Raw genomic sequence first — 72,089 nt, 5'->3', positions numbered from 1 at the left:
AATATTGTACAACTGCTTTCTGTGCATCCTTTACCCCGTCTCCTGTTGTGCCTAACAAACCTTCAATATTCCACTTTCTTCCTACCTGACTCATCTTTTGATTTAGTCTCATCCTCTCATCCCTATATTTACTGCAATGCAATAATACGTGACGTGTGTTCATTAAAAGGAGCAGGTGTTTTCACAGGTGCGCGTTCATTGACCTCACATGCACTCGAACGTGTGTGTAGCAGAATGGCTTATGGGAAAATACGCGGAAAACTGTTCGTTTTTTCCACGTGCCTTCTTTTAATAGAGTGCCGAAGTTTCCTGCAATCATCTGAAACAAAGGATGGAGGGCGCGAACTTAGACCGGGACAATTTATGCCAGATCACGAGAGGTTTGGTGGGTCCGTGGCTGATTTTGAGTACCTCGGTGGCCGCGCCCGTGTCGCAGGTAATGAGCGCTTGATTTAACTTCATTAGGCTGTAAATGCATTGGGTGAATTAAGGGTGGTTGGAGCATGATGTCAAATATGGGACCGCAACAAAATCAGTCAAATGTGTTAATTTCATGTTTGTATTTTTAGAATTGGGTTGGTTTAATTTTGTCCCATCCAGAATGATTTTGGGTGATTGGGACATAGAAATACTAAAGGCTAGATGTCTCGTCCGCGCTGCTGGCCAATGGAGGTCGACGTCCGCGCCTGGCGGCCATCTTGTCACAGTCAGCTCGCTCACTCATAACAATGTGTTTTAATGGTGCATGCACTTTTAAATTAACCATAACTTGCTCAATTTTCTACCGATTTTCAAACTGTTTGGTTTGTTATAAACGTCAGAGATGTAGTGCAATGCACACTTATGAATAATTATTCATAATTTGTTCAAGCATCCCGAAATATAGCCAAGTTAATGTTTGTAAGAAGCCAAACCATTTGTAATGCTGCGTTCCAGGCAGGTTTTTGAGCCCGTAAATCACAACTTCAAACCATGACTCACGACTTTGTAGTGTTCCAGGCAAAGTCACGCCAAACTGCCTAGCGCAAGGAATTGTGTGGTAGTTAGATGTAAATAAAGCATGGCGGACCGTACTGGGTGTATGTTTATTGACAATTTCTATCGCCAAAGGTGCTTACTCCTTGCTTATTTGAGGGAAACGGAGGAGAAAAACAGCGCAGACGGCAAGAAAAGCTGTTATACCTTTTATTTTACGTTATTTGTATACTTGTTTCATAAACACTGCATCCGTAGGGGGCTGCCATTGTTGCTTCGCGGTCTATGTGACGTCGACTCGTAACTGGGAGTACATTGATCTATTACGAGTTCACGGGTGGGAAGTCACGGGTTTGGCTGCCGTTCCAGTGCACTTTCACGGGTAGAAGGTTGGAAAAACACGGGTTACGGGTTGCCTGGAACGCGGCATAAATCCGTCAAGATTTCAGCGAGATAAGAGTATTTGTGTTCAGGGGCCGGTTGCACCAGTTGTGCGTAAGTTACAACTTAGCCTAGTTTTGATGTAAATGGGCACTAAGTTACAACTTGCACACCACTAAATATTTTTACGTTGCACCATTAAACTTAGTTGAAGCGTAACTCTACGTATAAACTAAATATTTACGGAAGCCTCCTCAGGAGGAATGGCTGGAATAATAAAGCACACTTACTGAACTGCTTAATAAGCTCTTGTTTTACATGACAGACTCCAATTCTTTACACATGTATGATAATGCTGATATTTACACTCGCTTACATTTTAAGAGAGAAAACATTATGTGAATAGATTACTTTATTTGACGCTCTTCAACGCAAAACCATCCAAAATTGTGAATCTGTGCCATCGTCCGTGTTGTGCATGTCATGATGTCAAATAAAATCAGTCATAATCAGTAAATGTAATTTCTTATGTTTTTTGTTTTGTTTCAGTATTTATTTATCCTGTTAATGATGTTTCATATAGCGTACTGAATGCTTCTGAATGTTTTTTATATATAAAAGCACTTATGTTATTCATGATTAAGTATATTTAATGGAAACCTATTTTTTCCGTTGGTGAGGCAAAAGAAGTTATAATAATGAAGGATACACTGAAATTCACATTATTTCAACACAACTTTTGCTCACGTATTTGAAGGCTGCTATGGATCATTGAGAGTAAATTTACGGAGAGCTTACGAACTACTAGTTGCGTTCTGCCTTAAGAACAAATGGTGCAACCGAAAAGTATAGAGCTAGTTCCAAACTATCTAGTAGTTACTAAGCCTCTAGTGTGGACTTTACGTTCCAATTTAAGAAAGAACTTACGAACGACTGGTGCAACCCTACCCAGATCACTGGCCTTACATCAGGTACCACAGAGCCCGCCAGAAAGCTTGCCTGTGACCAGATGGCCGCCGGTAATGACGTTAGACGCAAGACCTCTAGCCTTTATCATGTATATCTATGGATTGGGACAGTGCTTTAAGGCTTCGCTAATTAAGAAAATGATCAACCTTGCATTAAACAATCATTGTATGCTCTAAATTGGTGTTTCCCAACCTTTTCATTTGTGAAACCCCTAATAAACCACAAAAATGGTCATGAACTAGCTGGAAACGCTTCATTCTGAAAATAGAAACCTCATGGTTTTCTTACTTCCTTTTGCAGTTTTGCACCATATATTCATGTTTCCATAAGGTTTGTGCCGGCAAATTGTGTTTGCCAGTTTATTGGGGATGAGGCCACACAACCTTTCAACCAAATGTTACCAAAAAAGATGAACAGAGAAGTCTTTCATATGAAATTATATTAACTGGTGTAATAAATCTGCTTACACTAGCCTAAATCAATAAGATGTGCTGTCCCAATCACCCAAAGGTTGTCCAAAAAGGGTTGGCTCTGTACTTTTGACAACTCTACTTTTATGGAAACTAAGTCGGTACTGAAATTACAAATGTGGTGAGACCAGCTTTTCCTTCTAGCGTTGGGAAGATTGTTAAACATCTGATTGGCCGTTGTGTTGACACGCTCCACGTTATATGTAAGGGATAATCCATGGCTAGCCTTGCATTAAAGGATTTGAATGCACGACGTAGAGGTGAAGAACCACCCGACGTGAAGCCTTTAATGCATGGCCGTGGCTTATCCCGCTTATACTTTGGTTATTTGCCAAGTTAAAAACAAGTTAAAGCTGTAACTGATGTTTACAGTGACATTTTTAACACCGGTTATTTTCTTAAGTTACGGTAAAGTAGAGTCATCGGATTATTTTTGAGCAAATTATCACCTTTTATTTTAGATGCGTGCGCGAGTCCCCTGCACTGCAGCTCTTCTTTAAAGGGATAGTTCACCCAAAAATGAAAATTTGACTTTTATCTGCTTACCCCCAGGCCATCCAATGTGTAGGTGTCTGTTTCTTCATTTAGAACACAAATGGAGATTTTTAACTTCAACCGTTGCTGTGTGTCACTCATAGAATGCATGTCAATGGTGACTAAATCTTTTAGGGTAAAAAAAAAAACCATGCACAGACAACTTCAAATTAATCCATGCGGCTCGTTACGACACATTAATGTCTTAAGACACGAAACGATCGGTTTGTGCGATAAACCGAACAGTATTTATATCATCTCACAAACCGATCATTTCGTGTCTTAAGACATTAATGTGTCGTCACGAGCCGCATGGATTAATTTGAAGTTGTCTGTGCATGGTTTTTTTTTTTACCCTAAAAGATTTAGTCACCATTGACATGCATTCTATGAGTGACACAGCAGCGGTTGAAGTTAAAAATCTCCATTTGTATTCTACTGAAGAAACAAAGACACCTACACCTTTGATGGCCTGGGGGTAAGCAGATAAATGTCAAATTTTCATTTTTGGGTGAGATTTGTGGTCCAGTGGGTTAAACCATGGAACTGATACGCAGAAGGTTGCTGGTTCGATCCCAGCGGTCAACACCAGTGTGTCCTTGAGCAAGGCACTTTACTCCATGTTGCTCCAGGGGGATTGTCCCTGTAATAAGGGCACTGTAAGTCGCTTTGGATAAAAGCGTCTGCCAAATGCATAAATATAACTATCTCTTTAAAGTCTACAGTCTGAAGTCCCCTTGTTGCTTAAGCATATAGCTAACATAGGCTAACTTAATGATTCTTTAATGGATTTATTAAAATTATTTATGAACGACAGGCAACACTTAACAGTGACAAGGCAAGCTTTATTTGAACTAATATTTATTTAAATGAATTATGTAGTGTGAAATTAAACCGGCGTCTCTAACCACAGTTTAGGCTACTAAAATATAAAGACACATTACATTTATTGAAATGCATTAAATAAAATAAACAACAACAACACCAAAAATCAAACAGTTGGAAATTTTGTTTGGGGATTGTTTTACTCGTCGTTATACTAATGGATGTTAAACTCAACATTTCCATTTATGATGAAATTAGACATGGCAAAGGGTAGGGTTATTTCAGGTTTAGGCTTGGAGGTGAAATATGTTTTGCTTTGCTTGTTAAGGTTTTACAGTAACTGATGCGTTATTCGTAGTGACCCTTGATAGATTTATTTAGTGTTTTTCCTAGAATGGGCAGTTTGACACTAAAGTCAGTAATATTTTTTCAAACGTGTTAATGCGTTTTATTGACATTTAAAATACTACAAAATTAGGCGGGATTGGCACAAATATCGCTTTCGATCTTAATTCAGTATCAATTAATATGCGTATATAGCCTACTGTACAAATAAGGGAAAATAAGTTTGCCTTAGCACTATTTTAAGTGCTTCTTGGGTTAAATTATGTTCTCGCATTCATTAATATTCACGTGTGTGTGCTTGCATCCTAATATTTTTAATGATGCTTATACAAGTTATTAAATAAAACAAAATTACTCTAATTTGCCTCTTTGAATTGGAATTCTCTATTTTAACCTTACTTACAAATACACTAGTTGTAATTTTAAAAATAAAAAATGAGGTGAAGTATTTTAAGTGGTCATTAATTGACAATAATTATTGCACATAGTATTTAGTATCAAAAGATCTCAAAACATTCAATGCGTTTTATTGAACTAAAATATAGAACATTTATTTAATTGAAAAATGGTTAAGGTGTATGGTCACATTTGACCACCAATGAGTATGAGTGTGCGCAAGGAATAAGGAATACCTGAGGGCTAAATGCAAGAAAAACATTGACATTGTTAAAATTAATGTTGGATCTCCACCACTCTTTATAATAAAATGATTCTGTAAATATGGTTGACGTAATAATCAGTGCGTACTATGCTGTACTGTTTACCAAAACTTTCTGCAAATACCTGTAAAGTGAAGCTGCTGTTTATCCGCTTGAGCCATTCAAATGCATTGACACAGTGCTAGAAGTATTGAGCGCTCCATGAACCACCTGACCGCGCGCGCCGCTGCGAGCTGAAAGCGCGTCGCAACTCTGCTCTGGCTTTAACTGTTATGCCACATTAAGTGCGCCAAAGCAGTATTTATTGTTTGAATTTCATATTAAAACTTCTTTGAAAAAATGTAAACTTAGACTTTGTTTAATATCAAAAGCAGGTTTGGCAATTTGGCGTGAAATTGTGTGGCTCACGGCAAATTCGTGAGAGTTGGCAACCCTGATAGTGACATGTGCCATTGGCTTCTGTGCGTCAGATGTCATGTCACTTAATGTTAATACTGCTACTGTCGCTCTGTTTGCAAGCGCAACTGTGACTATGGTTACCAAAGTTTATAGTGGCAGATTAATTTCGAACTGTAATCAAACTGACTGGAACTACCTGTGCATTAAACGGTTTGGCTGGAAGGTGTGCAGTAAATCAGAATCGAGTATTTAAACAAATGTCATTGTAGCCAATCACAGACGTATATGTTGAGCGTGTCAACACAATGGCCAATCCGAGACTGAATGCTAGAGGCAAAGCTGGTATTGTCACTTTGTTTTTCCATAACCGACATCTGTACTTTTGACAACTCTACATAAAATGGTGCCTCACATCCTTTCATTATGATATAAACTTGTTTCATGTTCAAATGGATGGGTAACCTCTGAAGTATTACAGAAATGCATCGTGTTGGGCTGATGTTTTTAATTTATGGCAAGAAACCTTACACTAGGGATGGGCGATATGGACTAAAAAATGTATCCCGATATTTTCTAGTATTTATTGCGATGACGATAAATGTAGTATCATTCCCCATGTTTTTGGATACAAGTGAGAGCTGCATGCATTCTTGAGACTCAGAAAAACAATGATCTAGTAAAACGTACCTGTCATCAAATAGGTTCCTATAATACATAATATATTATATATTATATTATATTATATATATATATATATTTTTAATGTAAAATTCCACACCAGCCTTTTCAGAAATATAAAAGTTGCAGATATAATTGTCTTCTGTAAAAGTGCAGGTAATGTTTAAATAGTGCAACTGTGCTGAAAAACATCACAATACAATAATTAAAATCAATGACAAGTTTTAAATGTAAACCGATTCTGTATTTATTCATACACTCATGGTGCGTACAGTGGTAAAAATAGCAGAAACAGCTAAAGTAATTATCCCCAAAATGTTTTCAGATTACAAAAAAGTTGAAAATGATTTAATGATAGAACTTCAGTTATTTGAGTTAATAATACCACGAATTCTTCTACTAATAAAAATAAACTGGACTAAGGAATAATGAGCTTCTGGGTTCATGAATATTAATGTTGTCAGCGCTCATTCAAACTGATTTGCTGAAATCAAAACACAGTAATAGGTGCACGCCAGCCAATTAGATTCCCGTTTGTGCATTCGTTTCTTCCTGTTCATGAAAAGCTGAATTCCAAATAAACGGCATTACTTTACAGGAAAATATAACAAAGGATATTGTTTACATGTAGCACATCAATTCTGTGTGGTATAAGACTCTCGCTCTCTCTTTGAGTGTGTGTAAAACACTGAACGCTCTCAGTCGCGCCTCACACTAGTGTTTAATGTGCGTCAAATACACTGCGCATTCATTGAGTTGAACAGAAATAGTATGCTTTACCGATCGATTGAGAGAGCGAATCTCTTAAGCGCTCAGCGAGTGAAAATACATCTGTATGGTTCAGATTGCCCTCAGGTAGCCCCTCGTTTAGCTATTAGCTCTTCCGCAGTTTCCACCATAGTTGTTTTCGCTCTGCACGTGAGATGCGGAATCAGTGCCGTCCCATCACGCGCTGCGCGTAGGACACCAAATGCTGCGGGGGGCACCACAAGAAAATTCTCTCTCCAACCCCCGCTCAGCTATACAAAGTGACGAACGCAGCCACCACGGCCATCATAAAGTAATAACGCTTAGGGCATCAACACAGCCAGCGGCAGCACTGTGCGGATGGGTTGCGCCATCAACTAGGCTTTATCGTTATTATCGCGGGAAGACAAATTCTTATTGTGGGGAGAATTTTTACCGGTATATCGCAAACAATAAGATATCGCCCATCCCTACCTTACACAAGGCGGAAACTCAAACTGTCCCAATCACCCTAAATACACCCTACGGTTTGTCCAGTGTAATGAAGTGGGAATTCCACATGTAGAATTTGTAAAGCCTTTCAGTCTTTGGTGGGGGAAAACCTTCTGAACTTATTTTCAGTGCTGCAGAAGAAAAAGATTGTTATAGGACAACTACTCAGTTCTTCTGAAGCAGCCTTGGGTGCCTTGTCTCCAAAGTTGTGGTGTGGTGACGATCTCATGAAGCTGCAACTTAATGGTCCAGAAGTGGCTCAAATTGAGCTTTATCGAGGTAACCTGTACATTTATTTGTTTACAAAATAATGATGGTGGCTTAATAACTGTCAGACATTAATTTTAATGTCAATTGTATCAATTCAGGGGGGAGAAACTTTATAATCCTTTATGTAAATCACAGATAATGGTGCACCTGTTTCTCTCACCGAGTTGCCGCCTCATTGTGGACACACCATTCCCACTAATGGAGGTCTTGTCTATACTACACCCTATGATGGATGCGGTGTCGTGCAACAGGTATTGCTCTTTCAATTCCACTTATTGTGAGCACAGATTAAGGAGGACCAACCTGGATGTTCATGATGTTTTTCAGGGAGGGAGTTATGCCATTCAGATACAATGGAATGGAGAAACTGCAGTCATTTCTTGTCCTATAATCCCTAAAACTGCAGACGAAACCTTCCTTGGCCCTTATCCACCCACATATCTGCAAATTCTACCATCTCTCTTTGCTCCTGATGCCCTGAGTCCAGCAGCAGATCCAATGCCAGATCCCTTTACTTCTGAAACTGGTGAAGAGTCTACCTCCACATCACAAGAAGCGCCCAGACCTCGACCTCCTGGGTACCCTCAAGCATTTCCACAAAGTCCTTGGCCTTACTACTACAATTACCATTATCCTGGGATTGTTTATCCCACAGCTAAGCCAACAGGCCCTACCACCAAACCAACTTTTGTTCAGGCACCAGCCCAGAGGCCTCAACTTCCAGGACACCCCCATGGCTTTTGGCTGTATTACTACCCTCTATCCCATCATGGCAGACCAAAGCCCGCAGGGAAACCAGTTCCAGCCTCTATGCACACCACCACATCAGTTGCCCAAGCACCAACCCGGAAGCGGCAACCCCCGATGTACCCTGGAAAGGGTTTCCCTCAGTATAACAATTACCCCGATTATTCTGTCTATTTGCAACAGCTTTATTCACAACACCCAGAGCAAACTCCCAACATCCCTACCACCCCACCTATAACTACCACCCCTCAACCCTCTACTGCAGCTGCTGGATGTGGACGGTCAGGCAATGAGCCACCACAATACTATATACCACCCAGTTCTATGCTTTATGAAGAACCTTTAACCATTCCGTTTATGGACTCTGACTCTTTCCCGTGAATATTCAGAATCCATTTGGTTTTTAAAGATTTCTCCCTGCTGTAATGCTAACGTTATGTGTGTGTGCAAAGTGGTTCCTACTCATATCAACATGCGGGCATCTGCTTCACTCTGTTCTAAATCGCGTAAACGTTCAATAAATCAAATTGTGAACTACTTTGCAGTTTCTTTTCTTAATCCAAAGATTATACTTGGTCAGCATTACTGGGAAAACGAGCTTGCGCATAGACCTTGTTAGACGCTTTATCTTTACTCTTTGTAATGATTACGATTTATTTTTGCTTGGTGCAATGCCGAAAAGTTTCCATGTGGCGTTCTGCACCTCTAGTAAGTTAATAAACCCGGATCTGAAGTTTTATACTGGCAAATAAACAGAGGGAGCTGTTCGTCAATTCCGAAATCCTGTGCAATTCGTCCATTACAATTAAACATTTGCACCACATCAGGGTTGTCCAAAGTCCGGCCTGCTGGCCAAATGCGGCCCGGGGATGAATTTCAAACTGTCTAGTAAAATATATTTTTGTTGGCCCGCCACGCATAATTTACAAATTACAGTTTCACAATGTGGCAGTACTAGACTTTAGGCCAGGGAAACATTAACATAACCAAAGCGGAACAAAACGGCACTACTTGTGAGCTCTGACTCTGAAAAATGTGTTCACTTGCTGAGTGTCTCGATCACATGACTACTAAACAGCCAATGAGAAACGTTTGAGTTCGGTACGAGCTGCACATCTGTGATTTGATTTAGTTTAAAGCCAGTTAAACAGCGCTGACCTAATCAACAACACTAATGTGCAAATCAGAGCCAATCCAGTTAAAATACTTTTCAAATAACAATTCGCCAACATTTATCAAGGATTTAATGTGGTAACACTACCTGTAACCGTGGTAATTTGTCAGAAATGTAGGTTCTCATTTTTTTTTCATTTTTAATGTAGACTTATATTAAATGAGCACTAAAGGCCAAATTGCAGACTATTTGTCATAAACTTGCAGTTTTGTGTATTTTCTTATAGACGAAGTACCATAAAGCCTTTCTAGATATAGAAGTAATATTTTACTTTTTTTTTACCTCAACTCAGGCAATTAACAATTACATTTGAATAACATTTTATCGCAAATTTCTCCATGAATGAATTATTGAATAAATTGACTATATTTTAGTGTTGTAGTACTTAAGGCTGGTCTTGGTCTTGAGACCGGTCTTAAGACCATTTTCTGAAGGTCTCGTCTCTGTCTCGACTGCATTTCTCCTCGGCCTTGTCTTGGTCTCAGACTTGGAGGACTCTGGATTTTATCTCAAGACCACAACTGCTGGGATATTTGGAATATTTTGGTCTCAACCCTACAAAGTCTTTGTCTTGTCTTGGTCTCGGTTTAGGTGGTCTTGACTACAACACTTAGCCTGACAAGCCAGACCCACATCAAGATGTTGGTTCTGGAAACTCACCATTGGCAGGGCTCAATCCGAGAGGCGGGATAAACGGTTGTCTTTCAAATTCCCTCTGCACGCAATTGGACAGCGCCATGAGCGCCACAACCAACCAGAGCGAAGAAGGTGAAGCCGAGCTAACGTTACTTGATAGACTTTCGCCGTATCCGGTCGGCAAAACTTCGAACATATCTTATTTTCTTAAGAATGACTTCAGTGCCGTACTTTTCTCAAAGAAAAGCTTAACTCCAGGTCTTCCAGAGTCGCGGACAAAGCCAATTCAAAAGACCGCTGTTCGTCAGCTTTGTTTACGAGTAGGCATGTGCCGGTATCAAATTTTCATGTTGCGATTAATTGCTGAAGTTTTTATCACGGTATACGGTATTATCACGATATTTAAAAAAAAGTTGCAAAAAAAGTGTTGTCATACTATAAACAGGTTTAAAAACTTTCTTATATCAAAAGAACCAAACATTTAAATACAATAAAGCAATACACAAAAATGTATAAAGTAAACAAATATTTGAAACAGATTAAAGTGCTAAAGAATTATAAAGAACAGTAGGTAAAACTTTACAATAATGTCTCCCCAGTTAATGCATTAACATTAACAGAGCGAATAGCTACATTTTTACTGAAGTTATTCTTCTTTGATAATGTTAGTTTAAAAAAGCAACTGTTAGTGTAAGCTCAGGTCCATTAAATAATACAGTTACAACTTTTGATTTTAATAATGTGTTATTAAATGCTGAAATGTACATTTAACTAAGATTAATACATGCTTTAGAAGTATTTTTCATTGTCAGTTTGTTAATGAATGAACTAATGTTAAATAATGGAGCCATATTGTAAAGTATGTGATTGAACAACAGTCAGAACAAATTCAAACAATATCTAGGGCATGTAATTTAAAACTTAAAGTCATTTTCAAACTTAATTTTTTTTTTTAAGTCTTTAAGTATTAGGTTATGTGATGACGAGCACCGGATGGGGAAACGGCTGTATTTCTGCTGTTCCATCAGCGACCTCTGCTGTCTGAAAGTGAATGTGCACTGCAGTGCTTCTTCACGCCTTCCGCCATGTGCTCGGCTCATGAACGGTCTGTTTACATCAGTGCGCGTTCCTCTTTGAGGCGTTGTTCATTTTAAACGGTTGATGGGTAAAGTATTTTACTAATAATTCGTAATAAATAATTATTCACGGTATTTTGAAGTGCCCACGATAACAATATTGTGCATGTTCATTATTGCGGTATATCGTATTACCGTTTACCGGCACATGTCTATTTACGAGTAGCACGCAGAACCTCTGCAACTCTGCCCGTGACGTGCCGTCATTATGTTCAGCCCGCCCACCGACTCTACACACGCTGTGATTGGCCTGACCAGAGTTTGGTTTTTCCATCTCTCAGGTCTACCGAGAGTTGCTAGACTACACTAGGGTGCGTCTAGATTTCTAGGCTATACAACACTACCATATTTTCTCAAACCACTCTTGTTTGAATAATGTCTTCCTACTTACTGTAATGGTCCAATTATTCCACAGGGTGAAACTGTGAGGTGTGAAATTGTGGGTGAATATCATTTTCCAATAGTGCAATATCTGCTTTTGGAAATTTGAAAGCTTAATAGGCAATTTAGAAATCTCAAAATCACATTTCATCATAAATTCTAATCCTCCAACTCTCAAATACACATTTAGGTAAATGAAACCTCATTGAATTAGACTGTTAAATATGATTTTTATCCGATTCAGTTTGAGGACTCATAAATTCAGTGGCTTTCATTTTTATAGTCTTTAATCATTTGGCTTTTTTTATTTTTATGTAATGGGTTTTGTTTTTCCATATAAAATTAAACAATACAGAGTTAACCTTTTTAATCAGTTGAGGAGAAATGTACAGAGAATGTGATGGATAAATTAGTTTAGAAATGCCTTCTGCTTTGGCTTATGAGAGATCCGTCTATTAAGGGCAGAATCCTTTTGACCAGTGATTTAAGAGATTTTTTTCATACTATCCCTTCTCTATTGATTACGAGCCATAGAACCACTTTTAGTGCCATATAGCACCATTTTTTGTTGAGTGTAATATTCTCAAATAAGGAATCTGTCACGGGAAAGAATGCAGAGGATTCAATAGCGAGTGAAAATAAACTCATTTATTGAGACACCAGTGAGAGTAGAATATCAGAGTCAGCAGAATACGTGGTGTCTGGAACGGCAATTCTTGGCAGCGCAGGGACCCAATGGACAACCCAGATCCTTCGTGGAGATCCTTCGTCCACATCTAATTCGCAGCCAGGGTAGTCTAGCAACAAAGAACGGCACTGAAGTCATTCTTAAGAAAGGAAGATGTGTTCGGAGTTTTGCCGACTGGATACGGCAAAAGTTTAATCTACCAACTAGCTCCGCTTCATTTTCTTCGCTGCTCTGGTTGGTTGTAGCGCCATCCAATTGCGTGCAGAGGGAATCTGAAAGACAACCGTTTATCCCGCCCCTCGGATTGAGCTCTGCCAATGGTGTGTTCCCAGACCCAACATCTTGATGTGGGTCTGGCTTGTCAGACTAACACAGAGCGAGAATGAGTCAGTGAATTCATGAACCGTGACAATCACAATCTGCCTTTTTAAATTTTGATTTATAAAGGTTATTATAGAAAAGCCAAATTTCATTTCAATCTTCAATTATAACATCATTAAAGGTCTCGTTTTTCCTGTGTTTTTGAAGCTTTGATTGTGTTTACAGTGTGCAATATAACGTGTTCATGTTTTGCGTGTAAAAAAAACAGTATTTTTCACACAATTTACTTATCTTTATGCCGCTGTTTTCACAGTCCTAAAAACGGCTCGAAGATTTCCTTGTTCTATGAAGTCCCTCCTTCAGAAATACGTAACGAGTTCTGATTGTGCCAGCGGTTCCCGTGTTGTGATTGGACAGCAGTTTAGCGCACGTTGCCTGAAAAGGTCCCGCCTCTTACCATAACGGGGAGATGAACGCGCTCAAAGTACAGCGTCCCTGAAGGCCAAACAAAGGTGATTTGACTCCGGGATGAAAATAACAGCGTCTGGACGACATGGCGACAAACACACAAAACGCAACACTTCCTCTTCTCCGCGTGGGAGAGCAACAAGACCACGCCCCCTTTTTTTGCGTATTCTTGTGGGCGGAGGTTAGTCAACAAACTGCTCTACTGACGTCATTAAAGCAGGAAGTACAGGGATGTCGTCCAAACCGGCCGTTCGCTGTAGGCTTTGAAAGGGAACTTCTGTTAAATAAAATATCTCGCTTGGCATTGAACTTGAGCTTTATAATTTTACAGGTATTATTTATGCTCTAACAGCAACATTACACACTAACTAAAGTTTGAAAAATGGGATCACGAAGAACAGGACCTTTTAATCTCACTAATCACTAATATTTGTTTTTCAAGGCTGAAGAAATATGAACTTTTTTTCTCCCTTTTCAATCCACCGGGCTCTTGAACGAATATAAACTCTGTTCGCTTTTTCTGAGTCCAACTCATCTAACTGAGATTGCAACTCTTGTAGTTTTGCTGTGTTTTCTGGTGATACTTGTGCATTAACTGCCAATAAATGTATTTCCCCAATCAGTTTCTTTTGTTTTTGTTTTCTCCTCACTGATAAGATTTTCCCTGTATCAATGGCTATTTGTTTGACCTTAAATTTAAACCATTCCCATTTATTAACGCAAGACATATCAAGCTTTTTAATCTCCTCAATGAGAGTGATCACCTATTGACAAAAGCTATCATTCTTTAGCAAATCATTATTGAACTTCCAATTATTTCCAATTATTACTTCCCTATCCAAGTCGATAAGGACAGAGTAACAATACAGTGATCCGTAAGTGGAGAAGCCGAAATGATATATTCTGAGACATCATTACATAATTGACTAGGCAAGGCAAGTTTATTTATATAGCACATTTCATACACAATGGTAATTCAAATTAGACTGGGTAAACCCAGCCTGATCTGCCGGCGATTTGATTTTGCCCTGCAGCTCAGTCTGGAAACCTGTACATTCATTTATACTGCTTCTGTTACACTTTTGCGGGAACCAATCACGGACTGACTTATCCACCTGGCGCTATTGGCGGGTTTAACACGATGACGGATAGAGAAGCGATGGGTCGTTGCCCGTTGATCATGCCTCTTCTGGTCTGATTGGTTGAAGGACTATCCAATTGCGTACAGAGTCATTTAATTTATGCTCGTTTATAACACCTTGTGATCTGATTGGTTGAAGGACTATCCAATTGCATACAGAGTTATTTGAACTATGCCCATTGATCACGCCTCTTGTGGTCTGATTTGTTGAAGGACTATCCAATTGCGTACAGACCACAAGAGGCGTGATCAACGGGCATAGTTCAAATGACTCTGTACGCTATTGGATAGTCCTTCAACCAATCAGAGTCATTTGAATTATGCCCGTTGATCACGCTTCTTGTGCAATGTTCAATCTTAAATTTAGCTTGGTCTGGTGATAGCCAGACACAATTTAAAGTGCTTTACATAGAAAATGAATTAAAATAGTGATATAGTGCATAAGAAATATAAAATACCATGTATAAGAATTAAAAATAAAAACAAGGACAATTAAAACAGTTGTAAAGAAAAAAAAATGATGATGAATAGATCCCTAACTGCCTGATTCTCTAAATTCGGGAATCCCCTATCTGAGATAGAGCAGGTTCGCATGGCTCCTGGACCTTACAAGTCGGCCCAGGGCGGGCTCCTGTAGGGAACGTTACTATGCCCCGCAGGGCCTCCCCTTTCTTGAGTCCGCTTCTTTGCACTGTCTGCTACCGTTTTACCTATGCCTTTAGCACGTAACGACGCTATCAGCAACTTCTTATACCATTAACCCTCAGTATAATTATGCCTCACTCTTCACAAGCAGAATGAAGCGAAGCACACTGCTCTCCTTTTCCAATCTCTTCCAGTCAGACAGCCCTGACCAAAAATTATAATCAACAGAGGCATAAGAAATAGAAATATACAGTTGTAAAGAGAATTAAAAAGAATAGAATGATTATATACAGATACAATAACAATAACCAAAGATAAGAACAAAGGTAAACTAAAACAGTTACAAAAAGACAATACATAGTTATAACATTCAGTAAATGCACAGCCAAACAGATGTTTTGAGTCTGCATTTGAATGTAGCTACTTTTAGAGCACATCTGATCTGTTCAGGAAGCTGATTCAGATGCGGCTGGCATAATAGCTGAAAGCAGACTCTCCTTGCTTTGAGTGTACCCGTGGTATTTCTAACTGACTTGATCCTGATGATTGGAGTGATCTGTTGGGTTTGTATTTAATCAGCATATCAGCAGTGTATTGAGGTCCTAGGTCATTGAGTGATTTATAAACAAGTAACAGTACTTTAAAATCGATCCTAAGTGTAACTGGAAGCCAGTGTAAAGACCTGAGGACTGGTGTGATATGGTCATATTTTCTGGTTCTGCTCGGTGTTCTGTATGAGCTTCAGATGTCCAATGTTTTTTTTGGGAAGGCCGGTGAGAAGACCATTACATTAGTACACCCTATTGGTGATGAATGCTAGCCTGGTCTTATCAGACTCTCGCACATTTCATTTGTACAGAGAGTCTGGCCACTCTCCATTGACAAGCGTTAACTTCCTTGAAGGCGGGTACTCTGTTGAAGTTTAAATCTATTGGATCTGCCCAGAGCGCTCTGAATCTGCCATAACCAATCGCTAACGTTTGGTCGCGACGTATTGTCATCTTAAACTAGCGCACGACATCAACGTCATTGTTCTCAGCCACTCCCTCTGTTCGCTGATTAGATCGGTTAAAATTTGACCAGAGAAAACCAGAGAATATACTGCAATCCCAGACGGAGTACTGAAGGAAAATGACAATTAAGTGGAAGTACGTTGGTGGGCGCAGCCAGGCTAGATGAAAGCATGAACAAGATTCTCTAAGTCTTGCCTGGAAACAAAGCATCTAATTCTTGCGATATTTTTTCAGATGATAGTATGCTGATTTAGTTATTGCTTTGACATGACTACTGAAACTCAAGTCCGACTCTAAAATCACACCAAGATTCCTGACATTAATTTTTTTGTTTTTGTTGCAGACTGATCTCATGAAATGGTGTACGTATGATATGACACACCAATTCGTATGGCATTTTGGCGTGCTATCAAGACACATAATCGCTTTTAAGCGTGTTTATCAATGCATTTTTTCATTCTATCCCCCTACCCCTAAACCTACCCATCACACACACACACTGCCCCTGCCCCTAAACCTACCCATCACAAGAAACATTCTGCATTTTTACATTTTCAAAAAAACATCATTTAGTATGTTTAAAAACCATTTACATTCACGCGGAATCACACGGCGTAGACATACACGCGGAGATGATGGTTTTCACAATACATATCGTTTCAAAGCAGCTTCACAGAAAATGCATGCATCTTTAAATTGCATTACAAGTGATTTGTCCATGTTATTTCAGAAATGCACATACAAAGCACACAGATTAGCTAACAATCTATTATTAATCAATATAATAATTAAGGCACAGAAATAAGTGAAATAAGAATACATGTTGTTATTGAACAGGGTATATAGAGCAGAGTCCTGCACGGGTCCGATTTTGAAAACCCGCACCCGCCCGTACCCGCAGTGCTTAAACCCGCATCCGACCCGTTTTCCGACAACAGCACTAATTAAAATCCGCACCCGACCCGACCCGACCCGCTTAAAATAGAACCGACACCCGACCCGCACCCGCAATAAAATCAGTTTAGCATATCACATTATTGACACACTTACAAAAATGTTTATTGCCAGCATACAGAAGTTATTGCACAACCATTAACACAAAGACAACTTCTGCCGGGAGCTTAACGTGGCTTAATGTAGCTACTGTTATTAAGAGACCAAACTCAGTAAACATAATACTAATAACGTATACTATGTACAGAAAATCAGATGAGCCCAGAATATGAACGCAACGCGTATAATTACACGTTAAACGTTTTCCTACCATAGAAAACCATTATAAAAAAACACTTAACGTGGCTTAATGTAGGCCTACTAAGACAGTGTTATTAAGAGACCAAACTCAGGAAATATAACACAAATACTGTTCGATTGAACTGCGTGTGCTTGGTTTGTTACCACAGTTATCTGCGTGCTTCCTCAGCGATGAAGTTCCACATTTGCGGCTATCTTTTCTTAAACTCCTCATGATTCATCTTGACGGCTGCAGTGCAGGCAGAGCGCGCGCGGTTGTGATTCTTCTGTGAGGGCACGCGTGCGTGGCCACAGATGAACTGATATGGATTTGAAATTATTTTATCAACTTGGAATACAGGCAAGGCATATTTTTGTATTTTTAGGAACACATCTACAATATACATGCATATATTGTTTATATATAGGCCTATATTCGTTTGCACGTGACTGTTTAAAAACCGTGTTTAGACCCGTGTTTCTCCCTTGTCCAACCCGACCCGCACCCGCATCCGACACAGTAGGATGTTTTTCACCCGTTTCAGCAATATTCGTGGGTCACCCGTCGGGTACCCGCACCCGTGCAGGACTCTGATATAGAGATGAGCATGGGTGCGTGTTGATGCAGAGCTGCGTCATCGGAAGTCCTCGCAGGAGTTGAGTCGCCTCTTCACAGGTGTTGGTCATCTGAAGTCCTCACAGGAGTTGGAGTCGTCTCTTCACAGGTGTTGGTCATCTGAAGTCCTCACAGGAGTTGGAGTCGTCTCTTCACAGGTGTTGGTCATCTGAAGTCCTCACAGGAGTTGAGTCGTCTCTTCACAGCTGTTGGTCATCTGAAGTCCTCGCAGGAGTTGAGTCGTCTCTTCACAGGTGTTGGTCATCTGAAGTCCTCTCAGGAGTTGAGTCGTCTCTTCACAGGTGTTGGTCATCTGAAGTCCTCGCAGGAGTTGAGTCGTCTCTTCACAGGTGTTGGTCATCTGAAGTCCTCGCAGGAGTTGAGTCACCTCTTCACAGGTGTTGGTCATCTGAAGTCCTCACAGGAGTTGGAGTCGTCTCTTCACAGGTGTTGGTCATCTGAAGTCCTCTCAGGAGTTGAGTCGTCTCTTCACAGGTGTTGGTCATCTGAAGTCCTCGCAGGAGTTGAGTCGTCTCTTCACAGGTGTTGGTCATCTGAAGTCCTCGCAGGAGTTGAGTCACCTCTTCACAGGTGTTGGTCATCTGAAGTCCTCACAGGAGTTGGAGTCGTCTCTTCACAGGTGTTGGTCATCTGAAGTCCTCGCAGGAGTTGAGTCGTCTCTTCACAGGTGTTGGTCATCTGAAGTCCTCACAGGAGTTGAGTCGTCTCTTCACAGGTGTTGGTCATCTGAAGTCCTCGCAGGAGTTGGAGTCGTCTCTTCACAGGTGTTGGTCATCTGAAGTCCTTGCAGGTGTTGGAGTCGTCTCTTCACAGGTGTTGGTCATCTGAAGTCCTCGCAGGAGTTGGAGTCGTCTCTTCACAGGTGTTGGTCATCTGAAGTCCTCGCAGGTGTTGGAGTCGTCTCTTCACAGGTGTTGGTCATCTGAAGTCCTTGCAGGTGTTGGAGTCGTCTCTTCACAGGTGTTGGTCATCTGAAGTCCTTGCAGGTGTTGGAGTCGTCTCTTCACAGGTGTTGGTCATCTGAAGTCCTCACAGGAGTTGGAGTCGTCTCTTCACAGGTGTTGGTCATCTGAAGTCCTCGCAGGAGTTGAGTCGTCTCTTCACAGGTGTTGGTCATCTGAAGTCCTCGCAGGAGTTGAGTCGTCTCTTCACAGGTGTTGGTCATCTGAAGTCCTCGCAGGAGTTGGAGTCGTCTCTTCACAGGTGTTGGTCATCTGAAGTCCTTGCAGGAGTTGAGTCGTCTCTTCACAGGTGTTGGTCATCTGAAGTCCTCGCAGGAGTTGAGTCGTCTCTTCACAGGTGTTGGTCATCTGAAGTCCTCACAGGAGTTGAGTCGTCTCTTCACAGGTGTTGGTCATCTGAAGTCCTCGCAGGAGTTGAGTCGTCTCTTCACAGGTGTTGGTCATCTGAAGTCCTCGCTGGAGTTGGAGTCGCCTCTTCACAGGTGTTGGTCATCTGAAGTCCTCGCAGGAGTTGAGTCACCTCTTCACAGGTGTTGGTCATCTGAAGTCCTCGCAGGAGTTGAGTCACCTCTTCACAGGTGTTGGTCATCTGAAGTCCTCGCAGGAGTTGGAGTCGTCTCTTCACAGGTGTTGGTCATCTGAAGTCCTCGCAGGTGTTGGAGTCGTCTCTTCACAGGTGTTGGTCATCGGAAGTCCTCGCAGGAGTTGGGCTGCGTTCGAAACCGCATACTCATTGAGTAGGTACTCATTTTCAATAAGTACTTACTTAACGAACGCAAAAAGAGTAGGTACTATATTACCTGATCTCGTTAAGTATGAATGCGATCCGCACTTTAAGCGCCATGTTGACGTTATCATGTGACCTACGACCAGGGGCGGTTCTAGACCCTTTTTAGGGAGGCTTCAGCCCCAGCCCCTAAAAAATGTGTGATTAACCTTTAAAGCATATGAAACTGGCGGGAAGCTTCGGCTTCGTCTTTTAATCAGCGCGTTCTTCAATCCGCAGCAGCGCCGGGCAGAGCGCACGTCAGAAGCAGAGGTGTGTGCGTTCATCTGAGCCTCATTGGTCTGTCACCGCTCGTCAATGTCAAAATATTCGAGAAAACCAATCAAATCAGAGTAGGCGGGCTTTATGTTCACACAGAATCTGCTGAGGCTAAACACGAATTTTAGCAGCACGACTCGACGTCAAGTGAGAGAAATGTAAGCTAAGACTCTGCTTCTTTAAGTCAGAAATGTAAAACAAAGACAAAAATATTCAGGCAAATTAATAGCCTACACTTTTGTCTAATTTCGCCAATTTGAATTGAAAATAGGCCAATGTGATTCATAATGTAATTAACAAACAAGAAATATTAACAAAGCTATTTTCTTCAGATGAGGCACAAGATTAATAATGAATGTGTACATATTGTAAATTAATATTATTCCATGTGTAGCCTTCAGTAAATTAAAAAGAAACTCAGCTATTTCAGCCTGTATTGGGATTAGTAATGAATGTGTTTATTTTGTGAATTAATTTAATAAACATAAAACTTTAATAAACAGTAAATTAACGTGTCTAAGAAAAGTATTCATAAAACATATAAATGTCAGTATGTTAATATGTAAACCATATTTACTTTCTTCACTGACAAAAATGGAAAAACTATATCAGTTAAAGCTCAGCGTTAGGAGGGGAAGAGACTGGGCAAGATAAAAACAGAGAAAAAAAAGAGATGTGGAGATAAGAAAGACAAATAATCTACTGCCCAGTGACATGGTTTTCAAGCTATTGTTATCTAATTTTTTGGCCTTCAGAACATCTTAAAAGGCACATATGTAGATCAGAGAAATAAACATTTTCTCAGGGGAGCTTTATAAGCATTACTTTATAAGTATTAATAAACAGCCATCCTATGGATATGCATGTTAGTAAGCTACTAGTTAATAGCGCAATTTGGACCCTAAAATACCCTCACTGGGGGCTAAGCCCCCCTAAAATGGAAATCCTAGAACCGCCCCTGCCTACAATGTTACCTGAAGCGCAACAAATTGAAATACGAGTGACAGGTTTAATTCATCCATCTATAAATATCTTAATTTTGATTAAACTTGCTAATTTTGTGGTCTTGTTGAAGAAACAGCTGCCCATTTATTTTGTGATTGTAGTATAATACATTTTAACCCTGCTATCTGACCCACAGTTTTATCCTTTTTTATCTTTGCGAAAACCCACAATCATGCATCTCTTGAATATGTTGTTAATTTCATTTTAAATGCAAACTATTTTATCCACAAGCAAAAGTGGCCTAAATCTCCAAATATTTTCCTTTTCTTGTTAAATTTAACTCGTTTCATCCCTCAGGTTTATGAAATTATATATATATATATATATATATATATTAGTTGCATTATGATGAATTATTCAAAGATATCTAACAGTGTTATTGTGTTATCGACACTGTTGACCACAAAATACTTCTTGACAGGCTAGAAAATTGGGTTGGGCTTTCTGGAATGGTCCTCAAATGGTTCAGGTCATACTTAGAAGGGAGAGGTTATTATGTGAGTATAGGTGACCATAAGTCTGAGTGGACATCCATGACATGCGGAGTCCCACAAGGGTCAATTCTTGCACCACTCCTATTCAACCTGTACATGCTGCCACTCAGCCAAATAATGAAAAATAACAAAATGGCTTACCACAGCTATGCTGACGACACCCAGATCTACTTAGCCCTATCACCTAATGACTACAGCCCCATTGACTCTCTATGTAAATGCATTGATGAAGTTAACAGTTGGATGTGCCAAAACTTTCTTCAGTTAAACAAAGACAAAACTGAAATTACTACATTTGGAAACAAAGATGAAATTCTGAAGGTGAATGCATATCTTGAGGCTAAAGGCCTGAAATCAAAAAATCAAGTCAGGAATCTTGGTGTGATTTTGGAGTCAGACCTGAGTTTCAATAGTCATGTCAAAGCAATAACTAAATCCGCTTACTATCATCTCAAAAATATATCAAGAATTAGATGCTTTGTTTCCAGGCAAGACTTAGAGAAACTCGTTCATGCTTTTATTACCAGTAGGGTGGACTATTGTAATGGTCTTCTCACCGGCCTTCCCAAAAAGACCATTAGAAAGCTGCAGCTCATACAGAACGCTGCTGCCAGGATCCTGAGCCGAACCAGAAAATATGACCATATCACACCAGTCCTCAGATCTTTACACTGGCTTCCAGTTACATTTAGGATCGATTTTAAAGTGCTATTACTTGTATATAAATCACTCAATGACCTAGGACCTCAATACATTGCAGATATGCTGATTAAATACAAACCCAACAGATCACTCAGATCATCAGGATCAAGTCAATTAGAAATACCAAGGGTTCACTCAAAGCAAGGAGAGTCTGCTTTTAGCTATTATGCCAGCCGTAGCTGGAACCAGCTTCCTGAACAGATCAGATGTGCTCCAACAGTAGCCACTTTCAAATCCAGACTCAAAACACATCTGTTTAGCTGTGCATTTACTGAATGAACTGTGCCACTGTACGTGCTTTGTCCGAACTGCTTGCATTTTAATTTATATGCTTAAATTTAACCCTGTTTTTATTTTTATTTTTAATTATACTCTTTATTTTTATCTTTCAATATTTTCTTTATTTTTTATTTCTTTAAATTCCTATTATAACTGTAATATTTTTATTTAATTTCTGTGTAAAGCACTTTGAATTGCCACTGTGTATGAAATGTGCTATACAAATAAACTTGCCTTGCCTTGCCTTGCCTATTGTGTTTTTTTTCTGTGTATGTAATGCATAGAAACCCATATTTGTGAGTGACAGGTGCAGTGAGAGCTCAAAGCATCAGTAACTCTACAGCCCTACCAAGTAGTTTCCCTCAGCGTCTGCACAGAGACGTCTTTCAGCTGCTCGAGGATCTCATCTTTGGAGAAAACTGTTGATTTTATACTCAGAAAATATAAGTATCACTATTAAAAATGAAGATTACCCCAGATTTTACCTGTTGCATTACCAATTGCATTGCTAGCCCACCCAAACACTTACAATCATAATGACAAATGTTGATCAATACTTAATTATTACTTCTTTTTTTTTTACTGAAAATGATATCGTTTTAGTTAAACGAGCAAAATGCAACTTGTTGTCATATGACATAGCGACGCATGAATACACACTAGACAAATGCAGCCGATGTGAATACACATCCATTTTCAGTCAAGCAAAAAATGAATGCACGGGTTAATAAAATATTATTTACTGACAACTATAGGAAACATGAATAAATGAGTAAAAGACTGAATAAAAGTAATCATAAGGCACCAACACATGAAACAAAGCTTTATTCAAATGTATTGTTCAAACTATCACACATTTACAGACGTCTCAACACAGCTGTGCCAATTCTGCAGCTTTATTTTGATGAAGCAGTTGACCACCATGGACACGTTCGCCTGTACTAGCCGTCCATCATGTCCCTCTGAACCCCACAACCCTGAAGCAAGAGTGGGAGAACAAGGACCATCTGACTGCCGCTGTGCCTGCTCTCCATCAGCATGACTACCTGTAAAACATTTAAACAGATTCAAACGCGTTACAATTGTCGTCAGCATACCATTTCTTGGCATATTTAATTTAATATTTTTACAATTACATGCTAATTGTATTGTAGCTTCATGACTTTTGTGGTGTAGTGGGCTAAACACTGACCTGATAAGCAGAAGGTTTCTGCTTGGATCTCCGCAGTGTGTCCTTGAGCAAGGCTCTTTACTTTTTTCCCCACACACACATTCCACCGTCACCTTGCCTTGCAGGCCCTGCTCCACCACAGAAGATCTGCAGCAAATGCACAGACATCAAGCATCAGAAAAGTGCTGAAATAACTGTTTGAAATTAAAATAAAATACAACTTAAGATTCAAATAGATTTTTTAAATAAAGTTGTATTAATTTCTGTAGTATACTCACTCAAAGCCTTTGATGACAGCCTTCCTTCAACAGCCTCTCTCCACCAGATAAACACACACGTGCTCTTCTGGCCCTGTAACATCAGACAACTTTCACGTTACCTGGATCTTAAACAACACCTTGATAAAAGCATAAAAGTTTATGTGCTCAATAGCCTTAAATGTTGAGGTAGTTGCTGATGTGTTAATGTTCCTCAATTTATCAACAGTACGAATGGAAACATAAAAAAGATAACTTATGTTTAGTTACTTAATGTCGATTTATTAACATTACTGACATCTGCAATACTTATCGAAAACGTTCCAGTCAGATGTTAAATAAACATTTAGTAAGCATCTTTGTATGGTTTATGTAAATCTACTTTGGAGACGTGTGTGTGTTACTGCGCTCATACATAATAAAATGTGTTTTTATAGCACAATCACAACTATACTGTACTGTCTGTCGTCTTTGCACCTTCAACAATTCAACTGTTTACTCTACAGTAGCACAACAAATGTGATTTTAACACAAGGAACCGTGATTTTGGTTTGTAATACTCACATTTGAATACACCTGCATCGCTTTTCTTGGTGTTGGTCATCTGCAGTCTTTACGAGAGGCTTGATCCAGACTGGTTACCTCGGGATGGGCGTCCGGAGATAAAAAAAAAAACAGAAAAATACTTAGCGTAGCTGCTGTTCAAAGCATTAAGCAAAGACAATCATGTGCACTGACATAACTGGAGTACAAGGTTATGAGATGCATTATGTGAATGCCTGGCTAAAGAGATGCGTCTTTAATCTAGATTTAAACTGGAGGATTGAGTCTTATTAGGAAGGCTATTCCATAGTTTAGCTGCCAAATATGAAAACGTTCTTCCTCCTTTAGTGGAATTAGATATCCTAGGTATTACCAGAAGCCCAGAGTTCAGTGATCTTATAGATCGTGATGGGTTATAAGGCAATAGAAGATCAGTTAAATTCACAGGAGCTAAACCATTTAGGGCCTGATAGGTCCGTAGCAACACTTTATAATTGATACGAAACTTAATAGGTAACCAGTGTAAGGATGTTAGAATTGGTGTAATGTGATCATATTTTCTTGACCTAGTAAGAACTCTAGCAGCTCATTTTGGTCTAATTGTAGCTTGTTTATTGAGGATGCAGGACAGCCAGCTAGTGATGTATTATTAATCTAGTCTAGAGGTCATGAAAGCATTAACTAACTTTTCCGCATCAGAGACAGATCGCATGTTCCGTAGCTTAGCGATGTTTCTGAGGTGGAAGAAGGCTGTTTTTGTAGTATTTGAAATATGATTTTCAAAAGACAAGTTGTGAAGTAACAGTACATCCTTCTAAATGCAAGTTATAATCTAAGAGATTCTGTGTACCAGTTTTTGGTCAAATAAGTAATACCTCAGTCTTATCTGAATTTAATAGGAGAAAATTACAGTTCATATATATTGAGAATAGCAGAGGGCCTAACACAGATCCTTGCGGCACTCCATAATTTACCAACGTTATCTTAGATTGTTCTCCATCTAAATAGACAAATTGGTAACGCTCTGATAAATATGATGCCTGTCCCTGAGTACCAGTGTAATTTTGTAGAAGATCTTAGAGTATTTTGTGATCTATGGTGTCAAATGCAGCACTAAGATCAAGAAAAACTAGTAATGTGACACAGCTTTGGAAAGAGTAATTCATTTGTGATTTGTACAGTTTGTTAATTTGAGATGTACATGTGATTTATTGAAATAAATTTGCAATAACATCTCCAGGGGATGGTGCTGGAAACCCTTCGGTGGACGGTTCTCTGACTCCGGCGCCTGGGCGACAACAATGGGCCCCTCCGGCCTCAGGCAAACGCTGGCGACTCTTCCGCTTCCTCTTGACAGATAGACAGATAGAGTCCAGTTCCTAAAGCGCACTGCCATCCGGCCTTCCAGCAGCCGGGTGAACTCCTCCAGGCGATGGCGCTGGAAACCCTTCAATGGACGGCTCTCTGACTCCTCCCCTGCCTCGTGGACGACGACGGGCCCCTTCAGCTTCAGACACCTGGAAGTGAGTCCCCCGTTCCCTGCTCCTCCTCCCTATGATAAACTCTATCTATCTATCTATCTATCTATCTATCTATCTATCTATCTATCTATCTATCTATCTATCTCTATCTATCTATCTATCTATCTATCTATCTATCTATCTATCTATCTATCTATCTATCTATCTATCTATCTATTAGGTCTGTTGCAATTGGTCGATACAATCAGCTACGTCGACGCTGTTAATTAGTCGACGTCAATATTTTTAGTCGACTGGGTAAGTTGAGAACGATATGAAGTAATAAGAGCAGTATTTCTTAATCTGCGTCGATGTGTGACAGCAGGAGTGAGTGTGTGTGTGACAGCAGGAGTGAGGACGATGTGTGTGTGACAGCAGGAGTGAGGACGTGTGTGTGACAGCAGGAGTGAGGACGTGTGTGTGACAGCAGGAGTGAGGACGTGTGTGTGTGACAGCAGGAGTGAGGACGTGTGTGTGTGACAGCAGGAGTGAGAGGACGTGTGTGTGTGACAGCAGGAGTGAGGACGTGTTTGTGAGCTCTGCTTCCACCGTTCACTAAACATTGGAAGCAGAACAGTCGAATATATACGAGCAGCTCAGGAAAAAGAAAGCAGCAGAAAAGTGTGGCGCGGCCGGGACGTGTTCATGCTGCCGAACTCTCTGTAAAAATGCACATCCTGGCGAGTATTCGGGTTAACGCAGTCGGATATGTCTTTAGTGAACGCATACAGAGTTGAGTGAAAAATCGGGTATTACAATGAATTTGGTCCGTGCAGCTCTTAAAGGGCCGGACCTCATATTCTGTGTGAAAGGGCAGGAACATGCCGGACAAGTGAGTTTATAGGGTTTTTTAACCCTAAAAGAATGATAAAACAATGAATAGTAAGTTCTGTCATATTACTCAATTACTTTTACTGTTTTTTGCCAAAGTATCAATTCGGTATCGGTATTGAGGTATTTTAGTCTGGTATCAAAGTCATAATTTTGGTATCTTGACAACACTATTCTATATAAAAAGTATTTGCTGATATTCTCTTTTTTTGTTATATTGGTTTACAAATTTGTACCTTTTCACATTTTTTCTCTTTTAGTTTTACATTTTGTCAAAGGCTTGTTTACATTTATATGTTTTATAGGACACTACTGAAGGCCAACGGTGCAAGTTAAATTAAATGTTTTTAACTAAAATTGTTGAAAATTATTGTGATAAATTAGTCGATAGATTAATCGATAAATTAGTCAATAGATTAGTTGATATAAAAATAGTCGTTAGGGGCAGCCCTACTATCTATCTATCTATCTATCTATCTATCTATCTATCTATCTATCTATCTATCTATCTATCTATCTATCTATCTATCTATCTATCTATCTATCTATCTATCCATCTATCTCTGTCTATCTATCTATCTATCTATCTATCTATCTATCTATCTATCTATCTATCTATCTATCTATCTATCTATCTATCTATCTATCTATCTATCTATCTATCTATCTATCTATCTAGGAGGAGCAGGGAACGGGGGACTCACTTCCAGGTGTCTGAAGCTGAAGGGGCCCGTCGTCGTCCACGAGGCAGGGGAGGAGTCAGAGAGCCGTCCATTGAAGGGTTTCCAGCGCCATCGCCTGGAGGAGTTCACCCGGCTGCTGGAAGGCCGGATGGCAGTGCGCTTTGGGAACTGGACTCTATCTGTCTATCTGTCAAGAGGGAGCGGAAGAGTCGCCAGCGTTTGCCTGAGGCCGGAGGGGCCCGTCGTCCCCCAGGCGCCGGAGTCAGAGAGCTGTCCACCGAGAGGTATCCAAACGAGGAGGAGTTCGGTGGATTTCACCCAGGTGATTTTTTTCTCTCTCTCTACCCTCTGTCGCTTCTCATCCTTCCATCTCCTTTTCTCTCACCTTGTCTGTCTTTAATCCTGGGTGCTGGAGAAGGCACCAGAGGAGGCTGGAGTCCCCCAGAGATGCGTGGCACTGGTCTTTTTCCGATCTGCAATAGAGACGTGATTTTTAAGTTAGTCACACTATGGATCTATGTCACAATATTTGATGAGCAAGACAAAAGTATGGGGTATGTAGTGCTGGTTCTGTGTGGCCCTTACCATTTTCGGTGGAGGAGGAGCAAAAGCTCTCTCCAGTCTTTTCTTCCTCCGTTCCGCAAACCATGCATCCACCTCGAGTTTTTTATTTTCCCTCACACTGTAAAGGAGGGAGATTATCAAAAGATCACACAAACCATACAATTATAATAGCCACTGATGATCATCACAGTAGCTTTATTGCTTTGTGTCACGAAGACATGTATTTTTATATCTTACGTGTTAGCATAGGCTTTAAAAAGCTTCTTTCTTATTTCGCAGCATCTCTCAGGCGGCATGACTTCCATCTTGTCATAAAGCCATTCGTCCAAATCTTCCAGCATTTCTATTGCTACGCCAGCGCGACGGCGTAAGGTCTCCTTGTAAAACCCAGAGAGCAGCTGACTTAATTTTTGGATCTGGTGAGGCAAAAGCAAAACGATGAGATAAACTGTAAATGACTATACGGCTGTTCTCCATTGGTTTGGCTCATTTCTTGAAACAGAAATTACATTCTCAAAACAACATGGACAAACCTCCAAACCACTTCGCAATTGTTCACAACAGAATAGCATTTCTCATTCATTTCATCAAATTGCAAATGTCTAAGTACATGTCTCAGTGTCTCAGTACATCTTTGCAAATGATTAAGTACAGGTAGCCTACATTTAGCACAATTTCCAAGTGAATAGATCTTGTTGATCTAAACTGATTGTTGATTCTCAGTCAAATGGTTGTTCGCTCCAAAACGTGTCAGCGTCATTTCATCGTACAAGTCATCACATGCACAATAGTCTGTTCAATTGTCAAAATTAGTCAAGAACATAATACCATGAATACCATATATGAATCCCTTGGAACATTTGATAAATGTATTACAGCAATTGACAGTGCTGTATTTCACACATCTCAGATGACCAATCAAACGGTATGTTTACTTGCACCTGCCCAAGTAAATGAACAAGGGCAACTGCCTGCTCAAGGAAGAGGAAGAGTGAGGATGAGAGGGGAAGTGGGTAGAGAGGGGAAAAGAGGGGAAGGGGGATGAGAGGGGTAGAGAGGGGAAGGGGGGAAGTGGGTAGAGAGGGGAAGAGAGGGGTAGAGAGGGGAAGAGAGGGGTAGAGAGGGGTATAGAGGGGAAGAGGGATGAGAGGGGTAGAGAGGGGAAGGGGGAAGTGGGTAGAGAGGGGTAGAGAGGGGTAGAGAGGGGTAGAGAGGGGAAGAGAGGGGTAGAGAGGGGAAGAGAGGGGAAGGGGGTAGAGAGGGGAAGGGGGGATGAGAGCGGAAGTGGGTAGAGAGGGGAAGAGAGAGGAAGAGAGGGGAAGGGGGGATGAGAGGGGAAGTGGGTAGAGAGAGGTAGAGAGGGGAAGGGGGATGAGAGGGGAAGTGGGTAGAGGGGTAGAGAGGGGAAGTGGGTAGAGGGGAAGAGAGGGGAAGTGGGTAGAGAGAGGTAGAGAGGGGAAGGGGGATGAGAGGGGAAGTGGGTAGAGAGGGGAAGGGGGTAGCGAGGGGAAGAGAGGGGTAGAGAGGGGAAGAGAGGGGAAGGGGGATGAGAGGGGAAGTGGGTAGAGAGAGGTAGAGAGGGGAAGGGGGATGAGAGGGGAAGGGGGTAGAGAGAGGTAGAGAGGGGAAGGGGGATGAGAGGGGAAGTGGGTAGAGAGGGGAAGGGGGTAGCGAGGGGAAGAGAGGGGTAGAAAGGGGAAGAGAGGGGAAGGGGGGATGAGAGGGGAAGTGGGTAGAGAGAGGTAGAGAGGGGAAGGGGGATGAGAGGGGAAGTGGGTAGAGAGGGGAAGGGGGATGAGAGGGGAAGTGGGTAGAGAGGGGAAGGGGGTAGCGAGGGGAAGAGAGGGGTAGAGAGGGGAAGAGAGGGGTAGAGAGGGGAAGAGAGGGGAAGGGGGATGAGAGGGGAAGTGGGTAGAGAGAGGTAGAGAGGGGAAGGGGGATGAGAGGGGAAGTGGGTAGAGAGGGGAAGGGGGTAGCGAGGGGAAGAGAGGGGTAGAAAGGGGAAGAGAGGGGAAGGGGGGATGAGAGGGGAAGTGGGTAGAGAGAGGTAGAGAGGGGAAGGGGGATGAGAGGGGAAGTGGGTAGAGAGGGGAAGGGGGTAGCGAGGGGAAGAGAGGGGTAGAGAGGGGAAGAGAGGGGAAGGGGGATGAGAGGGGAAGTGGGTAGAGAGGGGTAGAGAGGGGAAGGGGGGATGAGAGGGGAAGTGGGTAGAGAGGGGAAGAGAGGGGTAGAGAGGGGAAGGGGGGATGAGAGGGGAAGTGGGTAGAGAGGGGTAGAGAAGGGAAGGGAGGATGAGAGGGGAAGTGGGTAGAGAGGGGAAGTGGGGATGAGAGGGGAAGTGGGTAGAGGGGTAGAGAGGGGAAGTGGGTAGAGAGGGGAAGAGAGGGGAAGGGGGTAAAGAGGGGAAGAGAGGGGAAAGGGGGATGAGAGGGGAAGTGGGTAGAGAGGGGAAGAGAGGGGTAGAGAGGGGAAGAGAGGGGTAGAGAGAGGTAGAGAGGGGAAGGGGGATGAGAGGGGAAGTGGGTAGAGAGGGGAAGGGGGTAGCGAGGGGAAGAGAGGGGTAGAGAGGGGAAGAGAGGGGAAGGGGGGATGAGAGGGGAAGTGGGTAGAGAGGGGTAGAGAGGGGAAGGGGGGATGAGAGGGGAAGTGGGTAGAGAGGGGAAGAGAGGGGAAGGGGGGATGAGAGGGGAAGTGGGTAGAGGGGTAGAGAGGGGAAGTGGGTAGAGAGGGGAAGAGAGGGGAAGGGGGGATGAGAGGGGAAGTGGGTAGAGAGGGGTAGAGAGGGGAAGGGAGGATGAGAGGGGAAGTGGGTAGAGAGGGGAAGAGAGGGGAAGGGGGGATGAGAGGGGAAGTGGGTAGAGAGGGGTAGAGAGGGGAAGGGGGGATGAGAGGGGAAGTGGGTAGAGAGGGGAAGAGAGGGGTAGAGAGGGGAAGGGGGGATGAGAGGGGAAGTGGGTAGAGAGGGGTAGAGAAGGGAAGGGAGGATGAGAGGGGAAGTGGGTAGAGAGGGGAAGTGGGGATGAGAGGGGAAGTGGGTAGAGGGGTAGAGAGGGGAAGTGGGTAGAGAGGGGAAGAGAGGGGAAGGGGGTAAAGAGGGGAAGAGAGGGGAAAGGGGGATGAGAGGGGAAGTGGGTAGAGAGGGGAAGAGAGGGGTAGAGAGGGGAAGAGAGGGGTAGAGAGAGGTAGAGAGGGGAAGGGGGATGAGAGGGGAAGTGGGTAGAGAGGGGAAGGGGGTAGCGAGGGGAAGAGAGGGGTAGAGAGGGGAAGAGAGGGGAAGGGGGGATGAGAGGGGAAGTGGGTAGAGAGGGGTAGAGAGGGGAAGGGGGGATGAGAGGGGAAGTGGGTAGAGAGGGGAAGAGAGGGGAAGGGGGGATGAGAGGGGAAGTGGGTAGAGGGGTAGAGAGGGGAAGTGGGTAGAGAGGGGAAGAGAGGGGAAGGGGGGATGAGAGGGGAAGTGGGTAGAGAGGGGTAGAGAGGGGAAGGGAGGATGAGAGGGGAAGTGGGTAGAGAGGGGAAGAGAGGGGAAGGGGGGATGAGAGGGGAAGTGGGTAGAGAGGGGAAGAGAGGGGTAGAGAGGGGAAGAGAGGGGTAGAGAGAGGTAGAGAGGGGAAGGGGGATGAGAGGGGAAGTGGGTAGAGAGGGGAAGGGGGTAGCGAGGGGAAGAGAGGGGTAGAGAGGGGAAGAGAGGGGAAGGGGGGATGAGAGGGGAAGTGGGTAGAGAGGGGTAGAGAGGGGAAGGGGGGATGAGAGGGGAAGTGGGTAGAGGGGTAGAGAGGGGAAGTGGGTAGAGAGGGGAAGAGAGGGGAAGGGGGGATGAGAGGGGAAGTGGGTAGAGAGGGGTAGAGAGGGGAAGGGAGGATGAGAGGGGAAGTGGGTAGAGGGGTAGAGAGGGGAAGTGGGTAGAGAGGGGTAGAGAGGGGAAGGGGGGATGAGAGGGGAAGTGGGTAGAGAGGGGAAGAGAGGGGTAGAGAGGGGAAGGGGGGATGAGAGGGGAAGTGGGTAGAGAGGGGTAGAGAGGGGAAGGGGGGATGAGAGGGGAAGTGGGTAGAGAGGGGTAGAGAGGGGAAGGGGGGATGAGAGGGGAAGTGGGTAGAGAGGGGTAGAGAGGGGAAGGGAGGATGAGAGGGGAAGTGTCGCGATATATTGTCGCGATTGTGTTTATTATCTTCAAACTTGTCTATCTGCATGTTAGTCTAACATTGTTAGAGCAAATTCTGGAAGCTGTTTATGTCAATGTCACATGGTGATACCATGTGACATTGACATAAACAGCTTCCAGAAATCGATCAATGAATATGAAAACCGTCTGTACCTTCTGAAGATAGTAATACGAGCGTTAGCTGCTCTCATTCATAAAAAACTCTTCATACTGGCAGCCGAAGGGCGCTCCGTGCACATGTAGTCCATATATAGCACGCATGAAGAGGATATCTTCTTCATGAGTGCTATATATGGACTACATGTGCACGGAGCGCCCTTTTTTATGAATGAGAGCAGCTGACGCTCGTATTACTATCTTTAGAAGGTACCGACGGTTTTCATATTCATAACTCCTGACACATATTAACAAATTACGGTCACTATATGTCTTTGAGAATAAAACAGAGGTCAAAAATGGAAGCTTGAGTCTTAGATCTTTTAAATGATGTATAGTTTGTCAAGGTAATTACTTACATCTGACAGTCATTTTGAGCTAATTTAAACAAAGAAAGCTTCAGTGCGCCTCATTGCACGATGTGTTTGTTTGAGCTGATGTGTGTGTGGGTGTCGCCTCAGTATTTGAATCTCAATAGAGCGCGCGCTTCGTGGGCGTGGTCGCATTAACGTATAATGAACCGCTCAGGAACGACTGACAACGCTCTGCTTTCAAACGGATTACATAAACACAGAATATTTGTTTTTGATTTGGTTTACAGTGTTTAAAACCTGACATTTCAGCGTTTCTTTTGACTTATGGCTCATGTTTGTCAGACAAGTATTCAATAAGCTAGAGGTCATTTTCTGAAGACTATCTGAATGAACGTCTTTGACAGAGAGGCTGCAGATCGCGCATCGTGTTTGATTTCTGTATTTTGCAAAAATCACAACAATTTGTTTTTATTGTGACTGTACTAAAAAAAAATTGAAACTTAACAGATTATAATGATGTATAACACTTGCCTGAATGAAAAAAAAACGACTTAGAGTTATTTGAGTCTCTTTGGCATTGATAAGAAAAAAGCAAGCCAATCATGCCGGCTTGATTGCCGACTCGAGAGGGTTAAATGAGAAGGAAATTTAGTTTTGGCACATGAGTGAACTGTTTTGGGAGAGGTATGAGCTTTTGCAGATGAACCATGGTGTTGTGCTGAACCATCCACGTTGTTTTGGCAAAAGCACCAAGAGTGATGAGAACGTCCGGTCTGTTTCAAGAAATGAGCCAAAGCGATTGAGAAAGATCTTTGCCATTTTGGTGGCACTGACTATTTATATGGGAAAGGAATTTAGTTTTGAAGCATGCGTGAACAGTTTTCGGAGAGATATTAGCTTTTGCAAGTGAGCTATAGTGTTGTGCTGAACTGTAAGACCGTTTTGCCAAAGGATCTTACAATTTTGAGAGTGTAATTTCTGTTTCAAGAAATGAGCCAAACCAATGGAGAAAAACTGTAAAACATTTGGATGCGGCGTGGTGGTGTGATGGCTTTAGATGGGACACGATGTGCTTACCGTATTTCTTAAATCGATTTGGTCAGATTTGTGCGACTCCGTGTTTTCAATTTTAATTTCCATCAGTCTTATGGCTTTACGGTTCTCTGCCTCCTTTTTGTTCCTCGAGTATAACTGCTTTATAAAGTTGTCTATCTTCTTCTTGCTGCACAAAAACACACAAGACAAAAAGATGGTCAAACACTGTTACTGTCTTCAGTTCCCAGATTTCCCACCGATTGAGAGTGTGTAGAACACATGGTTGTGCACAAGAAACATACATCTTTTCCTTTTCGTCCTGATAGCGGTCCAGTTCATATTCATGGTCTTTCATTAAGTGCATATACATCCACCCTAAGTGCCGTTCAAAGTCCTGTTCTTCAGCAGGATCACTGACGACTTCACTGACACTGTAACAGAGATGAAGAATGTTATCAGAAGCAGTTTCTTCACTGTGCATATGCAACATCATACATTAGGGGTGTAACAATACATTGCTTTTTTATATCTCGATATACGATGTAAATTATATGATTCGCGTTATAGAGTTGTTTTATCCAAGGCTCAGCTGTGTTTATAAGGTATAATTCAGAAATGTAAATCCTGTCATCATCTACTCACCCTCATGTCGTTTCAAACCAGTACGATTTTCATTTAACTTCAAAACACAAATGAAGATCATTTTCAAGAAACCAGAGAAAGATTTCTGTCCCTCCATTTAAAGTCCATTCCTCTCAAAAAGATCCAAAAAATGTCATGAATGTCTCATGAACCCTCACCGGTCAAACAACGCTCGCTCAAATCCCTCAGACATGACATTTATCAGTACTGTAGCCGACTATACTTGTTGTAGCCATTACACAATGTATTTTGCTTTATATTTATGTTTAAATATAATGTTATTTTTTGAGATGTTCCGATACCCTTTTCCCCTTCCCGATACCGATTCCGATACCTGGGCTCAGGGTATCGGCTGATAGCGAGTACTGATCCGATACCTGGGTGTGTATCTGTATATACACAGCTGTATTCACTACTAGCCCTGTATGAACTGCTAGAATTATTTTATGGTGTGCTTCAGATTTATCCCTTAATAAAACATGGTAAAAAACATTTAAAAAGTGAACTACTGTATTTATTACAGTATTTGTATTATCTGACATGCATTTGACAGTAATATTATTTATTTTTCTTAAGTGAAGAAGAACTTCAAATGCAGTCACAAATCTAACACTGCAAACTGAAAAAGGTATTTTAGTTTTACAATATAACTGTATAAAAAACAGTATAATAAATGTAGGAATATAAAAAAATTATATATTAATCAGAAAATAATCTCTTTACAACCTTCTAGGCATAACTATTATTATTACATAGAGACACAGCTAAATCTACAGTAGGCTACAACAGTAGCCTAACATATTCTGAAAATTTCTTCACGTCAAACCGAAACTTTTATTTTGACGGGTTGCCGTGAACACCTTTGAGTGTCTGTGTTCATGATATGACACAGTAAATTCTCATGAAGTGACGGTTTATGGGTTTGTGTCCTCATATAGTGCCCATAGACTGTAAAAACGCACGTAGAGGTAGAGAAACTGGGGGAGGACAAAGACAGCAAGCGAGTGTCACGCGCGTGTGTGTGTGTGCGCGGGCGCCCGCCATCCTCACAGAGACGAAATACTGCTAAACAGCGGACATACTGCTAATGCTTTTTCATTTCTTCTTCGCTGCTCTAAACGGGTTGCTTGTGGCAACACAGCACAACTTCCTGTGTTTGCAATGCATTCTGAACAGCGAAGAAGAAATGCGCAGTGGTTAGGCAAAGCTCGCGGTCATAATAACTAGGTCTTGTTTAAGAAAATGGTATCGGATCGGTACATGGGTTGAAGTACTCGCCGATACCGATGCCAGAATTTGTTGTGGTATTGGGGATATTTCCGATACTAGTATCAGAATCAGAACAACTCTAGTTTTTTTTTAAATTTCATCTGATTATGAAAAGTGCAAAGATGCACTTAAGTTTTGTTTTGTAGAAAGCCTTTCTTTAAAGTGAATTTCGTTTAGTATAAATTGTGTCTTAATTTTAATCAATGTTTCCTCAGCCAATTGCCTGGATTTAATAAATAAGAAGCAAATCGGCTATAGCAGACAGCAATCGTGACATGGAGGCGCGGGAGCGATCACGATTGTTCTTGAACATCTCATAAATAAACCCAAACTCAGCCTCACAGACATGAGAAATGTGTGTATAGAACGCTTGAAGTGTCCCCTTTTAAACGAAACAATTCTAAACGAAAATAAATCTTTAATCATAGCGCAGTGTTCCCGCGAGCAGCTCATGACTGGCGTCTCAGAGCGGTTCTGTTCAGATGCTGCACTTCATCAGTTTAGCACACATCTCTAATGGTAAATGGTAAATGGACTGCATTTATATAGCGCTTTTAACAGACCTACGGCCATCCAAAGCGCTTTACATTTGCCTCACATTCACTCATTCACACACCGACGGCGGTACACATTTGTTGTAGTATTAATTCTTACTTTGCTAAAAAAAATATATTATTTCTGATTCAGGCATAGCTTTCTGCCCATTCAATTAGGCTAATAAAATAATGATTAAAAAAACACAAATGCTTGATCAAGGCAGAGAACCTAAACTCTACTTTCTTGTGATTAGATCTGTGACTGACTGCATTGATCATCTGAAGCGCACACACACTCCTCAAAGTGAAAGCGCAAACATCATTTAAATCACCAGATCACATCTAGTTTTAGTAATATAATTATTCGAAGAATTTGAGATGGTTTATTCTTATAAAAACAGGAGTGCGCACGGATGAACGTTTCAGTGACATTACTAGGGCTGTAATCTCCCAGTCGATTAGTCGATTTTTAGTCGATACGTTCTGGCTCGACCAAAATTCTGATTGGTCGATTTTTTGCCGCGTTCATTTAATCAGTTTTGCCACGCCGCGTTCATTTCATCAGGTGGAAAGCACTAATTGCTAATGGGGGTGTTTTCAGAGCACCCCTGTTTCAAAGGTAACAGTCTGCCTTCAGAACACCCCCATTGTTTTCACTTCTTTTGGATTAGCCCAACCAACTGGCGAAGAGAAGTCTCTCGCTGGTCCTTTGTTTTTCATTCCTCGCTGGCTCAAACGCACACCCATAGCGGTAAACTTGAGGAACGCCCATCAACATACACATGAGGGGAAGCGTCACAACACCGCGCTAAGTGGATCTGTACTGTCAGTTTTACCGCGTTCATTTCATCAGGTGGAAAGCACTAATGGGGGTGTTTTCAGAGCACCCCTGTTTCACAGGTAATAGACTGTCTTCAGAACACCCCCATTGTTTTAACTTCTTTTGGATTAGCCCAACCCACTGGAGAAGAGACATATTGAAGAAGGCTAGTTTTCTGTATATTAACGTTATTTATTTAATGGTGAGAGCGTTTTTTCTGCTCTTGTTTAATAAATATTCATTTTTTATTAAAGTGGACGTGCCTTTTGTGTTTAAGAGTAAAAGCTTTATGTTAATAGTCTATTCGTGTCTCAGCCGCAAAGCTGAGCTGAACTCATGTTCACAGAGCGGCTGAAATGATACTGTCTGTCAGTTATTATAATACATATGACAAAAACAATTGTCTAAATGATGTTGCATATTCCTCAAAAGTTCTTGTGATGATATCTAGTTGACAACATAGCCTATGATTTACGAAAATATTGTACTATGATATTGCGCAGGTGCACGTGATGCAACGCTGTCAGAGCCTCATTTCAGTGCAAAGTAATCTGGTCAAAAACTATTTAATATACTGCAAATAGCCTACTAGTTTTTTATGTTTATTTATAATTCATTTAGGCAGACAACAAGGCTACCAAGTACTGCGCACAGTGCGCAGCTAATTAATTTAACTTTTTTTTCCTAACGTAATTTTTAGTCGAAAATTTCAGGACTTCAGTCGACCAAGATTTTCTTTGGTTGATTACAGCCCTAGACATTACTACATTAACCACTATATGTAGTGTTGAATATAATACATAGTAATGCAATGGGGGAATATTTGTTTGTCCTGATAATAATATAATAACAATAATATCATTTAAATAATAATTTAAAAAAACATCTCTTCTTTATTTATACCGCGATAAATATTGCATTGCGAGTTTAGTCTCAGGCGTTTGCATGGAATCGTGACACAAGTGCATCGTTACAGAGTTATACATATGCAAAACATCCATTGTGCACATTGGCATGACAGTGCTTACCTTTCCAACGCTTGTGGTGACTTTTCCCACGCTTGTGCTGACCTTTCCCACGCTTGAGATGACCTTTCCCAGGCTTTAAGCTCTTCCATGTCTTCTACCGTTTCTTTTTGTGCTATGGTAAAAAACTCAGCTCTGAAACATGACGAAATAAAAAAAACAATAAATCAGTGTCTGGCAACCAAAACTGAAACAAATTAACATGTAAAAGTACTTACATTAGTTCGGCCTCCAGGTCAATCGTCTTGCTTCCTGGTGTTTTCTGAGACATCTGATCGGCCACTCCGGAGTCCTCACACTTTTCCGAGCTAATATAATGAAATAGCTTGGGAAGTGCGTACCGTTTTCCTGTTTTTATCTCTAATCTTTCAATATGAAAAAAGTCCCGAATCTGGAGAGAGAATTACAAAAACATCAGCTCGCGTGTTGCATTTTATCACACATTGCTGTGTGCTGACTTTACTGAAAAAAAAATCATATCAAAAACAAATACAGTTTCTTTCAAGATTGGCAGAATTATTTGTGCATTATTCACCACTTCCAGCTGTTTCAGGGGGTCATCAATTTCCGGGTGGCTACAGTCCATGATCTTATCAAACGTATCCTGAACCCAGGACTTGATAGTATAATCATGGCGGTTCTGGAACTGAAGTTCACTAACTTCCCTTTGCTGTAGAACACATGAATAGTAAGTGATCTTAAGAGACAGAACTGTACAGAAGACATCAGTGAGTCTTTTTGTCTATGTAAATGTATGTGTGTATTTACCAAATCTCTTAAATTGCACGATAATCTGAACATCTTATCCTCTTGTGCTGCTACCCTCCACTGGGAATGTGTGTTCTTCGAAGTAATTTCATTGAGGACAGACCTCATTTCCTCTAACTCCTTCTGCATTTCATTCTGCCGATTTAAAATACTCTTCTCTATGTTACTAAAAACTGCACTCCTTGGAACCTTTCTTTTAGGCACATTGATGCTCTCTTCTTCTCTGCCCTTTTTTTTTCTGTCCTTTTCTTTTCGGCCCTTTTCTTTTCGGCCCTCTTCTTCTCTGTCCTTTTCTTCTCTGTCCTTTTTTTTTCTGTCCTCTTCTTCTCTGCCCTCTTCCTCTTCTTTCACTTTCATACCCGGTAAATACATCTGAGAAACAACAAGTGAGAAAGGTTAGAAGAGAACATATGCTACACACAAATGAAAAACCTAATGCACACAATTTACAAGCAGTAGATATATTTCATATGTGACCCCGGAGCATAACACCAGTCCTGCGTCTCACGGGGATATTTGTGGCAATAGCCAACACTTCATTGAATGGGTCAGAATTTTTTTTATTTTATTTTACGCCAAAAAATCATTAAGATATTAAGATCATGTTCCATGAAGATATTTTGTACATTTCCTACCGTAAATATATCACAAATGTATTATTAGTAGTAATATGCATTGCTAAGGACTTCATTTGAACACCTTTAAAGGAGATTTTCTCAATTTTTAGATTATTTTACACCCTCAGATTTTCAAGTGGTTGTATCTCGGCCAAATATTTTCCTATCCTAACAAACCATACATCAGTTGAAAGATTATTATTTTTTAAAATTTCATTATGACTGGTTTTATGGTCCAGGGATGACATTAGGGCTGAAACAATTCCTCAAACTTTCAGATTCAGCTCATCTCAAGATCAGAGACTGCATGATTATTGCTCGGCAGCGCGACCCGTTTAGCTCCACGAGTCGGTGGGCGGGGCTTGAGGCGGCGCTTCTGCATTCTAGGACGTCAATGGTCGACATATTCTGAGATCTCTCGTTTTCTGGGCCTGGTGTCAATAAAAGCTTTTCTTCGACTAACAACGACGTTTTCAGCTCTGAAACTTACAGGATATTCTTATATCACGATGAACTTTTATATATCAAAGGCTCAAGGGAAAGTTGATTTCTCAATTCATCACCCCTTTAAAATGTTCTCAAAGCTAAGACTTTATGATTACACTTTAATCATATTAATATCTCCTAACTTAATAAAACAAGCTGTGTTACTATGATGAATGATTAAAATGTAGATCTGTATGTGCGATGTACTTTATCTGAATTAAACACAAACACATCTCTCGTGTTTCCTCACGCTCCAGCGGTTACTCCTCCGTGTGCTGTATAGGTTGTCGACCCTGGTTTAGGTTATTTAAATGAATGTAATTTCGCCAAAGAAGATTTTTTTAAAGCAACCCACATCTGTGTAGCGATAGCATCACGCTTACCACTGACAATTTGAATAATTGTAATGTGACAATCGGGTGCGGATCTAGAGAAAATCATGTGCGGGTGGATGGTTTGTTTTTAACAGCGGATTCAGTGACGTTAGAGCTGATTTTTATATATTTTTTATTCATATATTTGTATTTGCATTTTGACTATAATATGGCAATTGAATGCACTAAATTGGTTTAGTTTTCACAGATATTAATGTATGCAATTTCAGCAATAAAACTTAAACTTTTTCTTTTTCCAAGGAAACAAATTAGTTGTTCATTTTAAGATGCACGTCTTATTTTCTGGGATCTGCGTCATATTCTCGCGCATGCGTCGTGGAGACACACACGGAAGACGAGAACAAGTTGGATAAAGGTGTTATTTAGATTTTTTTTGCGCACAAAAACTATTGTCGTCGCATCGTAAAATTATTGTAGAGCCACTGTGGTGAGATGGACTTTGTAACGACGTTTTAAGTGTCTTTTATGGATCTTGGAAGTGTAAATGTACTGAATGCCAATGGAGGCCTATCTGAAGCCTTTCTCAGCATCAGCTTTACACTAAAATATCTTCATTTGTGTTCCGAATATGAACGGAGGTCTGACGGGTGTCGAACGACAGGAGGGAGAGTAATTAATGACAGAATTTTCATTTTTGGGTGAACTAACCCTTTAATAAAGAAAAAGTACTTCTTATCCGATTACGCGATGGAATAATTGGTAGAATACTCGATTACTAAAATAATCGATAGCTACAGCCCTAGGTGACATATTACAAAATGTCATATTCATTTGAACGGGAACAATCAGAATATACAAAATTCACTTACTTCATCCTCAACATTGATGCCGAGAATTGATTTCGTTGGATCCCGTTCTGCATAAAACATCAGATTTATTTCATGTTAATATGGTACTCATAAAGGAACTTATGCTTACTTCATACTCAAGTGATATGTTTTAAATTCAAATTTTACATACCGGTTTGGCGAGGGCCAAAGCTGGGAGGACGTGTGAAAGACTTTTCACTCATGAGAACTTTGTTCCGCTGCGGAGTGAGCTCCTGTTGATGATAAATGAGGATAAACAACATAATACTATGCTCAACATACAGGGTTAGGATTTCATGAAGGTAAATTTAAGACCTTTTTAAGACCTATTAACAAATGTAAAGAATAAAACGAAGGGAACACAACATCAATGTGTTCTCTAAATGTAGATGTTTAAGGAGAAACACTTCCAACAGATATCTGTCACTTTTTCATTCATTTGACAAAAAAAAAGCATGAATGGTTTTGCTCAGAACCACTACAATATGGAAATAACTTTTACTGCCCCTTCTGATCACACTGCAGAAAGTGATTTCTCTTTTTCCAGCAAAAATACTGTATCTAAAGATTCTTAAATCAAGACACATTTACTGCAGAAATGTGAAGTTTTCTGTGAAGTTTATTACTAAAACAAGAACTCAGAAAAATCAGCTTCATTTAGAGGTTTTGACAGATATTTGATGTTGTTTTAACCCCTTAACTGTCACTGGCGGGACGCCTGGCGCTCTTTTTTTTATCGTCTTTTTTTCGTATCATATTTTAGTAGCCTAATTATCATAAATTAGGTATCATTCGAAAGCTTACGAACTCAAAATTCATCTTGTGAAAACCGTTTTAAAATCGGACGTTGCTTTACCATGGAAACAGTATTCTAAATTCTTCTAGCGGGCTCCTCCCCTAGTGGGCGGTGTCAGGTTTCATATTACAAAATTAATCTGAACTACTTTATAACAAAAATATTTTCTAATCTTGACAAAACACATTTTGTCGGAAAGGTCTGAGTCTCAAGGTTCCATATTTGGTGACTGTTTTGTGCTGGAGTGACATTTGGACAGAAATTTACAGGAAAATAGATCATAAAAACAATCAATGGAATGTGTTTGACACCCGGTGGCTGTTTATGGTACAGCGCCTAAACAAAATCTCATGGGGACTTTTTGAATTTTTGTGATATCAACTTCAAATTTGGAACACAACTTGGTTAGACATATGGCTTTGATTTTATAGTATTTATAGAGGTAAAATAAGGTAAAATATATATTTTATATAAAATAACATATTTAGTACAGTATTTGTAATTTTTTTAAACTTCCATCTTATGAATTGCTTTCACTTCAGGAATAATAAACTTCCGAGTGTCTACCAAACCTAGGTCTATATGAAGTATTCTTCAATTACAGCCATTTAAGTTTGGATAGTGCATTTTACATTTCATTTTACATTTGTGTCTCAAGTAAATTTATCAGAGATGCACCGATATGATCATTTTGGCCGATATTTGGCAAATATATTCTTATTTGAAAGCTGATAACCAATATATTGGGCGATAAATCTAAACCCAAATTTTTATATAATTTTGAGAGCCTGATTATAAAAACAAAAGTCTCACCATTAAAGTCATGCCCCACACACACACAGTTGTTCTCGTTATAATTTTATGTAGCCGATATGACAAACTTTATTTTCCTTTTTTTTTTTTTAAGTGATTCATAACCATCATGGTGAATAATGCGCATCTGAAGTGTCTCAGCTGAAGGAAATACATATTATCATTACATTTTACATAATAATACAATTTACATATTATCGGTTTTAATATATCGGACAAATGTTCTTATCGGGCCGATGACGATATCATTAAAAATACGCATATATCGTCCGATACCGATATGGTGGCTGATATTTCGCGCATCCCTAAAATGTATCTTGTATTGGAAAACAGGACATAAATACTGAGGAAGAAAATAATTTTTTGCAATGTATGCAGCCATGACTTTATGAATGTGAGACTTTCTGCTCTGATTTAAGATCATTTTAAGGTCTTTTTAAGACTCAGAGAAGCCCTGAACATATGAACAGAGGATTAATATTGATAATGTCCCATGATGGTTGGAAAAACACATTCAATAGTATGATAGGCTTTTTACCTTCTTCGCCGAAACCTCTTTTTCTTGCCTGCTTCCATGCGGTGGTTGTGTCCGCAGTCCAGGTGTGGCTGTGGTGCTCATAGGTGGTCTGGCACCTAAAACCTGAACACATGAACACAGGATTAATATTGATAATGTCCCATGATGGTTGGAAAAACACATTCAATAGTATGATAGGCTTTTTACCTTCTTCGCCGAAACCTCTTTTTCTTGCCTGCTTCCATGCGGTGGTTGTGTCCGCAGTCCAGGTGTGGCTGTGGTGCTCATAGGGGGTCTGGCACCTATAACCTGAACACAGGATTAATATTAATAATGTCCCATGATGGTTGAAAAAACACATTCAATAGTATGATAGCCTTTTTACCTTCTTCGCCGAAACCTTGTTTTGTGTGTTACTTTGCGGTGGTTGTGTCCGCAGTCCAGGTGTGTATGTGGTGCTCATTTGTAGTCTGGCACATAAATCCTGAATATATGAACACAGGATTAATATTAATAATGACCCATGATGGTTGAAAAAACACATTCAATAGTATGATAGCCTTCTTACCCTATGCCTCGAAACTACGTCTTGCATGTTTATAACTCTTTTTTGTCTCCACGGTGTAGGCGGGCCAATCACGCTCCTGGGTGGTGTTCCAGTGCAGAAGCCCTGAACATATGAACACAGGATTAATATTAATAATGTCTCATGATGGTTGAAAAAACACATTCAATACACCCTTTTCACAGACTGTGATGACGCGTTTTTAACGGTCATCAATATCGTAAATCCTGCAACGGTTTTTGTATTTTCTTTTCTTTTATAGGGTAAACGTACCTATCAGGCTCACCAAAATCTACACTGAGACATTTTAGTGCAAGAGTTTGAGTACAAGAAGTTATGTTAAAATAAAATATGAATCTCTCACACAATCATATTTAATGTTATTTTAAATGGCAAAAGCATTTCGATTAAGATGTACATCATTAAATGTTTGTACCCTTTACACCCCTGATGCCATTAAGCTCACAACGTGTTTTTTTAACTTGAAGTGAAAACCATGAGTAAATATTTAAAGTCTGTTTATGAAGTATTTACATAGACGTTCAGTGTAGATGAGCTTAAAGGGAGCACACGGAGCTTTATTGGAACAGCAAACCTAATTAATACATATTATTAAATTACATTTAAAAGGACAACTTAATGTATTAAGTTCCTACATATTTTAATATGAACAGCTATTATTGAAAATATCTATGAAATTATACTTTTTCTAATTGATGTCACACTGAAGCTGTGATTTTCATAGTAGTGACCCTTTAAGCTCACCGCACAATAATATGATTTATTTAATAATTACTGCAGTGTAAAACCACAGAACATCAATAAACTGTACATTTATAATATAATGGATTTAAAAGTACAAGCCAGTAATGCCTGTGACAGGTGCACCTAACGTCCTTGCATCCGCTCAGCTGCCCCTCCACCTCCTTTGACTGAACTCACACACTCATGGTTGGATCATGTTGTGGTCTAAACCAATCAGAGACAGAGACGGGGCGGGTCTTTGCCTCTGATTGGCTGTGGTCCAGATATTCCTGCTACGTGCTGTGTGTGTGATTGAAATTGCGACCTGAGCAGCACCAGAGAATTTCGACCCCCTGCCAGATTATTACCCCTCTAGTATTGGTCAATTTAGGAGTAGGGGAGGGGTTAGGATTAGGCAATCAGGCGACTTCAATGAGGGGGCTAATAATTTGGCACAACAATGTCTAACGTTACCATTAAAGTGAAAGAGTCCTGTACTCACATCGTCAAGCAAACCACCAAAACAAAATCATCGTGTGTAAGTTAATCATTTGCCGTTCGCCGTTTGAAATCTTCCTTTGAAGAGACTGGCAGATACAGTAAATGCTGAACCCAGTCGCCGTCACTGTGATTGTGCATTGTTATATTATATTCCAAAAATAATCTATTTGAGAACGATATTTGCTGATCTACTGACCTCCCTGAAATGCTAACATTAGTATCATTGTTCATTTGTGCAAAATGACTATCTGGCTCTTTGAAAAAACTTTCGACCACTTTTAATCCTGCGGTGTTCTACCCGTAATAATTCATAATTTCATTATAGCATTTGTTCCAGCTGGCACAATTCTATTAAGAAATAAAAATCAGCACAATTACAATAGGGTTTCAGCCCTTCGGCCTCGAACCCCTAAATATAAGAAACTATAGGCTACCGCAACCTACAATAGCCTATCAGTAACGTTAGCACATAATCAGGGGCGTAGCCACTATGATGACTAGGCCCCCACCCCCAGTTTATTATACAAATATAATAATATTTGTTAAATAACAGTTGTTTAAATTATTTTAACGTAATTACAAAATGATTATAACATCTCAAATACTGAAATAAATAGAATGTGTTTTTTTACAGTCTATGGTTTTTGCATAATGCTTGATGAGTTTGATTGACAGCTGTGTTAGGCAATTCGGTGTCAGGCTGTCTCATGCATGTCGTGCGGCTCGCGCCTGTGAGTTCAAGAAGTGTGTTTACCTATTCACTTAGCCTATAATTTGCAGTTGTGTGATAGATAAACAGCAGCGATGCAAAATTCTATAAAAAAGACTTTTAAAAACTTGCATTAACGCGGGAGAGAACCCATCCATCAGACCACAAGTAACTAACGGTAAAACTTTTAAATTCCAGGCGCAGGTTAATTCTGTAAAGCCGGGAACACGCCATTGGTATCTGTCAGTCGTTGATAGTGTAGGGGTAAGATGCGTGGCACTGAGTTTTGACGCAATTCGACCTGAGGTCAATTAAAAATGAAGAAAATATTCGAATATGAATATTGAATATTGAATGAATATATGAATATTGAAATATTGAATTATTCTTAAACAGTGCACACAGTAGAGTTAAATGACAGTCAACTAGGCCTACCTTGAATATTAATTAAGCGTTTTGGGCATAAACATGTTTATAACATACAGTAAAATGACTGACAATGAAAAATGACAGAATAGTGATCAACATGTTTAATACAAATAAATAAAGGTTCGTATTGATCAAGTGTCTCACACTTCAGCATCGCGCTCACTAGTTAAGACCATGTCTGACACCCTGTGGTGAAATAATGGCGTACGTTTACCAGCCGCTGCTTTCTCGGATTGGCTTGGGTTAAAACTTCATGTTCAGTTGAGTTTGGAAAACTATGTACATAGTAATCATCAGAATATCTGTTAATAGAATAGCTGTGTCGTGACGACATCTCCTCATTCTCAATAGCAGAAACAGCAAAAGTAATTATCCCAACCAAGTCATGTTCAGATTACAAAAAAGTTACAAATAAGGATTTAATGATAGAACTTCAGTAATTTGAGTTGATAAAATAATACCACGAATTCTTCAACTAATAAAAATAAACTGCACTAAGGATTAATGAGCTTCTGGGTTCATGAATATTAATCACGTTGTCAGCGCTCTTTCGAACTGATTTGCTGAAATCATAACACAGTAATAGGTGCGCGCCAGCCAATGAGATTCCCGTTTGTGCATTCGTTTCTTCCTGTTCACGAAAGGCTGAATAATTCCAAATAAACACCATTATTTTACAGGAAAATACAACAAAGGATATTGTTTACGTGTAGCACGTCAATTCTGTGTTGTGTAAGACTCTCTCGCTCTCTCTTTGAGTGTGTGTGAAACACTGAGCGCTCTTAGTCGCGCCTCACACTAGTGTTTAATGTGCGTCAAATACACTGCGCATTCATTGAGATGAACTGAAATACTATGCTTTACCGATCGATTGAGACAGAGCAAATCTCTTAAGCGCTCAGTCCAAGTGCTCAGCGAGTGCAAATACATCTGTATGTACAGGTTCAGATTGCCCTCAGGTAGCCCCTCGTTTAGCTATGAACTCTTCCGCAGCTCTGCACGTGAGATGCGGATTCAGTGCCGCCGGCCGCTCCCATCACGCGCTGCGCGTAGGGCACCACAAGAAAAGTTCAGCTATATAAAGTGACGAACGCAGCCACCACGGCCATCATAAAGTAATAACGCTTAGGGCATCAACACAGCCAGCGGCGGCACTGCGGATGGGTCGCGCCATCAACTAGGCTTTATCGTTATTATTGTGGGAAGACAAATTCTTATCGTGGGGAGAATGTTTAGCGGTATATCGCAAACGATAAGATATCGCCCATCCCTACAGTGAATGACTAAACCCTTTAGATAGGCCTGTGCTAAAAAAAAGTTCAGTTTCTTTCATTAACCAAATCATGTCCTCATAACCCATGAGTAAACACACACGAGTGTTGTAAACTATATTCTACTTCACATACAATAGTCCATTAACTGTTGATCACCAGGTGGCACCATTAACCCTTTAGATAGGCCTGTGCTAAAAAAAGCTTATGGAGTTATACAGCATATAAACGAAGGAGAAAAAGTTCAAATCTGATGCTGCACAAAAACTAACAATGCATCAAAGCCAATGTTGTTATAAATCTTTCACAGGTCCAAGACAAAGATATCCAGTGCACAATCACTTACAGTCATTTTGTGTGTTTTATCCCCCAAATCAGTGACATCATTTATGAACTTGGCAAGCTTAAAAATCCTGGATTTTTTCAAACATTTAGTAAGGGTAGTATGATAGCCTTCTTACCTTCACATTGCCTACTGGGTTGAGTTTGGGAGGTGGTTGTGGTCGCGGTAAAGGCTGGTCACTAAACATTGGTCCGCACCGAGCCACTCTGACACCCGGGGGCCAGAACTTGAGATGTTTCTTAACGTTAACGTTATACATTCTGATCTCTAAACAAATACAGCTGATCCAAAATACACAGATAACAAGTTACACAGATCCGAGCTGGGGTGTGCAATTCCACTGTCCTCGTGCACAGATCTAGAAATTAACACTGATAAAAAAACAAGGCAGATGTAAAATGCTGATGGGAAGTCGTAGATGTAGCTGGTTCAAATGGCAAATTGAACAAAAATGCAGATTCACAATAAAATGCTGAGATGTAGCTGGTTCAAATGGTAAACTGATCAAGAGCTGTAGGAATAATATGCATAAAGTCGAACACAGGCGCTGATAAATGTAGAACGAGTGAGAGCCTTTAAGCCTCTACTACTGTGACGTCACGAATGGAACGCATTCCGCAGCTGCCGCGGTGATTGTTTTGATTTAAAAACGGTTCAAGATAACCATAAAGATATACACGCGCTGCCTATAATACGACCTAAAAGTGTGTAGTCTTTTTGTGAGTGTGTAGCAGGAGAGTATGCAAGCTTTGGGACATACACTTCATGTTTAACTCTGTCACCGCTGTCAAATCATCTTGCCACCGTTAAAATCCTCCACATTTCACATTGATCTGCCATCAGTGGGTGTTTATTGTAGAGACAATTTGATGTATTTAAAAGTTAATGGTCAAATGTGTCATTGCAAAAGTTCTCAGATGAAATATAAATGTGGATAACGTTAAATAAATATAATTTCGTCAGGTTAGATACTGATAATTATTCACTCACATCCCTTTATCTTAACAGTCGGACTCGCGCATCTGTGCCATGTTTGTAGTTTTTTGACACCTTTTTATCCGCGTTTGTAGTTCTAATCGAGGCAATATCAGCCGTTAGAGTGTGAAATAGCAGACCATCCGGGTATCTTTGGAATATTTCAACATACTACGATTTGGGACGTACTAATTCTATGTTCAAATATTATTTATAGGATAGGAATGGGGAAATGAAGCCTCGTGAAGCAGCTGAGGCTTTCCCCTGACTGTTCCGGGAAAAGAGTCAAAGCTTCGAGAGTGTAGAGAACAGCGCCATCTGGAGCTTATTTAAAATAAAGCAGCCAGAAGCCTGTGGAAGAAGCTCTGTCAGATGAAGCAACCACAACACACTCCATCATAGTTTCACTGTCAGATGAAGCAACAACACACTCCATCGCCAGAGGTGGACAAAGTACACAACTCTATTACTTGAGTAAAAGTAAAAGTACTACTGGTCAAATATTACTCCGTTACAAGTGAAAGTTCTAAAAACAGATTTTTACTTAAGTAAAAGTACAGAAGTATTTGTTTTTAAAAGTACTTAAGTATCAAAAGTAAATTTCCTTTTTTATGTCAATGCATTATTTTATTATTGTTGTATAAATGCACAATGTCAAGGTGGTTTAAGCCAGTCAGTGATGCTCCATCCGACATGCAAGCATACGAATACCTTAAAGTAATTTCTTTACATTTGTATAGAGCGTTGTAACTTTTATACAAGTATTGAAATGTTCAATTTCTTGTATAAAAGTTACAACGCTCTTTACAAAACTTCTGTCACTTTAAGGCTGAATGCATGGACCCTATACACTGATACGCATACAATATTCTCCCAACTGTTTACTCTTCTCTTTCTCCCAGACATTTAAATTTTTTAACATTTTATGAGACATGCATCAAAGTGTATGCCAACAAAACTAATCTTTAATCTTTTGAGAAAACTGAAGCTTACTTTTTAAGTATAGCCATGGGTGCACACACTGTGCTAAGGAACCGTCTTCTTCCATTTTGCTGTAAACTGATCAGTGTAAAAAAAATTTTTTGGGAAACTTCACATGACCCTATACCAGAGTTATTACTGATAGGCTGTCTGCAAAAAAATAAAATAAAATAAAAACTTTTAAAGAAGAAAAAAATCATCCACTGACTTTTAAAGCTGCTACAGAAATGACTTTCGAGTTTGAGGACCTTGATAGAAATGTAGTGGAGTAAAAAGTACGATATTTGTCTTTCAAATGTAGTGAAGTTAAAGTAAAAGTATCCCTAAAAAATAATACTCCAGTAAAGTACAGATACTCAAAAAGTGTACTTAAGTACAGTACTCAAGTAAATGTACTTAGTTACTGTCCACCTCTGCGTTTCACTGTCAGATGAGATGAAGCAACCACAACACACTCCATCGTTTCACTGTCAGATGAAGCAACCACAACACACTCCATCGTTTCACTGTCAGATGAAGCAACCACAACACACTCCATCGTTTCACTGTCAGATGAAGCAACCACAACACACTCCATCGTTTCAATGCTGTGTGTACAATACACGCCTTACACGTTTGTGTTTAATGTGTCCATTAAATTAATTAATTTACCCATTAAAGTGTGACAATAAAATATAATATGAGCTGAATATGATTCAATAAGATCTAACATAGGCCTTCTCTCTCTCTCTCTCTCTCTCTCTCTCTCTCTCTCTCTCTCTCTCTCCCCACACACACACACACAATGTTGCTCTAAAAAAGTTAAGTTACTCTAAAAAGTAATTAATGAATTCATAATTTATTTATTATAATAAAAAATTATAATAAAAATATATCACAGGACAAAGTGAAATTCCATTAAATAAACACACAATGTCCAATAAGACAAGGGTTTCTTCCATCAGGTTTGATCTGCGTGACCATGGGGGAATAAAACTTTATTACACCGTCTAACAGTCATTTTCACATTCAATAAACTGCAGGGAAAAATGAGTCCAGACCATTGGACTGGTGAGCACGTGAATTCATCATCTCTGTCATTCTGAAGCACAAAACATTCTCTAAAAACCTCTATAAATGTGCATATTCAACATGTTCAGATGCTGATTCTGCAGTGTTGGATTCAGAGATTGGAACACTCAATGTGAATATTGATTGTGTAAGAAACGCTTAAATTCTTTTTGTACTTTCCACATCTCTGCATTATGTGTATACATACAAGAAAATGTGTTCTGCTTTCCCTCCTACTTTTAGTATTTGTAAGAATGGATAGGCTACACTGCAAAAAAATGCTCTTCTTACTTAGTATTCTTCTTTCTTAGTTTCTTGTTTCTAGTCTAAATTTAAAAAAAATTCTTAAATTAAGATGCATTTAGATAAGTAAAATTACATAAGATATTTTTTCTTGTTTTCTTGAAAAAAAAATCAAAATGAAGTGAGTTTTTGCTTAAAACAGGCAAAAGTATCTGCCAATGGGGTGAGAAGAAATAATCTTGTTTCTGATTGAAATCTTGTTTCTGTCCCAAACAGAAATAAGATTATTGTTCTCACCCCATTGGCAGATAATTTTGCTTGTTTTAAGCAAAAACTCACTTCATTTTGATTTGCTCCCCCCAGAAAACAAGAAAAAATATGTAATTTGATTAAATGCATCTTGATTTAAGAAGTTTTAGATATTTGGCCAGGTAAAGTGATATAGGCTAATGAATGAACAGTTTATCTAATTGCATTAAATATTTAAACGCATGTAATATCACTTTTAATAGCCTAATGTTTTTACTCTACAGTTGTGCAGTTTCAAGGGGACATATGGCAATTTTAAAATGTATTTGCCGAAATTAGTAATGATATTTATATACAGGTTATTTAAAATAGCAACATTTTATGTAAAATTCACATTAAATATCTAAATTTCTCAGTTGAATTCACAGTGAAAACATGAATGATCATAGTTTAGTGGAAGATTGCTGCCATCTACTGGAAAACAAACACTTGCTAGTTCTCAATGAATAGTTTGTGCATGAATGTTAGATGCAAGTACTCTTGCTATTTGTGTATTGGCTGTAATGTGGCGTAGGTGCTATTTTTGTATAGTTTAACTATAATCAGCCTTTTAAAAAATAATTATAATATCACGAACATAATTATGGGATAGAATGGACTGGACATCATATAAAACAACAACAATGAAAATAAAAAAAACATCAATGCATTACAAAAATAAAACCGTACCAGTGTTTCCACAACTTAGACTGATAACATGTAGTGCTAAACCTTTAAGGGGCACCAAGTAAAATCTTGCCTAGGGCAGCAAATTGGTCAGGGCCGGCCCTGGAATGTATGCTGATTCTCTTGTCCAGTTCTCCCTTATGGTCTTTCCTCACCATGTTCTCAGGGGCGGGTCTACACAATTTTTCATGGGGGGGCCAGGCTGGGGCACAGACTCAGAGAGGGGTGGTACACATTTAAATACATGTAAACAGTGAACCAGTATAAATAGCCCTACAGTGGCATAAATAAACAGTATAGATGCAAATGGCATGTGGTAAATGCTATGCAAGCAAGAATTTTTCTCATCACACATGTATATATTTGTAAACAAGAGCAACTTCAATGACAATGGTAGAAAGTGGGTTTTTGAGCGCAGCAAGAAGCTGTAGCAATGTTTATTCCTATTTATATTACATTATATATACATTACATCATTACATACACAGATTTAAAACATGGACCAAGTTTTTTTTTTTTTTACTAAATGGCAGGCAGCTTTTAAAAGTCTGCCATATTTATATTATATTAAAGATGAACAGTATGGCAAAGAACATTCTTTAGAAGTTGTAAAGAACCTAATTTTAAGTGAAATCAGTGCCAATAACTTTTTTTATGTTGTCAGTCAATAAGGTTGACACCACAAATTTAACATTAACAGCAAGGACTTATAAGAGCTGGATACGCCTGTTACGGTGACGGAGGGCAAAGCGTCCAACAAAATCATCCATGTTCAATGATCTTGCTCTCCGTCTTCCCTCAATGCTCAGTACTCCAATATTGCTCAGCCTCCCATCACTTACTGTTGTGCGCAAATGATTTTTTTTATAAGCTTTACCCATTACTCCACACCTGTCCCTAACTTTAGACTTAAACTTACCCATACCACCACACCTGTCCCTAACTTTAGACTTAAACTTACCCATACCACCACACCTGTCCCTAACTTTACCCTTAAACTTACCCATACCACCACACCTGTCCCTAACTTTACCCTTAAACTTACCTATTACTCCACACCTGTCCCTAACTTTACCCTTAAACTTACCCATACCACCACACATGTCCCTAACTTTACCCTTAAACTTACCCATACCACCACACCTGTCCCTAACTTTAGACTTAAACTTACCCATACCACCACACCTGTCCCTAACTTTACCCTTAAACTTACCCATACCACCACACCTGTCCCTAACTTTACCCTTAAACTTACCCATACCACCACACCTGTCCCTAACTTTACCCTTAAACTTACCCATACCACCACACCTGTCCCTAACTTTACCCTTAAACTTACCCATACCACCACACCTGTCCCTAACTTTACCCTTAAACTTACCCATACCACCACACCTGTCCCTAACTTTACCCTTAAACTTACCCATTACTCCATACCTGTCCCTAACCTGTCCCTAAATTCAGGTATGCTCTATTGTTTCAGAAATAAAAAATGTACACCGTAAAAGTAGACTTGGAGACACCAGTGACTCCTTTCAGATAAATCTCAATAACTTTTTTTTAGAAGGTGATATCAAGAAAAATCTTTTTCCCCTGTTTGCTGCCACCTAGTGGAATCAAAAGAAAATTTCTAAAGGGACATAGAAAAAAAAGGTAATTTTTTTTTATATATATATAAAATATTAATTAAAAACAGTATCAAAAAATGACTTTTTATATGTGTTTATCATAAAATTGTGAATTTATACAATATAATATATGCAATATTCCACCACTGTGTTAAAATTCAGAGTGTTTTCTGTAAAATGAGACCATTTTTATCTATTTACTCCAATGTATGTGGGAAGGGCACTCTTTTAAATTCAGATATGCCAAATCCTCTAAAAAATTCAAAATATGCTGCAGAGTTTAAGTGGTACCCATACCACCACACATGTCCCTAACTTTACCCTTAAACTTACCCATACCACCACACATGTCCCTAACTTTACCCTTAAACTTACCCATACCACCACACATGTCCCTAACTTTACCCTTAAACTTACCCATTACTCCACACCTGTCCCTAACTTTACCCTTAAACTTACCCATACCACCACACCTGTCCCTAACTTTACCCTTAAACTTACTCATTACTCCACACCTGTCCCTAACTTTACCCTTAAACTTACCCATACCACCACACCTGTCCCTAACTTTACCCTTAAACTTACCCATTACTCCACACCTGTCCCTAACTTTACCCTTAAACTTACCCATTACTCCACACCTGTCCCTAACTTTACCCTTAAACTTACCCATACCACCACACCTGTCCCTAACTTTACCCTTAAACTTACTCATTACTCCACACCTGTCCCTAACTTTACCCTTAAACTTACCCATACCACCACACCTGTCCCTAACTTTACCCTTAAACTTACCCATAACTCCACCCCTGTCCCTAACTTTACCCTTAAACTTACCCATACCACCACACCTGTCCCTAACTTTACCCTTAAACTTACTCATTACTCCACACCTGTCCCTAACTTTACCCTTAAACTTACCCATACCACCACACCTGTCCCTAACTTTACCCTTAAACTTACCCATAACTCCACACCTGTCCCTAACTTTACCCTTAAACTTACCCATACCACCACACCTGTCCCTAACTTTACCCTTAAACTTACCCATACCACCACACCTGTCCCTAACTTTACCCTTAAACTTACCCATTACTCCACACCTGTCCCTAACTTTACCCTTAAACTTACCCATACCACCACACATGTCCCTAACTTTACCCTTAAACTTACCAATTACTCCACACCTGTCCCTAACTTTACCCTTAAACTTACCCATTACTCCACACCTGTCCCTAACTTTACCCTTAAACTTACCCATTACTCCACACCTGTCCCTAACTTTACCCTTAAACTTACCCATACCACCACACCTGTCCCTAACTTTACCCTTAAACTTACTCATTACTCCACACCTGTCCCTAACTTTACCCTTAAACTTACCCATACCACCACACCTGTCCCTAACTTTACCCTTAAACTTACCCATAACTCCACACCTGTCCCTAACTTTACCCTTAAACTTACCCATACCACCACACCTGTCCCTAACTTTACCCTTAAACTTACCCATACCACCACACCTGTCCCTAACTTTACCCTTAAACTTACCCATTACTCCACACCTGTCCCTAACTTTACCCTTAAACTTACCCATACAACCACACATGTCCCTAACTTTACCCTTAAACTTACCAATTACTCCACACCTGTCCCTAACTTTACCCTTAAACTTACCCATTACTCCACACCTGTCCCTAACTTTACCCTTAAACGTACCCATTACTCCACACCTGTCCCTAACTTTACCCTTAAACTTACCCATACCACCACACATGTCCCTAACTTTACCCTTAAACTTACCCATTACTCCACACCTGTCCCTAACTTTACCCTTAAACTTACCCATACCACCACACATGTCCCTAACTTTACCCTTAAACTTACCAATTACTCCACACCTGTCCCTAACTTTACCCTTAAACTTACCCATTACTCCACACCTGTCCCTAACTTTACCCTTAAACTTACCCATACCACCACACCTGTCCCTAACTTTACCCGTAAACTTACCCATACCACCACACCTGTCCCTAACTTTACCCTTAAACTTACCCATACCACCACACCTGTCCCTAACTTTACCCTTAAACTTACTCATTACTCCACACCTGTCCCTAACTTTACCCTTAAACTTACCCATTACTCCACACCTGTCCCTAACTTTACCCTTAAACTTATCCATTACTCCACACCTGTCCCTAACTTTACCCTTAAACTTACCCATACCCCCACACATGTCCCTAACTTTACCCTTAAACTTACCCATTACTCCACACCTGTCCCTAACTTTACCCTTAAACTTACCCATACCACCACACATGTCCCTAACTTTACCCTTAAACTTACCCATTACTCCACACCTGTCCCTAACTTTACCCTTAAACTTACCCATACCACCACACATGTCCCTAACTTTACCCTTAAACTTACCCATTACTCCACACATGTCCCTAACTTTACCCTTAAACTTACCCATACCACCACACCTGTCCCTAACTTTACCCTTTAACTTACCCATACCACCACAGCTGTCCCTAACTTTACCCTTAAACTTACCCATACCACCACACCTGTCCCTAACTTTACCCTTAAACTTACCCATACCACCACACATGTCCCTAACTTTACCCTTAAACTTACCCATTACTCCACACCTGTCCCTAACTTTACCCTTAAACTTACCCATACCACCACACATGTCCCTAACTTTACCCTTAAACTTACCCATTACTCCACACCTGTCCCTAACTTTACTCTTAAACTTACCCATACCACCACACCTGTCCCTAACTTTACCCTTAAACTTACCCATACCACCACACCTGTCCCTAACTTTACCCTTAAACTTACCCATACCACCACACATGTCCTTAACTTTACCCTTAAACTTACCTATTACTCCACACCTGTCCCTAACTTTACCCTTAAATTACCCATTACCACACCTGTCCCTAACTTTCCCCTTAAACTTACCCATTACTCCACACCTGTCCCTAACTTTACCCATAAACTTACCCATACCACCACACATGTCCCTAACTTTCCCCTTAAACTTACCCATTACTCCACACCTGTCACTAACTTTACCCTTAAACTTACCCATTACCACACCTGTCCCTAACTTTACCCTTAAACTTACCCATACCACCACACCTGTCCCTAACTTTACCCTTAAACTTACCCATACCACCACACCTGTCCCTAACTTTACCCTTAAACTTACCCATACCACCACACATGTCCTTAACTTTAACCTTAAACTTACCCATTACTCCACACCTGTCCCTAACTTTACCCTTAAACTTACCCATACCACCACACAAGTCCCTAACTTTACCCTTAAACTTACCCATTACTCCACACCTGTCCCTAACTTTACCCTTAAACTTACCCATTACTCCACACCTGTCCCTAACTTTACCCTTAAACTTATCCATTACTCCACACCTGTCCCTAACTTTACCCTTAAACTTACCCATACCACCACACATGTCCCTAACTTTACCCTTAAACTTACCCGTTACTCCACACCTGTCCCTAACTTTACCCTTAAACTTACCCATACCACCACACATGTCCCTAACTTTACCCTTAAACTTACCCATTACTCCACACCTGTCCCTAACTTTACCCTTAAACTTACCCATACCACCACACATGTCCCTAACTTTACCCTTAAACTCACCCATTACTCCACACCTGTCCCTAACTTTACCCTTAAACTTACCCATACCACCACACATGTCCCTACCTTTACCCTTAAACTTACCCATTACTCCACACCTGTCCCTAACTTTACCCTTAAACTTACCCATACCACCACACATGTCCCTAACTTTACCCTTAAACTTACCCATTACTCCACACCTGTCCCTAACTTTACCCTTAAACTTACCCATACCACCACACCTGTCCCTAACTTTACCCTTAAACTTACCCATACCACCACACCTGTCCCTAACTTTACCCTTAAACTTACCCATACCACCACACCTGTACCTAACTTTACCCTTAAACTTACCCATTACTCCACACCTGTCCCTAACTTTACCCTTAAACTTACCCATACCACCACACATGTCCCTACCTTTACCCTTAAACTTACCCATTACTCCACACCTGTCCCTAACTTTACCCTTAAACTTACCCATACCACCACACATGTCCCTAACTTTACCCTTAAACTTACCCATTACTCCACACCTGTCCCTAACTTTACCCTTAAACTTACCCATACCACCACACCTGTCCCTAACTTTACCCTTAAACTTACCCATACCACCACACCTGTCCCTAACTTTACCCTTAAACTTACCCATACCACCACACCTGTACCTAACTTTACCCTTAAACTTACCCATTACTCCACACCTGTCCCTAACTTTACCCTTAAACTTACCCATTACCACACCTGTCCCTAACTTTACCCTTAAACTTACCCATACCACCACATCTGTCCCTAACTTTACCCTTAAACTTACCCATACCACCACACATGTCCCTAACTTTACCCTTAAACTTACCCATTACTCCACACCTGTCCCTAACTTTACCCTTAGACTTACCCATTACCACACCTGTCCCTAACTTTATCCTTAAACTTACCCATTACTCCACACCTGTCCCTAACTTTACCCATAAACTTACCCATTACTCCACACCTGTCCCTAACTTTACCCTTAAACTTACCCATACCACCACACATGTCCCTAACTTTACCCTTAAACTTACCCATTACTCCACACCTGTCCCTAACTTTACCCTTAAACTTACCCATACCACCACACATGTCCCTAACTTTACCCTTAAACTTACCCATTACTCCACACCTGTCCCTAACTTTACTCTTAAACTTACCCATTACTCCACACCTGTCCCTAACTTTACTCTTAAACTTACCCATACCACCACACCTGTCCCTAACTTTACCCTTAAACTTACCCATACCACCACACCTGTCCCTAACTTTACCCTTAAACTTACCCATACCACCACACATGTCCTTAACTTTACCCTTAAACTTACCTATTACTCCACACCTGTCCCTAACTTTACCCTTAAACTTACCCATTACTCCACACCTGTCCCTAACTTTACCCATAAACTTACCCATACCACCACACATGTCCCTAACTTTCCCCTTAAACTTACCCATTACTCCACACCTGTCACTAACTTTACCCTTAAACTTACCCATTACCACACCTGTCCCTAACTTTACCCTTAAACTTACCCATACCGCCACACCTGTCCCTAACTTTAACCTTAAACTTACCCATACCACCACACCTGTCCCTAACTTTACCCTTAAACTTACCCATACCACCACACATGTCCTTAACTTTACCCTTAAACTTACCCATTACTCCACACCTGTCCCTAACTTTACCCTTAAACTTACCCATTACCACACCTGTCCCTAACTTTACCCTTAAACTTACCCATTACTCCACACCTGTCCCTAACTTTACCCTTAAACTTACCTATTTCTCCACACATGTCCCTAACTTTACCCTTAAACTTACCCATACCACCACACATGTCCCTAACTTTACCCTTAAACTTACCCATTACTCCACACCTGTTCCTAACTTTACCCTTAAACTTACCCATACCACCACACCTGTCCCTAACTTTACCCTTAAACTTACCCATTACTCCATACCTGTCCCTAACTTTTCTCTTAAACTTACCCATACCACCACACATGTCCCTAACTTTACCCTTAAACTTACCCATACCACACCTGTCCCTAACTTTACCCTTAAACTTACCCATTACTCCACACCTGTCCCTAACTTTACCCTTAAACTTACCCATACCACCACACATGTCCCTAACTTTACTCTTAAACTTACCCATACCACCACACATGTCCCTAACTTTACTCTTAAACTTACCCATACCACCACACATGTCCCTAACTTTACTCTTAAACTTACCCATACCACCACACCTGTTCCTAACTTTACCCTTAAACTTACCCATACCACCACACCTGTCCCTAACTTTACCCTTAAACTTACCCATTACTCCATACCTGTCCCTAACTTTTCTCTTAAACTTACCCATACCACCACACATGTCCCTAACTTTACCCTTAAACTTACCCATACCACACCTGTCCCTAACTTTACCCTTAAACTTACCCATTACTCCACACCTGTCCCTAACTTTACCCTTAAACTTACCCATTACTCCACACCTGTCCCTAACTTTACCCTTAAACTTACCCATACCACCACACATGTCCCTAACTTTACTCTTAAACTTACTCATACCACCACACATGTCCCTAACTTTACTCTTAAACTTACCCATACCACCACACCTGTCCCTAACTTTACTTGTATTCCACCTCAATATCAGCAAAGGTGTTTTGCAATACAATTTGAACACAGTAAGTACATTGTAGTTAAGGCCACGCCACCTAATATAAAGCGGGGCCCCGTGGGACAACATATTGAGTATTGTGGTATAGCAATACTTTTTGGGACAAGAGTGTCACTGTGGCAGCAAGTATCACAATACTTATTTACTTGATATTTTAATGGTTTTATTTTGGTCCATCTACATCTACACTGATATGATGATGATACTATGTTAAAATAATATGCGACACAACCTTGTTTTTCACAATGTAAATTTAAACATAAAAATGGGAAGTATAAAAATTATTAAAACCAGAATTAAGAACACGTAGCGCCCTGGGGCTATAACAAACCCCAAAGTAGCCACAACGTTTTCTACCACAGAAATAATTAGTTTTTTTTTTTTTAAACAAAATCGTCAAAGCACAGAGTTACAATGAGTAACTCATTACTTGTCTGAATATTCAATTTTAATATTAAGTAGGCCTATATATAAATATTCCAAGCTGCAACACATTAACAGCATAAATGTATTAACTCCAGAAATGAGGTCAAAGCAAACAGGTTTTCAGAAACAGCGATGTTTCAAACAGGAGTTTTAAAACCAGCGAGGTCCCAAATTTGAGCTATTTTGTTTTGAACGATTACAGTCGTGTAGGCAGCCTATAGTTTACCTCAATACTTCACTTTACATAGAGCTATTCAGTCTGGTTCAGCTAGTTTTGCCACAGAGCCTTTACTGTACAATATGTTGGGCTTGTATTCAAACGGATAAAGCAACTGCCTGGCGCTCGTTATCACTTCAAAAGAGCGGAGAAACCGTCCTGTGCGTGAGACAATCCAGCTGCTCTCGTGCTGCGACCGCTGGATCTATTTATTTATTAATTTATCTGAGGTGAACGCAGTTCTGGCCCACTTTAACCCCTGTGCGTAATGATCAAGGAACTTTGTGCCGTACCATGGGTGCAGCCCATGATATAATGATATAACAGCACCGTGACAACCTGCTTACACAGAGAGTGCTGGGGACTATTTTCAGTCGCTGTGTAATATCATTGCGCCGCTGCATTCATGGTACGGCACAAAGCTCTTGATTATTACGCAGGAATGAGAGTATAGTTCCTAGCCTTATCGGCCTAGAAAATCACAACTTTTCATTTTCCGTCGGCCGGATGTAACTACGGAAGAGTCAAGTTTTAAATAGGAAAAATATCAAAACTCTTTGGTCATTTTTGAGCGAGATGCTAACGGTCTAATCTGATTCAATGATCTATGCTAAGCTATGCTAAAAGTGCTACCGCCAGACCCGGAGATCGGCTGAATGGATTAGAAAACGGACAAACTCAACTGTTTTACTTTAGGGGAGATGGAAAATTAGCCTATTTTTTCAACAACAAAAAAAAGTATTCCTTTAAGACTTTCTTACAGAGTAGTGATGTTACGTTCGTGAACGAATCGTTCTTTTTGAATTAATCTTTTAGGTGAACGAATCGTTCTCGTTCAAGTAGTCCACTGACTCATATGTCTCGTTCACTGAAATTCCTCCCTCCACAGCAGCATGGCGCTATTAGCAGTGAGGAGCAAGCGCATGCGCAGCTCTGTTGACGGTTTCATCCTGTCAATGACAAAACTTCGAGCCAATAGCGTTAGAGTATAAGATGTGACGGAGCATGTGATTTGTTGAATTCAGTGAACGAATACGCCTTTTACAGACCGAGATGCTTTTGAGTCTGACTCTGACTCTGAACCAAAGACTGATCTCCTTCTCGACTTGTTCGTGAACGAACTGTATTTCGTTCGTGAATGAAATGAACCAGCTATTGAACGAGACTGATAGCGAACATGTAGAGCTCGGCTTGTGTAGTTAGGCATATATGCAGCAAAGAAAGACATGTACACTTTACCATTTTAATGAAAACAGTGTAATAATGCAGGCTTATGGTTAAATGATTACTTAAGGACTGATGTATTGTGTTTGTATTATTTATTTTCATTGTTGTTGTTGTTTTATAAAATTAATAAAAATTACTTAATTACGTTTGAGTCATGTCATGCAATTCTCCAAAAACTGTAAAACAAATAAAAAATGCGATATTATTGGAGGTAACGAACACGTCCATCACTGACCGACTTGCTTTTATGAGTCTGAAAGAGAGCGATCTCGTTCGTGAACGAATCGAACGAACTGATACATCTGGTTCATGAACGAATTGAACCACCAACGATACTGAACGAACACGCCCATCACTGAACGAGAGAGAGAGAGATCTTGTTCGTGAACGAATTGAGCGAACTGCTACATCTCGTTCGTGAACGAACTGGTGGTACATCTCGTTCGTGGAAATGGATGTCGGTCATTTAGCATGCAAATCAGTCTCGTTCAGCAATAAGCAGAGAGCGGATAGCTACAAAGCGCAGTTTTAGGCTACGCTTGTTTAGAACTCCACATTCGTTTACCATAATCCCAGATATATGAATGTGTAAATGTCTGACCAAACAATTAAATGTTAATCATGCAAGAAAACCTTGTGCTTTGGTCATCTGAACCACTTATTTAGACTTATTTTATTTAATGAGTAGATTATGCACACATTTTAATAAAGCCAAATAATTTTTTTTTGTGAGTAAATACGTTCGTTGACTTAAGAAATAACGCATAAGACACTCTGTTTGCCACCTGCTGGGATATTTATGTAATATAAAAAAATGGTCACTGAACGAATCAGTGAACGAATCTGAACTAATCATTTTGATGAACGAACCTCTTTGTCACAGGGTATTTTGGTGTTGGTTCATGTTCATTGTTCTTGGTTATGTTTTTAGTTTATCATGTTTGTTATGTTTGAGTATAATTGTTCACAGTCTTATCATGCACTTCCTGGTTTTGTCATGTTTCATTGTCATGTGATTCCCATGCCCTCATGTGATCTTGTGTCTTGTCCTGTCATTGGTTCATTGTTTAATCACGGTTCACAGGTGTCACTTGTCTTGTCATTAGTCTCAGTGTATTTAAGCCCTCATGTTTGCCGTGTGTCCTTGTCTGTTATTGATGTTGTAACCTGCTGTGTAGGTGAGGTTTATGTTTAGCCATGTCAAGTCTTTGTTTTATGTTTTGATATTTTTGATTAAACTGCACTTGGGTCCAACAACTTGCCTCGTCAGTAGAAATCCGTTACACTCAATCGAAAAAGAAAGAATCGAAATTTCCACCACTATTACAGAGCAATTCACAGCAAATAAACATCATATGAGTTTGTGTCAAAGAAAGTTTAAAAAAGTTTGTGTTTAAAAAACACAAAGTTTGTGTTTTTTTTATTCTGGGAATAGGCCAAAAGCATACAGTGCCGCATTTCAATAAAAAGAAAATACATTTTGAGATATCGACCTCAAATTTGGACCACAGCTTGTTTAGATTTATGGATTTTTGTTCTTCTTACCGGTTTAGAGTAAAATGTGTTTTGGAAAATATGGTATTTTTGTACATTTTTTCATAATAAATGGAACATTTTATTACTTTTTTCCCAATGTTTTTAAACATTCTTCACTTCAGCAATAATCTGTCAAGTGGCGTCTTTAAAAAGAGACCAAACTTCAGTCTGTGCTCCAAAACATTCAAGATTTATGACAGTTTATGTTGGAAAAACTACTGCACAAATATAATTTACTACCATAACATTCCCTAAATATACTAAATATTAAATATAAACATTATTGAACTTGTACAATCACTTTTAGTGAAAAACAAAACAAAAAAATCTGTCATTTTTGACCGACACACAAACAGTACCAGAGGGTTGAGGACCCTGATTAGATTACATGTAGGCTATTTAAGAACCTCTTTAGTTTATGGCCAGAGGAACTTCACAAAGTGAAAGTGACTGAATGTGACAAACACATAACTATGGTTTTGCTTTGGTTTGATGACTTTTGAATTTCAAAAAAATGAAAAGGGACTCTTATAAAGGAAATATTGTAGATCAATTTGATATATGACATGTATTTATTACAATTCTTTTCAGGAAAATAATGAATTCGGACACAAAAAATACATGTCATGTCATTGACCCATGTCTAAAGATATAACATATAAATAAATAGACGTAATATTTTTCCTTTTATGACTGACCATATTTAGTAGTTTTAACAGATTCATGTTATATAGCATGTTTTTCTAAATGTTTACATGCATTAAAATGTGTTAGTTATACATTACTGTCATTCTGACAAGTTTCAATACGACTAAGATTATTATTAATTTAATCTGTAGTTAAATCTGACACAGAGATAGTTTGGATTTAAAAGCCTTAAATGCAGCATAGAGGGGTTCCGTGAATGTGGTGTTGATTGTGTGCAAGTGTGTGAGTGTGTGTGTGTGTCAGAGACACCGGAGAAGGACAGAGTGCCGGCCGACACGTCCAGATACACTCCTACTCTCTTAAATTGTGGTAAATTGTCTGGCATGTTAATGCTCTGATTATTTTGCCAGACAACAAATCCACTATTAGTGCAGAAAAGACACCAGGATTTGTCATTGTATCCAAACTTACAGACAATCCCTTCTTTCCTGCTGATTCCTTTATAGGCCACTGCTATACGAGCCCAGTAGTCCCATTCAGCCTTCCAGTAACAGCGTCCAGTCAGACTCTCTCGACACAGAACCTGAGGAATATCAGCAAATCTCTCTGGATGATCAGGATACGGCTGATGATCTTCCACATATGTGATCTTCCTGTTCTCCTCAGACAGAATGAGTTGAGTGTGTGCGGTGTTTGGATCCAGTGTGAGATCACAGGCATCTGAACACAAGAAGGGAGATCAAACAGTTTATTACTCTAATTTGTTTTCATTAAATGTGCATGAGTGTTTTAGTGAAAAAAACCTACATTTTCGTGGTCCTGTTTTGATCCTGGAGGGCCCTCCATGATCCAAACTAAAGACATAAGACATAAAGAAAGCACATTCACACACAGACCACTAATATAAGGTGTCAAGTTATATTTATTTGTATAGTGCTTTTTTCATATCTTTCTAAACTATTTAATTGACGTATACAGTCAAACCAAAAATGATTCAGACCACAGGTATAATTTTTACTAGTGTGTGCAAGGACACTATAGTTCATTTATATAAATGAGGATTGCAAAATAAAGTAAACTGTGACATATTATACCTACAAATTCTTCAGACAGTGACTACCAGTGAAATTGATATAAACAAATTTGGGAGAAAAGTGATTCAGACACTTTGACCTGAGCATGTTTTACTTCAGTGTTTTTTCTTTATTTGCTTTTTATTTGACCTTTGACACCACAGACTGAACAAAATGAAGCATTGCTTGGTCATTGGTTGAGCTAAATTGGTATTATCTAATTGTGTTATTTAAATTTAACAGCTGATTGGTTGATTGTAATCATTACATCCCTTTTTATAAAAAGTTATCAAACATTATCAAGATTAATTTGTTCTGATAGATTTCTTGTCATATTTTATTACCATTTTCTAACCTATAGTGAGTAAACTGAGATAATGTGAGAAAATGTTGAAGGTGTCTGAATACATTTTGGTTTGACTTTATAATCTAAGGGCTTTATTTAATATTCACTTGTAAATTATTTGCATTTACAACATGGAGCTGTTGAATGCTTGATTCTGATTGTTTTGATGACAAACTTTCTATGGTGTGCACATGGGCATAAATTTCATCTAACAGTTGGGGATGACAATAAACATAACATTTCTCAAGGGCAATTTTTGAAGGGGACACAAATATTACAGCAAAAATTTGTGGCACTTTGGTGCACTGAAAAATGGTATGTCCGTTTTTCTTTTCTGTCATTTTATCTGTCCAACAACACAAAGCAATAGTTGTTTAAATATAAGTTATCATAGGTTCACCACGCGGTAATATAATGATTAAATTATCTTGCTTCTTCCACATAGCATTGAGCGAAACCCAACACAGCGGTAGATCTACAATATTAGCCTAATATCAGTTCAAACATAGCAGTCTCATCCCGTGCGCTTTTTTTCCCACGTGAAACATAGTAAACAGGTAAATAAAGTAAAATATAAAAAAAATGACATCCTCAGCTGGCTTGGATTGGAATTTCACTTAAGATGGCAGAATACCCTGTGAAGGGAACACCAGGAACGCACCGATAGGCTTATTGCCGTGTTACTTGTTGTGGGGGACTTATAACAAGCTACCAAAACAACAATTGCTAAAATATCGGACTTATATCGGTTATCATAATTTTTTGTCATTGCTAATTTATTCATCGTCTCAGCCACGTCTGTTTTAAAGAGAAAATAATCACTTCATCCGATGATTAAAGTGATTAAACTAGCCTTAACAGCTGAACAACTACTGAAGAACTGTGTTCTTTTCCACCGGACTTGTGTGTGTCTAGATGAGGTGCGTGTGTGTGTGTGTGTGTGTGTGTGTGTGTGTGTGTGTGTGTGTGTGTGTGTCTAGGTGAGGTGCGCGGTGGACAAAACCACTGTTGGGCAAGAGAGGGGGGACTCAAAATGTTTCTAAACTTGAAACTTATTTTTTTGCCCGTTTGCGTTTATATTGTTTTACTACTTACACAATTATTTTAAGTATATATGATTATATTATTTATAATACACAATGTTGTTTTTAATGACCCCCCGACCCCCACCGCAATTTACGCCTATGGGTGTGCAAATATTTCAGTAAACGTTCCAGGTTTATCAACCATATTACAGTTCCATATCACTTCGCCATTTCGGTTATTTCAAAGGTCTTTAAAGCCTGCAACAGCGAATGAACCAAAGCCCACAAAGACCAAGCAAACAAATATATCTTATGATATGCTTTCAGTTAAATTCAGTTAAATTTCAGTTGCATTCTTATCATCTAGACTGGACGACTGCATTGTTGTTTATCAAGGCCTCTCCCAGTCATCGAAACACTGACTGCAGCTGTTTCTAAATGACAGATTACTGACTGGAACTAAAAAGAGTGACAGAATTACTGCTATATTTGCACCCCTTCATTAGCTACCAGTCAGGTATATTTCTCTGTAATGTAGAATAATTAGCATTAATACATATAATATTCTTCTCAGCTCTGAAACTCAAATCATTTTCTGTTGTTTCAATAATTCAACGGCCTGTCATAATTTTCCCATACTCAGTAACTCAGTAATTCTTCTAATCTTCAAATTAAATACATTTTGTGATTTAATAATAATAATAATAATAATAATTTGTTACATTTATATAGCGCTTTTCTAGGCACTCAAAGCGCTTTACATATAGAAGGGGGAATCCTCAACCACCACCAATGTGCAGCATCCACCTGGATGATGCGACGGCAGCCATATTGCGCCAGAACGCCCACCACACACCAGCTGATTGGTGGAGAGAAGACAGAGTGATGAAGTCAATCTGTATATGGGGATGATTAGGAGGGCCAATGGGCAAATTTGGCCAGGATGCCGGGGTTACACCCCTACTCTTTATCGAAGGACATCCTGGGATTTTTAATGACCACAGAGAGTCAGGACCTCGGTTTAACGTCTCATCCGAAGGACGGTGCTTGTTACAGTATAGTGTCCCCATCACTATACTGGGCCGTTAGGACCCACACAGACCACAGGGTGAGCAACAGTTTGTTGGAGCAGCTTGACTCCTGAATCCCATGGGTGATTGTAGCTCAGATCTAGCTCTCTCAGGTGTGAGGGGTTTGAACTCAGAGCTGAAGACAAATAACCACAGCCTTCCTTTGTCACCATACAGCCAGATAACCTACAGACACACAGAATATCAACCACTGGAGTATTCATATGAGCAATCAGTTATCAAGGAAGCTACCACAATATTATCTGATCCTTTACATAACTTAAATAGAGAATATTATGATATAGGCTGCCTATGTGTAGATACAATTGTTTTAAGAAATCCTTTGTACCTATGTCGATTAGACTTTTAAATAAGCAATAATTATTAGTGTGTTTTATGTGCATGTGTATGGTTTATGGATTACGTTTTGGTCAGTGTATGTGGGCACCAGAGTCTAACCCAAATTTCCCCATTGGGGACAGTAAAATGTATTGAACTGAACTGAACTGAACCGATCATCAGCAAAAACACATCAACTTAATGAATGGCTGACTGTACATTATGCCTTATATGTTATTAATACCTCAGTATCTCCAGCTGACAGTTTGGACTCTTCAGTCCTTCAGAGAGCAGCTTCACTCCTGAAACATACAGGTCATTGTTACTCAGGTCCAGCTCTCTCAGGACAGAGTTTGAGGATTGAAGAGCTGATGCCACAATTTCACATGACTGATCAGTGAGATTGCAGCCAGCCAAACTGAAAGAGAGTAAAACATAAGAATACCATTTTTTTTACCTCCTTCTACCACTGGTATTTCAGCCTCATTGTTGTAAAAATACATTCTAATTTTTTTATACCACGACATGGTATGGCTCGGTACGGCTCACTTTTGGGCAGTTTGGTTAGTTTGATTGGTTAGTAATGGAAGTTTTTTAGTACCAGCTTGGTTGAGGTTCCAAGCAAGGCGTACAGATACTAAAACACTGCAGATCACTGATTGGTCAGAGAGAATCGTCACTACCAGCATCATTGGATTTGCAGCATGAGACACCAAACCCGCTAGATTGAAATAGTCAGCAACAGCCACCACAGTATAATTTGTTCGCACAACTTTTTTAAATTACTTGCTTTAAACGACCGTCACATGCAAAAATGTGGACAGTAGACACTAACTGCAGTGGAAAAGCAAACCGAGCCAAAGTAAAGCAATCCAAGCCAAGCCATACCAAGCCGTACCGTGCAGTGTAAAAGTACCATAAAATAAGCAGAATATAGTCAAAATGTATTACTTGGCACAACAGGAAGTGTATTTCAATTTAGAAACTCTTCTCTGTAACAGAAGAATTGTAACACTCACAGGGCTTTTCTACAGTTGATCACAGCTGGTATCAGTCTTCTTCTACCCTCATCTGATGTGTTGTATTTCTTGAGGTCCAGCTCATCCAGCACCTCCTCTGAGATCTGAAGCATATAGGTGATTGTTGAGCAGTGAGCAGGAGAGAGTTTCTTCTCTGAGTGTCTGTCTGATTTCACAAACTCCTGAATCTCTCTGGACAGAGTCTGATCTTTCACTTCCAGCAGACAGAGGAACAGATTGATGGATCTTTCAGTGGAGAGTCCATGTCCATGTCCATCTTTGATCTTGTCTTTAATGTACTATGTGGTTCTCCTGATGCTCTCTGAGCTGTTCTCTGTGTGTGTCAGTAGATCCTGTAAGAGTCTCTGATTGGACTCCAGTGAGATGCCCAGCAGGAACCGCAGGAACAGATCCAGCTGTCCATTCTCACTCTCAAGGGCTTTATCTACTGCTCTTTTTTGTAAATTATGCACTGAATCTAAACACGCTTCTGTAGTGCTGTTTATGTGGTGGTAAAACACATAGAAAGCAGCAAGAAACTCCTGGACGCTCAGATGAATGAAGCTGTAGATGAATCACTGACTCCTCCTTAAAGATCTCAGTGCAAATCCCAGAATACACTGAGGCGTCAGTGACGTCTATGCCGCTCTCTCTCTCAGGTCCTCCTCATAGAACATCACATTGCTCTTCATCAGCTGTTTGAACGCCACTTCAGCAAGTTTCAAAATCACTTCTCTGTTGGACTGCAGGAGTTTCTCTGGATCTCTCTCTTCATACTTCTGATTCCTCATGTTGATCTGAATCAGCAGGAAGTGGATGTACATTTCAGTCAGAGTTTGAGGAATTTCTGCACTCAGATCATCTTTCAGGAGCTTTTGAAGCACAGTGGATGAGATCCAGCAGAAGACGGGTATGTGGCACATGATGTGGAGGCTTCTTGCTCTTCTGATGTGTGAGATGATTCTGCTGGCTTGATACGCGTCAGTGATTCTCTTTCTGAAATATTCCTCCTTCTGAGGCTCATTGAATCCCTGAATCTCTGTCAGACGGTTGATGTATTTGGAGGGGATCTGATTGGCTGCTGCTGGTCTGGAGGTGATCCAGATGAAAGCAGAAGGAAGCAGCTCTCCTCTGATGAGGTTTGACATCAATACACCCACTGATGAAGTCTCAGTCACATCAGAAACTTCCTGAGCATCTGAAAAATTCAGTGTGATTCTGCTTTCATCCAGACCATCAAAGATGAACACAACTTTACACTCCTCATAAATCATTGAGTCCAGATTGTGAAGTTCAGGATAAAAGTCCAGCAGAAGTCTGTGAAGACTGTACTGATGATCTCGGATCAAGTTCAGCTCTCGAAATGGAAGCACAAACATGAAATCTACATCATGATTGGCTTTTCCCTCTGCCCAGTCCAGAATGAACTTCTGCACAGAGATGTTTTTTCCGATTCCAGCGATGCCTTTAGTAAGAACAGTCTTGATTTGCTCTTTCTCCTCACATCCTGGTTGATGTAAGGCTTTAAAGATGTCATTGCAGTAGATTGGAGTGTCTTGTGTTCTGGCTGTTTTCTCCATCAGTAAAACCTCATGTTCTTCATTCACTCCTTCACTCTCTCCCTCTATGATGTAGAGCTGTGTGTAGATCCTGTTCAGGAGGGTTTCATTCTCTTGGAGTTTGTTTCCCTCAAATAATTTCTCATACTTGTTCTTCATGCTGGTTTTGAGTTGGTCTTTGACTCTCTGCAGAACATCATCCATTACTTGAGGACAATCCACACTGCTGAATCAAAAAATAAATTAATAAGTGAATACAGGAGATCAGGGCCCACCACTTTTTAGCTTGCTCACTTGCTATGAATCAAATTAATCAATGAATCAAACCAAAACCGTACAGGAGCATACAGGAAAATGGATGGAAATAAAAGCTATGGTAACACTTAAGTATACAATAATAAAGTATTTACATATCATCTGCAAACCATTATAGTTACTCACTATATATAGTGAGTTCTTTATTTATTGCCACTGTAATTAACAAATGATTACCGTTTAATTAGCTCATATGTAAAGAGTTACATAATGATTTGTTAACAAATTATTAACAGTGAATAGGTCTAACTTTAGATTAGGTCAGACTGTAAAAAATTATTTGATTTGATTTGATTTTTTTTTCTCCAGTTGTTTTCTCTTCTTTTAAATTGTAATGAAAAACTCTGTAAAATTTCAATATCTCAAAATTAACAACTAGGCTGTTATTTTAAGTATTATGACATTAATGACACATTATAGTAATTCACATTTTTGTATACAGAAAAATTACTGTCTTTACAGTATTTTTAAACAGTAAAAAACTGTTTAATGATAAAATGGTCAAATGATAGGCAGCAAAAAAATAATTTTTACAGGTATTTTCAAAATTATTAGGATCAAATATACAGCAAAAAACGCAGAGTTAAATTAACTTAATTTCAATATATGGTTCCACTCTACAGAGTGTTAAAGTAACAATGAAGGAGTGTTAAAGTTAATGAGATAATTAAATTATTAATTAAGTGATGATTGAGCATTAGTGATGAACACCTGCTGTTAACAGAATCACTGAAGGAAAGAGGTACAACAAGAACAGAAAAAAGAGAAGATATTAGCAGACACTAGCTGCTTTTATATGATGAGATGGTCCTTGTGAGCTGGCCTGACTGCATCCAAAGTAACTAATCATTCATTTTTTAATTTATACATTTATGTTGTGCATTTAAACCCTGTGAAGCTACAGAATGTGAACAAAGTGTATTAACAAACAGTTACCGTGAATGTTTTTAAAACTGTGCAGTGCATAAAAGACTTTGAACAACTGTATTATTTAGATGCACTGAAAAAGCTTCATGCTGCAATATATGATGGGTATTACTATAGTACAAAATTCCCAACATGCACTGCAGTGTGAATAATTATTGTCGCCACTGTTGAGGATTGTATGATAAGCGGTAATAGTTGTTCATCTTCAGCACTGAAGCATTACACAGTGGCAGTTGTTTAATGGAAATGCTTTTTTTTACAGTTCTGAAATACCTAAAACTCATTTAATAAACTGAAGAAAAAGAGAGAACAATTACTTTGTGACATTCATTAAAATGTCTTAGAAGCAGATCTGCTCTTTTGATTCAGCAATGG

The 72,089-nt window shown here is 39.8% G+C and overlaps 1 protein-coding gene and 1 pseudogene across 2 annotated transcripts; both read right to left on the bottom strand.

The window, feature by feature from the left end:
- Nucleotides 1-23,258: 23,258 nt before the first annotated feature.
- On the bottom strand, nucleotides 23,259-47,998 carry LOC307136706 (uncharacterized protein; the record flags this gene model as incomplete). Its single annotated transcript, XM_079833952.1, has 20 exons — nucleotides 23,259-23,497; nucleotides 23,644-23,769; nucleotides 23,901-23,973; nucleotides 24,444-25,697; nucleotides 27,775-27,929; nucleotides 28,042-28,138; nucleotides 28,258-28,436; nucleotides 33,727-33,871; nucleotides 33,987-34,115; nucleotides 37,980-38,111; nucleotides 38,195-38,367; nucleotides 38,512-38,646; nucleotides 38,745-39,116; nucleotides 41,052-41,098; nucleotides 41,203-41,284; nucleotides 43,199-43,300; nucleotides 43,385-43,486; nucleotides 43,563-43,661; nucleotides 43,746-43,847; nucleotides 47,858-47,998. 16 exons carry the CDS (start codon nucleotides 47,996-47,998, stop codon nucleotides 27,798-27,800), a joined length of 2,169 nt encoding a protein of 722 aa, XP_079690078.1. The 3' UTR covers nucleotides 23,259-23,497; nucleotides 23,644-23,769; nucleotides 23,901-23,973; nucleotides 24,444-25,697; nucleotides 27,775-27,797.
- Nucleotides 47,999-64,232: 16,234 nt separating this feature from the next.
- Nucleotides 64,233-70,667, bottom strand: LOC307136704 (protein NLRC3-like; annotated as a pseudogene). The gene is made up of 5 exons: nucleotides 68,914-70,667; nucleotides 68,139-68,312; nucleotides 67,559-67,741; nucleotides 64,849-64,895; nucleotides 64,233-64,761 (listed from the first exon to the last, which is right to left on the bottom strand). The product of its transcript is annotated as a protein NLRC3-like (transcript).
- Between the last annotated feature and the right edge of the window lie 1,422 nt (nucleotides 70,668-72,089).

This window comes from Gobio gobio (assembly GCF_949357685.1).
Source record: "Gobio gobio genome assembly, chromosome: 13".
NCBI classification, from domain to species: Eukaryota; Metazoa; Chordata; class Actinopteri; order Cypriniformes; family Gobionidae; genus Gobio; species Gobio gobio.
This window is presented reverse-complemented; position numbering and strand designations above follow the sequence as displayed.